This window comes from Sinohyriopsis cumingii, chromosome 1 (genome assembly GCF_028554795.1).
Source record: "Sinohyriopsis cumingii isolate HCF-2022 chromosome 1, ASM2855479v2, whole genome shotgun sequence".
In the NCBI taxonomy this organism is placed as follows: Eukaryota; Metazoa; Mollusca; class Bivalvia; order Unionida; family Unionidae; genus Sinohyriopsis; species Sinohyriopsis cumingii.
In genome coordinates, this window is record NC_142961.1 from 158,590,353 (window position 1) to 158,662,441 (window position 72,089).

At 38.6% G+C, this 72,089-nt stretch overlaps 2 protein-coding genes across 4 annotated transcripts; both read left to right on the forward strand.

Moving 5' to 3' along the window:
• The first annotated feature begins 2,760 nt into the window (after positions 1-2,760).
• Positions 2,761-19,287, forward strand: LOC149808225 (uncharacterized). Of its 2 annotated transcripts, none has more exons than XM_089975159.1 (4): positions 2,761-2,808; positions 14,644-14,778; positions 15,339-15,476; positions 19,151-19,287. In XM_089975159.1, the coding sequence occupies exons 2-4, from the start codon at positions 14,650-14,652 to the stop codon at positions 19,220-19,222; spliced, it is 339 nt and encodes a 112-aa protein (XP_089831285.1). In that variant the 5' UTR covers positions 2,761-2,808; positions 14,644-14,649; the 3' UTR covers positions 19,223-19,287. The 2 variants fall into 2 exon arrangements, with proteins under 2 accessions (XP_089831285.1, XP_089831294.1); XM_089975168.1 differs by having other exon boundaries at positions 2,777-2,900.
• Positions 19,288-19,372: 85 nt separating this feature from the next.
• On the forward strand, positions 19,373-24,581 carry LOC149808226 (transmembrane protein 18-like). Of its 2 annotated transcripts, none has more exons than XM_089975147.1 (2): positions 19,373-22,735; positions 22,775-24,581. In XM_089975147.1, exon 1 carries the CDS (start codon positions 19,385-19,387, stop codon positions 19,853-19,855), a length of 471 nt encoding a protein of 156 aa, XP_089831273.1. In that variant the 5' UTR covers positions 19,373-19,384; the 3' UTR covers positions 19,856-22,735; positions 22,775-24,581. The 2 variants fall into 2 exon arrangements, with proteins under 2 accessions (XP_089831273.1, XP_089831266.1); XM_089975140.1 differs by having other exon boundaries at positions 19,373-22,615; positions 22,656-24,581.
• The last annotated feature ends 47,508 nt before the right edge of the window (positions 24,582-72,089 follow it).

Sequence of the window (72,089 nt, forward strand, 5' to 3'; positions counted from 1 at the left end):
TTTAACCGTTGGCATTACTGACTGGAGGCTATGAGCTTTACATAAATCTTCCACTAATTTAACTTCCAACCTAAATCGAGCCTGTGTGTTACTTCTTTAATAATTTAAATAGAATAAGGCGAGCACCCCACCCCAACCATAACACACCTACCACAGTGGCGGCATAACAACCCGATACACTACAACCTTGGTAGCGAAGGCAACACAAAGGGTTAAACAAACAAGCCGCAAGGACCGTTTTAACCAGAGTAAGTAAGAAAAGGTTGTTCGGATACCATTTATCCTGACCTACAATCCAGATATTCCACAGGTAGGTAAAAACGTCGAGAAGTACTGGCCCAAAATGGAAACTTGTCACACTAAAGTTAATCCTCCCGAACAAACTAGTAGTAGCGTACGGCAGGAAGAAAAACTTCAAAGAAGTTGTAGTCAGAACAAAGCTAACAACATTCACAAATCAAAACAATCATACAACGTGCAAAAGAGGGAATAAAGTTTCTCTCATTGCATGTAAGATATGTGGCTTTCTGTATGTCAGAGATACTGAAAATGTATACTAATAGATTAGTCTTCACGGACCTGTTGCGATGACAAAGAAGTCCCTTTGCAGAATACTTCTCCTCTCTTGGCCATACTTTCAGTGGTATAATGCTAACTACAGTTGCTCACAATCCCAACTGAAATTCCGAACCCATGAAAGAAAAAGGAATTTTGGAGGATACGCCGCCTTAGAACACCAAGCATCCTAGACCATGAAGACTCCAAAGGACAATCATGCGCAAATAAAATCAGTATCTGTTTTACCTCTTCGATTAAATAATTCATTCATTTTGCTCAATATTCACTCACAATGATTGCAACTGTCTTTATCATTCTTCCAGGTTTTGTTGTTGCCGTGGTCAAACAATGCCTATCAGGGATATAATGTACAGTTACATCACATTTAGTAAATGAGGAAAAAGCACAGATGGCACTATATATCCTCCCTTCGTAGGTAAATACCAACTAGTTTACCCCATTGTCAGAAGTAGAAGCCAACTAGGCGAAACATCCATCATTTTTTAAATGTTAATCCCATTAGAAATAGTCACGCAAACTTGTAATTTCAACGCTTTTTGTGATTATTGTTTGTCTTGTTACTGTTTTGTGTTTGCTTTTGATAAAGACTGTGAAAGTTGGAAGCGTTTAATTCTGTTATGTGTTTGCTTTTGACAAAGGCTCTGTGAAAGTTGGAAGCATTTAATTCTGTTATGTGTTTGCTTTTGACAAAGGCTCTGTGAAAGCTGGAAGCATTGAAGCTAGTTAAGAATTAGGTTTGCGCTGTTCGTTATTAGTTTGTTGCATTTATTTTAATCAATTCCTTACACATGTGATCCATTATTGGATCCAGTGCACTTGAAAAGACTGTTATTCGCCACAGTGTGTGTGTGTGTGTGTGTGTGTGACATTTGGCCATGCATGTGAAGAAGAAATATCCAAATAAGTTAAATGAATTCAAGACATTAAAAGCTGCAAAGACTTCAACAGTTATAACAGCAAATGAAGTGTAACAACAAGATAAACAACAAGAAAATTAAAACATCAAGAGATAAACATGTTACTGGGTAAAGAGTGGCAAGAACGTTTTTTATCGAATGAATCGAAATTTAGAATGGAAAGATGTACCAGCCGTGACATGATGTACCAACCGTGATATGATGTACCAACCGTGTTATGATGTACCGACCGTGATATGATACAGAAGAAAATTCTAATTAATAAGTTCTTCAGAGCAAGATACAATAAAAAAATGTAGAGCTGAAAAAGGAATTAATGAGTGGAGAAAAACGATTATGAAGAGAATTAAAAAAAAAATCTATTTACGGTTCACATTGTAGAACTTCACAGCCTAACCATTTGAAACAAATTCTCAAGAACAAAATGCAGAACAAGTCAAATTAAAGCTAACACTATCACGTGTAAACAGAAAAACCAAAAGCAGAACCAGTTAAATTCAAGGTAGAGCATCACGTGTAAATTACGACAATAACAGCATCTCAGAGATTTTATAATGATAAGAAAATTTGGGACAAAATGAAGAGTATCATGCTGATTCGGCTTTTATCGTGTCACACAGTCTATTAATGAAAATTTCTTAGATTTCAAATAGACCATCGTACTAACTCGCTACGAAGACAGCATCAAGCTAATTTTGTGCTTGTATGTTATGTTCAGTTCACCCATGGTTGCTGCATGACAAGGTTTTACCACAGTCATTTTAAATGTAAAAATTTGTCAAATAGTAATAAACAACAAACATATAATCTGTACATCATATTCCCTATAGATGCATTTATTTGTTGTAACGAAAGGGCAAGTTCTAAACAAATGTTTCATATAATTTTTATTTCTATATTTTAAGTTATAATTATGCTATTTACAGTTTTCGTTTTCGTTTTTACTGAGAAGGGAGTGACATTTTGCATTTTAATAACTTCTTTTATCACTATTTGAAATTGAAACAGTAAAATAAAAATAACGATTACATGCATCTTATTATTACTCCCGGATTGAGCTCAAATGATTATTGCAGTAGAGCTAATGAAACATTGTAATAACGAAATTCAATACAAGAAATATTACTTACGTTTATTTTTTTATTTTTTTATTTTGGTTTTATTTTTTTTATCTTTTCTGGGAAAGTATGACCGAAATTAGGTTTATGACCGACGAGCAGTCGGAACAGGCCCTTTGTTTAGTCTTCAATTTAACCAGAACAATATAATATCCTGCCACGGTCCAAAATCAAAACATACAGGCTTAGACCAAGTAAGAAACAACATGGGTTTATTGTAATTAGAAGAATAAATACAAATAACTAGTGCTGTCCTGTTCGACGTACATTTACAAATCAAATTACAGTAAGCAGCCTTTTGTAGGCGCAAACATTTTCTCGAGTAAAGAATTCAAGTTATAGTGCTATGATCTGCATGGATAACTCGCATTGGGAGAAATTGCCCCATGGAGGAGAACTCGTGCCATAGAGAACTCGCCCAAACGTAATTGGAGAAGCGCCCCAGAGTTGTTGGAGCAGTCACCCCAGATTTTGTGTGTGTGTGTGTGTGTGTGTGTATATATATATATATATATATATATATATATATGTGTGTGTGTGTCTGGCATTTCTGCGCACCTAAGGTTTTCGTTTCCAATATTGAAGAAAAACGCTGACCGAATTCGAGCGATTGACAAAAATAAAATACAGTAATGCTTACCATTTGAAAAGGTGCAATTGTCACCAGAATATTCTGTTCAAAATAATATTAATTTTGGACCCAGGATACCACCCCACCCCACCCCCCCCACCCGTTTTCCTGACTGGCGATATGTCGGCCTATTCTGCGCATAGCTTTGGAAAGATGCAATGTTTATCCACCAGGCTACAGAAATGAAATATATTACTTTGGACTGTTTCTGTCCAGTCCTACTAAATACTGCCAAGCCTGACAAAGCCTAACAAAGCCTGACAAAGCCACACAAAAGCCATGCAAAGTCTGATTAAAAAAGAGTGTATATATTTTTCATTATATTGATGAAACAGTTAACTTAGTCGAAATACTAATTTTCAACTTATTATTGCAGATTTAAATGACCGAAAATTGGGCGACAAAGTTCGAATTTCAAACAATCATAATGTATTGATAAAATATAACACAGTCATGTTGGAAATGTTTGTTATAATTTTATAAATTGTTCTTTGACTGATTATGGAAAGAACATTTAATTTTCTAATATATGTTATAATAGGAAAAATACAATTGAGTTGAACTTCATTAGTTTAATGTTGGTACACTTTATTTCATGTTTTAAAACTGTGCTTAACAAGACTTTGAACAATAATCTTTGTACATATTTAGAAATTTTTATTTAGTGGCGAGGCATGCCATATTTGAATGAAATCTGAAATTGATTATAAAGAAATTATGTGATACTCTCTGTTGTTTGTTGTTTTGTTATGTTATTACATATATGCTGAGAATTATTATATACTGCAGTCAAACCCACTTATCTCGACCTCGGTTATCTCGACAACCCGCTTATGTCGAGCGTTTTGGTCCGGTCCCGAAAAAATTCTTCTTTGTTATGCTATTTTTTACCCGCTTATCTCGACCTCTGTTAAGTCGATAACCCGGTTATGTCGGGCATAAGTTTCGGTCCGAAGTAACATGTGGACCCGCTTAATTCGACGAAATGCAACTTTTTAACGTCAATCTCACAGAAATTGTACAAGAAATAGTCAGCAAAAGCGATCGATTTGTAGAAAATATGAAGTAATATCAGTCTGCTTTTGTTTACTCTGGTGCTGATCTGTAACGAACGATTCAAAAGCACTTACGTTTTCATACATATGCTCGGCACCGTCGACACTTGCCACAAACAATTTCATTTTTTTAATGCATTCAGCCATTTCACTGTAGCTTGGGATAGTGATAGGCTGATCATCATCATCATCATCATCATCTTGCTTGCATGATTGTATCTGCTTCGTTGTCACCGATTGGATTATTTCCTCATCAGTAAGTTCACCATAGGCATTGGCATCATCATCCACGTGAACATAATTAGAAAATTCATCCCGAGCAATGCCTATGGAGTCCGCAATCTCATCAGCCATCGCTTCAAGACCTATTTCTGATTGAGGCTCTTTAATTTCTTGTGCAATTAAACACTGCTGGTGAAATTCTTCATCAGAAATTTCCGGAAAAATATAATGGAACCAGCAGTTTTGAATGGTTTTCGGCGATACACTGTTCCAAGCTGCACGGGCATACATGATGGCGTCTAGCAGAGTTGGTTTATAGGATCGCTTTTCCTCATTTGCACTCACAGTCAATGTACATGTACATGTACATGTATTTTCAAAAACATTTATTGATCTTTATCTGCGAGATACTGTCATATATTAACCTGGATATAATACAATCTTGGTTATTTTGCACCTAACACCGCGTTATGCGTGAATGGCGGGTGCCTGAAAGCAATCGGTGGATGTTTCTCTCTCACTCTCTCGTTTGTGATTTTCTTTGATCCATTTTTCAATCTGATAACATATTCAAACCTCTGAGTACAACCAAACATGATTTGTTTTTCAATATTCACATCAATTATAAAAATGCGTCGTGTGTTATCTGACATAAGTGATGCACACTACAGTAATGGATGCATACGCTACATGTGATATATGGAGTTCATAGATATATTTTTTCTTTAATAAATTACTTATGATGATAAAAAAGGAATAAATGATAACAACACCAGGTTAGTTCATTTCATTTTATTATCAATTAAGCATTTTGTTTATTTTATTGTAACATGCAGTGGGAGGGGATTCCAGTAAACACCAGCAAGAGACAGGAGTAATGCTCAAGGACATTTTTAAAATTACCGGTTTTTATGAACCCGGATATCTCGGGACCCGGTTATGTCGACGATTTTTTTACACCCCCGACGTAATCGAGATAACCGGGTTTGACTGTAGTATGTTCTGTGAAGACTGAATACATGTGTTTTTCATTATAATGGAAAATTGGCTTTAGTGATCTCAATTTATTAATAAAAACCAAAATTGCTCTGTTGGCTTTTGTTTAATTGGTTAAGCCAGGTTCATGTCTTTGTTGACGTAAATCGTCAAACAGAAGTCAGTCTGTTATGGTGAAATGATCACTTGACCAACAGATGGTTGAGAAAGAAACAAAAACCATTTGTTATGTTAAAAAAAAGCACTGCAAAACATTTAATTAGGCATTGCGTTTGATGGCTTCGGGAGTAAATCCCCCACGATGTGTTGTAAAACATCTACAGTAAGGTGTTGGCAATCTAAATATCGAGGTGGGGGATGGGAGGTCGGGATCGTTAATGTTTTAGATGAATGATATTCTTTCTGTCTCACGATAATTAATAATTTTTCCCAAGCAATTTAGCAAAGATATAATATGGCTTATTTTGGTATACTATATCGGTCCTACTATACATGCACAAATGAAACAACGAAGTCACTTGGAGTTTTGTGGTCAAGAATAGGATTACAGGGCGGTCGCATCTGGTTGCCAAATCATTTTGTGGCACTGGTTCCATGTAAAAATGAAATGGTCAGCACACCAAATAAGTCAATGAATGGTATGGACGTCACTTGCGAAGAATCATGTATCCCCACCGACCCCATTGTCACAGATGAGGATAATTTAGCACAGACTCAAAGACTAGGCCTGGATATAACTTTGAGCAATGACACAGCTTACATACAAACTGAAGAACTCAAGAAAATTAATACTTGGGGCACGTTAAATGGACATAATGAATGTGAGGATCAGGCAGTATCATCAATCCCAGACATTGTAGACAGCAGTGAAGCTTTGGAGTATACAGACGAGATAACCAACATTCAGGAAATACCAGGAACTAACCATCTTCCTGGAAAAAACCCACTAAATGCAGAAGAAATACTCAATATAATTGTGAGCGACATTCCGACAGTGAAACAAATTCCAACTGGAATTAAACAAAATGTCTATGTGGTTCTGGATAATATGAACAATACAGAGAGAAGAAAAGAACACAATTATAAGCCTGCGCAATACTGGGATGACTGTGGTGTATAGGACTCAAAGAAGGCCCGCGTGTGTAAAACTAGATATCTGATAAGAGTGAACGGAGAAGATAAGAAACTGTGTCAAGTTCTAGTCAAAGAAGATTTGATTTACACAAAAACACATGAAGTTGGAACAAGGAAAATAAAACTGCTGCAAATTGCATAAAGTGCTGCGGAAGATAACAGGTGATGCGCTAATTTTGTTGGGGCCATTGATGCTCCATTGGGACGGTCGTCAACAGAACTATTTCCGGTTCTTTTCCCCTCTCAGAGGTGTGCTAGGTATTGAACTTAAAAATGTGGAGATACTAATGGGGACTGACAATGAGAAGACAATGGTCAACGCTATTGATCTGGCTTTCCCTGATTGCAAAAGAAAGCTGTGCACAAAATACATCAAAGACAATCTTGTCCGTCAAATGACAGAAAAGATTCCCAAAAACACTAAGGAGCGGACATATATCATTGAAATGATCTTTGGATCAAATGGTGTTGCCACAGCCAATGATTCAGCAACTTTTGACGAACGTAATCAAATATTGAAAACTAAATTGAATGAAAATAATCATGGAGATTTTTTGGTCTATTATGAAAGATACATTCAAGAGAAAATAGCAAATCATGCATTATTATTTGATGACCAACTTTGGACTAATAATAATACGGAAAGCATGAACAACCGGTTAAAAGTTTTACTCAATTTTGACAACCAAGGAAAACGAACGAACTCATAGAAAAAATATATGAACTGATCAAGGTCCGGCTCGTCGACCTTTGCCGATCTCTTTACGGGACAGGCAGCTATATCCTCAACACAAAATTATCCCAATGTAAAATAATTAAATTATCATGGAATTCCAAATCTGAGGAAGAAAAAGACGATATATTCATGGCATTTTTTAAGAAATCCCACTTTAAATTAAAAACAGCGGTCACGTCCTCTGACTGCATGTACACTGTTGAAAGCCCCAAAATTGGCAAAAAAGCCAAATCATAAAATGGTGCCGGGCGACAGGGACTTAGAGAAAGAATTAGAAAATGTTTGCTTTGTCTATGATCATTACTTCTTATTTATTATCTATTTAACTCCGTGCAAAGGAACAGTTTAAAACATGTAACCAGTTGAGAATCTGTGATTATTCATTGTAGATTTGATTGGCCATTGCCAAATCCATGTTCAGCATTTTGTACTAAATATGAAGACATTATAAAAATGGTATTTCATAATTTAAAACAATTTGAATATGACATAAATATGGAAATATATGTTAATTTGGCTTGTTATAAATGCCTTCTTTATTCTACTATACGATTTCTTCTTTTATTTCTTCTCCTTCCATCCTGACCACTTCCTGTGCCGCTTCTTATACTATTATCTTCTCAGCTTCCCCTTAAGAGTTTAGTGCCAATTCTATGTGCGCCCTGGGAGAGAGAGACATTAGGCGATTTTAAATATTTTCTTTTCTTTTTCTCTCGATAATTATATTTTTCTCCAAATAATAGCAAGGATATAATATTTTGTTTTGGTATACACATTTACATAAGTTTTCGCTGTTACCAGCTGTAATTATTATCGTGTTGTTTCTTTGACTATGGGCAATGTCGTGCCCAATAAGCTTCATCTTCAAGAGGTATCGGTCCTACTAAACTCAACAAAGACGCGCAAAGACATATTTAACTATTGTGAATTACGTTAACTATTAAATCTTGCATTTTCTCAAACATTTTCTTATTATTTGTACAATATTGTCACATTCTAAAAATATTTGATAATATATAGCGTTGATACACAGTTTATATCAATAAATATAACAGAACTAGAAATGTTTGCTTTGTCTTTGATCATTGTTTTTTATTATCTATTTAACTCAGTACAAGGACAGAAACATTTGTAAACTTACAGTAAACATTTTACATACGATTTTCTTATTATTCGAATTTGAACTTTGCCGCCAAATTTTATTGGTTATTTAATTTGGCATAATTATGTTGAAAACTAATCCTTCAGTCTGGTTAAGTTATTCGTCAATATAATTTACAATATAAATACAGTTGTCTAAAATGACTTTTATGACTGTCAGGCTTTGTGTGGCTTTGTTTGGCTTTGTGTGATTAGTAAATATTGAAAAAATTGCACTTTCTTTCGATAAGTTCAATGAACAATGTATACAATAATAAACAGTTTACGTATGATTTTGTCATACTTTGTTATTACTTTGTCATTATTCAGTTTTGAATTTGTACTCTGTCTTCCAATTTTTGGTCAAATAATTTTGTATAAATATGTTGAAAACTAGTCTTTCAGCTTTGTTAATTTATTCATCAATACAATTAAAAATATAAATACGCATTTTTTATTTGACTTCACATAGCTTTGTATGGCTTTGTCTGGCTTTGTCGGGCTTAGCAGTATTTAGTAGGACCTGTTTCTGTCAGCAGTTCAGTCGAGTAATTAGGTCAGGTTTATAGCTAGTTTTACAAAATTCAAACGTATAAATGGCAAGAGATATTAAGCAAACTAAACCGATCTTGTAAAAAAGTTAGTAAGTTAAACATTTTATGAAAAATAAGCTATTACGTGGAAGAGTAACATCAATGAATAGGATGTAATGTGTTTACAATGTCTTGCTGATGGGGAAAAAGTACTACAGAATTTAGAAACAGACTATATGCTGGGGAATTTGTTGATAATTTATGTTCTAGCGGCAAGTAGACACGTTGGGGACCAGACGATTTTGTATGTGTGGGACAATTTCTTGCAAAATTGGAAACTTGGATTAAAATACAGTTTTGTTTTAAGGTACACATTTCCATCTTTTATATAATGTATTTATTTGAATGATTCTAAAAGATGCATAGTAAATTGAATTTTCTGGGTTACAGGTTCAAGAAGGTCATGGAGTGGGTCTTCACATTGCCATTTAGAAATCACATTTTTATGTGCATTTTGAGTCTAAATGTGGGATATTTTTGTGCACTTTATAAATATCACTTTTCTTAATGTACGATTGTTCTTTCAGGAAAAAAAATTGTTTTTTGACCCAAAATAGCACGTGATCCAATGTTTATAGAAATGATGTATCGTTGCACAGAATTACCCGACATGCAGAATTGGCTGACATGGCGGTATATATATATATATATATATATATATATATATATATATATATATATATATATATATATATATATATATATATGTATATATATGCAATAAACTGACAATGAACAGTGCAAAACTAGTATCTAACTAGCCTGAGTGCTTTTGACTCTTTAATGAGACTTTTTCAAAGGCAAATACAAAACATAGACAAGACAAACAAATAAAACAGAAATGGTTATGTTTGCGAAACTTTACATGGCTGTTTCTGCAGGAATTCAACCTTTTAACTTTATTATGTGTCAACTAGTTTATTTCAGCTGGTTGCTGATACTGGAAAATATTTGTATTGACCTAGAAATTGATGAGCTATAACAACATCTGTTATTTTATGTAAATTTATGTAAGCACAATTTATATCCCAGATATTTCATTGTTATAGTAGTCATAGGCTATTAAGCAAATTTAGAGAATTATTTAAAAGAAAATGTGTTGGATGCAAAAGATAATTTTATTTGTGCATGGTTGTCTTTTTCTAGTCTTCTTGGTTTAAACTGCTTGGTTTCAATGAAGACCCACTCCATGACCTTTCTGAACTTATAACCCAGAAATTCCTTTTTACTATGTATCTTTCACAATGATACAAATAAATACACTATTCAAAAGATGGAAATGTATACCTTAAAACAATACTTCATTTGAATCCAAGTTTCCAGTTTTGCAGTAAGCTGTCCAACACATACAAAATAGAATGCTATCCAAAATGTCAACATGCCGCTAGAATGAGATTCTCAAGAAATTACCTGGCATATAGTCTGTTTCTAAATTCTTTAGTAATTTTTTCCCCCCATACATAAGACATTTGTGTCCAAAATTAATATTATTTTGAACAAAATGTTCTGGTGACAATTGCCTCTTTTCAAAAGGTAAGTATTGCAGTATTTTATTTTCATCATTGGTCAAATTTGGTATGTGTTTTGCCTCAATATTGGTGAACGGAAACGTTAGGTGCGCAGAAATGCCTGACAGCATTGTATATACTACTTTTCTGCACAACGATATATAATTTCTTTAAATATTGGATCCCATGTTGCTTTTGGTTGAAAATCCAATTTGTATCAAGATAGAATGAGTGTTCTTTAATTTAAATAAGTAATATTCATCAAATGTACAAACAATATCCCACATTTCTGTCAAAATGCATATGTAAATGTGATATCTCACTGTCAACATGAAGACCCACCCCGTGACCTTTTTGAACTTGTAACCAAGAAAAACCTATTTAATACATATCTTTTAGAATCATCCATATAAATAAACTATAAAATAGTCTGATATATGATGTAATAAGTGGGGCCACACTAAATTGTTTACCATCTTGGACGCCACACATGATTATGCCTATAATGACAGTACTAAACAGCATCATCAACTACAAAATGCGATTCCGCGATTTCCATTGATAATATCTTAATTATTGTTAATGGACAACATCTAAAAATGTTCTTTATATATCTCAACTCTAGGTACAACATTGGCAAAATTCAGGTCCCTGGCTACATTAGCTTATTGTCTTTGTTATCTATTGCATTTAATAAGTTAGATTAATACCTTTCTGCAAATACTGCAAACCAGTCTAATGTTTTATTTGACCACTCTTTTCATGTTATGTACCTACATGTATGATGCAAATAAGAGCTCAATGATCAAGTTTATGACCCAACCATTCTTGTGCTTCAGGTGTACACTGTTGCAAATAACAGCTACAACAAAGTCAGTGCTCAAAGAAAACATTTTTTAGACACAGGCCCAGGGCTGGTGACTTAAATAAACTCACAAGTCCTGACTGAAATTCCACAAGCCCAGACTCCAGTTCCACATGCCCAAGATTTCCCCCTTCTTATTATTGTCACATAATGTTGCAATAGCTAAAATTTGAATATAAATTCAATTTGGTTCAAAGGGGTTTGAAGGTAATGCAAGTATTATTAGTATTCATCACAACACTCACTAGGGACTAGATGGTCCTGGTATTCATCACAACACTCACTAGGGACTAGATGGTCCTGGTATTCATTACAACACTCACTAGGGACTAGATGGTCCTGGTGTTCATCACAACACTCACTAGGGACTAGATGGTCCTGGTGTTCATGACAACACTCACTAGGGACTAGATGGTCCTGGTATTCATGACAACACTCACTAGGGGCTAGATGGTCCTGGTGTTCATGACAACACTCACTAGGGACTAGATGGTCCTGGTATTCATCACAACACTCACTAGGGACTAGATGGTCCTGGTGTTCATGACAACACTCACTAGGGACTAGATGGTCCTGGTGTTCATCACAACACTCACTAGGGACTAGATGGTCCTGGTGTTCATGACAACACTCACTAGGGACTAGATGGTCCTGGTATTCATGACAACACTCACTAGGGGCTAGATGGTCCTGGTGTTCATGACAACACTCACTAGGGACTAGATGGTCCTGGTATTCATCACAACACTCACTAGGGACTAGATGGTCCTGGTGTTCATGACAACACTCACTAGGGACTAGATGGTCCTGGTATTCATCACAACACTCACTAGGGACTAGATGGTCCTGGTGTTCATCACAATCACTAGGGACTAGATGGTCCTGGTATTCATCACAACACTCACTAGGGACTAGATGGTCCTGGTATTCATCACAACACTCACTAGGGACTAGATGGTCCTGGTGTTCATCACAATCACTAGGGACTAGATGGTCCTGGTGTTCATGACAACACTCACTAGGGACTAGATGGTCCTGGTGTTCATGACAACACTCACTAGGGACTAGATGGTCCTGGTATTCATCACAACACTCACTAGGGACTAGATGGTCCTGGTGTTCATGACAACACTCACTAGGGACTAGATGGTCCTGGTATTCATCACAACACTCACTAGGGACTAGATGGTCCTGGTATTCATCACAACACTCACTAGGGACTAGATGGTCCTGGTATTCATCACAACACTCACTAGGGACTAGATGGTCCTGGTGTACAAACTTACCTGCTGGATTCTCTGAGTGAATCTTGTTCAGAACCAAGTTATATGTTGATGTGCTTGCAGCACGTGCAAAGAATTAATAGCTTCCCCCCTTGTTTTGTGCTGGCATGCTTCACACAGTAAAACTCCGTCAAGGAAGAGTTCTGAAATTTATTTTTTGTTTGGGGTTTGCTGGTAGATAATTGCTTCCTAACTTGGCTTCAGAAATGAATTAGACTTGAACACTGTTCTGACAGTTGAAATAATCATGCTTTGCATTTTATATATGCAGTAAAATCAGACTTCAAAAAGAAACGTTGACACTGTTCACCAACTTATACTAAATATAATACATATGGCTTAAACATTTTCATTCAAGGCAATGATATGTAATAACTTTTGTTCTCATACATGCATCTAGCATGTCTTTTGATTTATTTATAATGTGTTGTTCCATGATGCTACCTGTGCAAATGAGCACAGTGGGATCACCCACTGCAGCCTTCAAACACATCTCACTAGCTGTTATCATACAGTTAAGTCATATGTGAAATGGTGGTTTATACCTGACCTCTTTGCCTTTATTTGCCACTATTTAAACTGCCCGAGGGATAGCTTTACATCAGCTCTGATCATGACTTTACAGTTTATACATGCTACATTTTACGGGCATATAGTGAAAGTGGTGGGTTTTTTTTAGTTTTTTATTTTCTATTTTTGAAGATTACTGAAAAGTGTGTTTTCTCGAATTACTGATGTATCAGGGGTTTGGGAGTACGGAATCGTATGTTCAGCATGACACTATGCTTCAGTTCGATTAAAATTACATCTCAATTTCATGTAGGACAGTGGTGATCTGATTTAGATTGCACAGTGTTATGGCAGGTATGTCAACATCTTGAAAATACATTTACACATTTCATCAGTGTGATCAAAGTTTCCTCAGGCAAATTATAATTTTTTCGACAAGCTCGATAGCCACCTCACTTAGAACACAGGACAGGCCTGATCTAAAATTAGAGGGGCCCCATCAATGGGTTATCAGATTTTTTTGAGCGCTAAAAGTACATACATCTGGAAATCTGTTACATTGCTTCATTGGGGTGGCATTTGAAATTCTAAAGTCCTTTCTTGACCATAAACACAATTAAAAACACAACAGAATAATGATATTGGCAAAGTAATTATGCATAATAATATAGTAATGCATTGATATAGTTGAGTATTTTATTCCTCATTTTGGTATAAATCCTTGAGCACAGTGACCTTTCATCAAGTTTTTCCAAATAGGGACCATTTTCATCTCTATAAGTTGAACACTCTGGCGTGAACGTTGATCATTTTGAGCATCAAAATGTAAAATTAGTCATGTGTCTGATAATCCTAATTCTTTTTCAGCCTGTCATGGTGGCCTTCAGAGTTAATTTCAACCATACCTTTAATTCTGCAACAAATAATTATGTTGCTAATGAATTACTGCATATTAGCTTGGTTTGGTGTTTGACAGCACATCAGTACATGAAAGGTTATATGCCAATGCAATTGGTGCAAAGTGCCTAACCCAGAGACACACGGTGGTGGCTAACCTCACCTGGTCTGACCAGGATTTTGACCTGCATAGTCGTGGTTGTAAGTCTGGCAAGCTAACCACAGTCATGTGGAACATGGAATTGGAGCAGGTTATTTTTAAAGGCAATATGGAGACCTAGTTGGTCAAAATTTGGTATTCCTGATATTTTTATGTCAGAAATTCTATCAACATTTTCATGTTAACTCTTTGCCCTCAGTTGTATTTTTGTGGTTTGATAATATTTGGTTGTAAACTGCCTTGTTTAAATGCATACAATTGTTATAGGTTATTAACTGCAGACACTTGCTTTTTTTCAGTGAGTTATGAAGTGTCTCGATAGTTTTTGTATACTACTGATTGTTGCTGTGGTCTTGTTGGATCATCTTTTACCAACAGAGGCCAAAGTCAAGCAATACGAATACAAAAGATACACGTACAAGAAGAAGCGAGACGTAAGTATGATACAATTATTTCAGAACTGTATGCATTTTGGTCTATTTTATGTGCCTTGATGCTAAAGTAAATGCATGCATTGTTTGTAAACATTTGCTTTTAAAGCACTAATGAATGTCATGTACTGTGTATCTGTGTTTGTTCTACTGATTACTCAACAAACTGCACAGATCCAGATCTGCTGGTGTATTATGCAACAGCAAATCTAGATCTATTCAGTTTGCAGTTAGGCCCTGCTTATAAGTCAGTATGTCCGGTAATATTGACTGGCTTGCCATGTAATAGATATTTTTATTTGTAATTATCTTCCACACTATTGGTATTGCCTATTGTTTGTGTTTTAATTAATAATATGTATAGTTTTGCCAGTTCTGAGTCTGCATTATTCGGTTGAATAGCACATAAAACCCCTCAGTTATGTTTCAGGGTGAAATTTCTGAAAGCTGGGACTTCATTAGCTTGCTAAATGAATTATATTCATGCTGTGGCAATGTTAATAGTAGTAATAATAATAATAATAATAATAAATAATCTACAGGTATTGTCTTCTTTTGCACAGGACAGGCGTTATAAAAGCTTAAAGCAGCCGTGTGAGGTCAACCCTGACTGCCTTGCCCTGCCCGGAGTTCAACAGACAGTCTGTATTAGGAAGTGTATCTCTGCCACTTGCTATGAGGAACTTTATGGGCATGATGAGGTAGGTACACATAACAAATGAAACACAAGATTGAAAAGAGGGGGTTGGGATGGGGAGTGTCTTGAATTACTAGATATTAGTAAGTCACATGAAATAAAGGCCTTTGGTGGAAAGATTGGAAAATTCCAGGTTTGGCAGTCCAGGGTAAGTTGAAAGTTTTGCTGGATAAATCAAATACTTGTCAGATAATCAGCAATTTAATAGAGTAAGAAATAAACACAAACCTTTTTGCAATTTGAATTTAAAAAAAATCACAATTCTGTTATAAAATTTGTGGAGATCTTCAGCCCAGGTATGGACCTAAAGCAGAACTCTATTAATGATTAATTTTTGGGTTTTGGTATAATAAAAAAGTACTCCTTCTAAAAACAACTACTCAAAAACTTAAAAGCAACCATGTTCCAAGCCTTTTCATGTTTGTACACATAATAACAATAAACTCATTTAAGGAGTTTAGGTTGGACAATTAAGAAAGCATGTACAAGTTTTGTTAACTGTCTTTGTGAGAAAAGTATCAACCAGGCAAAGTAAATGCAAATCATAACATCGGATATTTGTTTTCATGTATGGGAAATTAATGTACTCTTACATTGACTGTTACACATTTCATTCAAGTAGAATTGCCAGTCTTAATTCATGCTTGAAAATGGAATAAAACCATATGAGAAAACAAAATTATTGTACATAATCTGTCATATTTAAGTAGAAATGTTTAAACTTAACAAAAAGATCTGGATCAAATCTATATGCAGACTTGTGCATCTTTCTTCTTCTTGTGTTTTTTGGGGTTTAATGTCATTTCTCACTGCAAGATAGGCTTTACATGGTGGCCAGTATAATTGGTAGAGGGAGAACATAGGAAAACCTGATAAGAACCACCAACCCATTGTTGGGGTCAAAAGATTAAAGGTCAAGTTCACTGACAAACAACGAAATGGATTTCTGCTCAGCAACATTAGCTTTACATCACAGACCAGGCCCAAACTGTGAATGGGTTGTTCCTAGTGTAAGGACGAAGTCTGTTAATATTTAGGTCAAAAGGTTTAAGGTCAAGGTCACTCTGACTCACAGAACAAATTTGGTTTCTGTACAGAACAACATTCAGCTATCACCTTCAAGGACAGTTACAAATGGGGTGGGCATATAATGTGATGTTCATTCATTACATCAGGCAATAGTATCGACTCTGGATGAATTATCGTCAGACATAGTGAAGCTGTTACTGTAGGATCACAAAATATTGTTAGCGATGTTTAGGTCAAGCCACAGTGTTCACCTTATTAAGCTTTTGAGGACAAAAGCCATACATCCTGTTTCTCTGGTTATGCATTTTAAAAAAATTCACCACTGTACAGAGCTTCATTGAGGATGATAGTCATGGGTTAAATGGCAAGGTCCCAAGGTGGAATTTTTTTAACAACAATATTTCGGGCATAAATTGTTAATCGATTTAAGAAGCTAGTGTATTTTTTGTTTCCACAATTAAACACATCAGTTTTTGAGCATATTAGCTGTATACAAAGGAATGGGAGTTGTTAAACAGTCAGAGATCGATGTCACTTAGTTGTTCAGTCATATGTTACTACAGTGGCATTGCTGCAAGCAAATACATTTTTTTTTACTTTAATTCCATATTACAGCGTATTAATTTATGAATGCATTGCAGCTTCACATTAACAACAAATGACGATACCAGGGACAACCATATATATATATATATATATATATATATATATATATATATATATATATATATATATATATATGCATATATATACATACATACACTGTATTTCTGGTCTGACAATGCGGAGTATAAGTCAACTCAGCAAATTTGGCAAATTTTCCATCCTTCATCCGTATTTAAGTCAATGCTGAGTATAAGATGAGGCCAGATCAATACCTCTGATTGTGTTTTTCACTTCATTCCATACAGCATTATGAATTTTATCCTATCAGTAACCTTTCCAGTCAGGATCATTAAATGTAACTAAAAGTACCTACTTAAATATATTATATACTTTTAGCTAACGATGCTGACCTGAAAATTTATTGAGTTACAGATAGGATAAAACTGTGTGAAGTTAAATTATAATAATGTCCAATGTCATAAATATTAAAAGTATCACTTATGCTATTTTAGATTGCCAGTAATAGGGAAATCACATCATTTATACTAAAATGCTTTTTCCAGTTTTGGGGGGAAAGAGAGATACAGAGAGAAGGATGCATATGTATTCCATCACATTTTTCTTATTGCACCTTGTGATATAAAAAAAATTGGTCCGATATATGAGAGAGATTTCAGCTTTTGGAAGGATGGTTTTTTTATTGTTTTTTTTACCTTATTGCCCCCGTGTTGCTGAAGCTTTTGTCAAGAGAGAAAACATTAATAAATGAAACAGTAAATGTAAATGTAAACTATGAAAAAACATACCATTCTCCTTCAGGATTTAAATATTGACATTAGTTATATATATATATATATATATATATATATATATATATATATATATATATATATAGACTCCATTTGGTTAAATCCCAAGAATTACCATTTTGCATGCTGTCTGATTCCCAACAAATAAGATTTTGTTTAAAGTGCATGTACTCTTCCTGTACTTAGGCAGCAGTTGTGTTTGATCTTTGCTCATGCTAGATGTACTTTAAATCGCTGTTGGTTCCATAAGCAAGTTAAAAAATGTCACTGGCTGAGAAATTTACTAGAGTAACCACCTGGCATTTGCTTTCATTATATAGTACAGTAATCATAACACCCATGGCTAACCTCATTTCCCTATTGGTAGCCTCGCTAATCTGATCTGGTCTGCTGAATCTTGACCTCAAACAGGTCTTAGCTTGGAATGACTGAATACAGCCATAGCATATTTAATTAGCATGTAAATACCACTACAATGTGGTGTGATTCTTTTAATAATGGAAGTGGCAACAAAAACTAGAAGGAATTGCTTTCCCAGTGGTATTAATTGATAATGGAATATGGTACTGTACTTGTACACAAGTAAGATCAGTCATCAGGTAAGTGAACAATACAGATTTACAATCGTGAATACACTCTGTCGGTCTCTCTCTCTCTCTCTCTCTCAATGGGGCATACGTTTTATTTGATCGTTACCTACAAGAAGAAAATTGTGATGGAATATGTCTTTGGCATGGTAATTCATCTTCTACCTTGTAATTTCTAATGCACATATATGTAATCAAATTTAAACAATGTATATTACAAACAATGTACATTACTGGTCCATACTGCTTTAGCGCAATGACATCTATGTTAATTTTTAATACTGGCAATAATGTAATTCTTTAAAATACTCGATGTGTGATCCTATATATTTTCATAAATGACCTCTTCACTAAAACGAATTTTTTAAAACACATTTTTCGTACTCTTGGAGAATTATTTTCCATAAGAAAAATACGATAAAGCGATTCAGATGACATAATCCATATATAAGTGGATTCGGAGTATAAGGTTTTATTGTCAACAAATTTCATCATATAGGCCTGCAATATATATATATATATATATATATATATATATATATATATATATATATATATATATATATATATATATATACACACATACACACATACTACATAAATATTTTTTCCTGTGAACATAGACAAGCTTTTTGTTTTTGTTGCAGCTAGAAGAAGGAGAAATTGATGTTCGACTGAACTCATTCAAAGGTTGTCTTGCGCAGCAGCCTATACAGTGACATTTGAGTCATCTAAAAGCATCTTTGTATTGAAAAACTTTTACAGTTCTTGAAGAATAATCCTGTTGGTGCTTCTTTCCTTTGTAAAATTTCTGGATATTCCAATAGTTATAAAGTGTGTTTTCTTGCAATAATCCCTGAGAACTATTCATTATTGCAAAAATGGAACCAATTAATGTCTCAGAATTAAATGGCATTTGGCAATATTTGAAATCAATTGATTGGTCAGAACCATGGTTTCTTGGACTTGGTACATTTCATGTGCTGTGTATCATTGCCACAATTCTGACCAGAAACAAAGGAGCAGCCCAGGCAGTTTACTTTGGGATGATAACCTTGTTGGTTTTCTTTGCAGAGAGTATCAATGAATGGGCAGCTCATAATTGGAAGCTGTTTGCACGGCAGCAATATTTTGACAGTAATGGAATGTTTTTTTCTTTAGTGTTTTCCATTCCATTATTATTTAATTGTCTTGTGATGGTTGTCTGTTGGCTTTGGGATGTAGGTGTTCTCATAAACAATGTAAAGCAAATGAAATATAGAAAAAGGTCAAAGACAAATGCAAAGAAAGAGTCTGAACAACATGATGAAAGCCCAGATGATACATCCTCTGAAGATAAAAAGGAAAAGTGACAATTTTTCGACACTGAATTCTGAGGGAGGTTCAGATTTATTCTAATGTAGGTTTCCGTGTGAGAAAATATGAATTTTTTCTCATTCACCATTTTGTACAGTTTAAATTAGCCATTTTTCAATGAATTTTCATCACTTAAAGAGATCAATTTTCGGTGGACAATTTCCAGTATTTTGATAACAATTATGTTATATAAAATTATTATTTGTTCTTCAATGACATGAAATCTCAAGACAGGGCTGATCAAATCACATAGCCAGACATCTGCATTTTCAAAGTCGGACGAGTAAACATTTCCACTGTGTTAGTTTAGGATGAGTACTTTTTTTCCTATTTATAGGCAAATTGGGCAAGCATTAATTTTATAGTTTGATCACCTTTTCTACCTTTATCTGACCATTCATGCCCTCTGGTCACACTAAACACTTGAATCAAACTCAATTTAATCATTCATATTCTTATATGCTTCAGTTATTGGTCATTGTTAATTGTCGTATTTGCACTATTTCTATTCCTGCTTGACTGTATGTTGGGCTAAGTTACCAAATTATCTGCTAATTAAAAGAATTCAAACAAAGCATATCCTCTATGATCAATTAGCAGTGCTTTAAAATGAACTTGTTATATTGTGTTTACTCAACTTTGATAATAATGAGTGGGTCACCCTTTGATTTATATCAAGAGTCAATGCAATGAAATTAATGAAAGGCCCTTTGTCAGCCTCAGTATTAGTATGAACTGATTAAATTATGTTAATGGGTCTTTAATTTTTTGCAATTGATTACATGTGTATTGAGGATTGACTTCAAAGTGCAGTATTGCTTTTTAAGCAAAACAATTACAATGAAACGGTGTTAAGGGATGAATATGATATGATTTTAGTTGATGTCAAATGACATGGAGATGATAAAGTGAGTTTACTAAATTATTTTCACAAGAAAGGTCATCAGGAAGATACACAGAAGGAAAATTCTTGAAAGTGGGAGGATACAACACAAGGCTTCCACTGTGTCTAAGGTAACTATTCCTCCAAAGAGATATTTATCAGACTTGTGGCAGCAAAAAATGTCAAATATGACACAACTAACAACTATAAAAGGCTTAAATTCATTGACTCTGAAGGAAAGATGTTTTGCAGTTATTGCAGACAATATCCCAAACTGGAAAAATTGTATTTTTCAATGAAACTGACAAATTTAGGATTTAATTAAGGAAATCTCACGATAGTTTTGGATCGTATTAAGGTAGTATAAGCATGACAGACTGTGCAGTAAATCCCTAAAGTTGGGGTTGCTAACACTAGGAACGGCCATTTTAAAACTTAACACAGCCCACACCCAAGCCGAATGTGAAAAACCATTTTCTGATATGTAAATGTTGTATGCCGTCCAGGAGCAGAAGTCTTAAGCTTGGTACTAATTGTAATAACACTCAGGGCAAGAGACTTTTTGGTACTAATTGTAATGACACTCAGGGCAAGAGACCTTTTGGTACTAATTGTAATAACACTCAGGGCAAGAGACTTTTTGGTACTAATTGTAATAACAACCAGGGCAAGAGACTTTGTTCTGTAGCTTGGTACTAATTGTAATAACACTCAGGGCAAGAGACTTTGTTCTGTCCATTGACCAGGTCTTGAAAAAAGAAGTTGGGAAGGGTCTGAATTCCAGTAAATAGCTTTCCATTCTTGCTGATGGAAGTACTGAGGTTACCTGCCATAGTGGAGTAAAAACTAGTGTATACATGATACCTTCACAATAACAAAAAGTAAAAACTAAAGCCATTTAAAGAAATAAATATGTTGTACATTGCTTTTGCTCTTAACATGGATTAAAATGCATACATCTCAATGAACCTAAGCACAAGATTGAAATATTTGGATAAGTGAAAATGTAGGTTGGACAAGTGAATTGTCTGGGAAAAAAGTTATTTGATTGGCCCAGTCTCAAGAAAGTGCTTGAAGTTTGATAAAATAATTCTACTGCTGCAGAAAATTGCAAGAAATTTTTTCAGTTTCGGTTGTTAATCTATAGCATCTTCTAATTTATGTCTTCCCTATTTAGCTATTTATGAAATCCATTTGTTGTATTTTTTCAGTTAAAATGTCAGCATACATATGAATACTCTATGTGTGGTAGATGTTGTGTGTAATGATTTAGATATCATAAATATGTAAGAAAACTGTGTGTAATGATTTAGGTATCATGAAGTTGTCAGAAATCTGTGTAATGATTTTGGTATCGTGAAGTCAGAAATCTGTGTGTAATGATTTAGGTATCATGAAGTCAGAAAACTAATGATCTAGGTATGAAGTTGTCAGAAAATTATGTGTAATGATTTAGGTATCATGAAGTTGTCAGAAAATTATGTGTAATTTAGGTATCATGAAGTTGTCAGAAAATTATGTGTAATGATTTATGTATCATGAAGTTGTCAAAAAACTAATAATTTAGGAATCATGAAGTTGTCAGAAAACTGTATGATTTAAGTATGATGAAGTTGTCAGAAATCTGTATAATGATTTAGGTATCATAAACATATTAGAAATCTTTGTGTAATGATTTAGGTATCATACACATTAAAAGTCTGTGTGTAATGATTTAGGTATCATGAACTTGTTAGAAAACTGTTTAATGATTTAGGTATCATGAAGTCAGAAATCTGTGTGTAATGATTTAGGTATCATGAAGTTATCAGAAATTGGTGTGTTTTGATTTAGGTATCATGAAATTATCATAAATTGGTGTGTTGTGATTTAGGTATCATGAAATTATCAGAAATTTGTGTGTTTTGATTTAGGTATCATGAATTTATCAGAAATTGGTGTGTTGTGATTTAGGTATCATGAAATTATCAGAAATTGGTGTGTTTTGATTTAGGTATCATGAAATATCAGAAATTGGTATGTTGTGATTTAGGTATCATGAACATATAAGATAACTGTGTAGTGATTTTGGTATAATGAGCAGAGATGTCAAAATTTTAGAAAAAGTCAACCTGGTACCCGACAGAAATTATATTAAATGTGAATCTGAAATGCACATTTACAGTATGAAGAACAGTAATCCTTATTTTGTGTCTTGCTTGCTACTGACATCACAGATATTATCTTTGATCTGAATTCGGAAATTATATATATATATATATATATATATATATATATATATATATATATATATATATATATATATATATATATACATATATATATATATGTAATCTTTTTACTTGAACTAATTGGATACCCTATAGCTAATTTTATTACCTAGGTAATTATGAATGGGTGAGTACCCGGGTATCCAATGACACCTTTAATCATGATCTTGTCAGAATCCTGAGCTATGATTTAGGTATAATGATTTTGTCAGAATCTTGTGTGTAATGATTTAAGTATCATGAACTTGATGCAGTCAGGAATGGGGTGGGTGGGCTATAGATTTATGAAAAATATCAATGCTATATGGTCCCTGTATTGCCTTGAAAATTCACTGATTTCTTTAGAGATTAAGTCAGATTTCTTAGTGACATTGCATTTAATATGTATTTACATGTTGAGGGTTGTTGTCCTTTCACCCAACATGACTCTATGTCAGTTATGATCAGATAACTTGCTGTCTTTAAATGTCTCATGTCCAGAAGTTGTAATGGCAAGCACTTGTGTAAACTCTATCCTATTAAATTTGTAGGCAATAACATTTATCTTTGTTATCTGATTTTTAAAAAAGTCCCAGGACTAATGTTTGTATAGGATGATTACTGCCAATTTAATGGTAGAGTCTGATCTTAACAGAATGTAAACCTGTGTTACTGATTGGATAAAAAATACTTTTGCAAGTTCAGTTTAGATGCAAAATATATTTGGAGAAAGCTTAATTAAGTGAACTCCGTTTATTTTGCTTTTGTGTATTCATGTCGTTTTAAAATCTTTAAATATGAAACTTACATTAGCAGCATGGATATATTAGGTCCATTTCATGAAATGCATATTTCATCAACTTAGAGGATGTGATTGATAATGTACCTGTGAAAAAAATCTACAAGATATTCATTCATATGAAACATTTTGATTTCCTTCCTTGTATTTAAAAAAAATTAATACTTTTTTTTCAGATAGTAAACTATATGGAAAGATGAATTTTTAATTCACTTCTGTCATATTAGGTCCTCAGTTATTTATAGCTGCGATCTTTAGAGTAATCACTTTCTTCATTTGTCTGGTTATCCATCCATCTGTCGTCATTTTGGATTGCAAGATAATTCAACTTAGAATAAGTAGACTTCAAGAAAACATGTTTGGAACTGTAAATTTATGAGACCTCCAATGAATATTGTTTTCAGTGTTCTGTTTCATTATGTAGGGATATATTTCCCCTGTAGTGTCTCAAGCTTTACTGCAGCATAATGCTGTTTTCAGCTTGAGGTCAGCTTGAAATTTCAATAAAAAAATGAAAGAACTAAGTTTCACTAATTTAATGAACACTAGTAATAATAAAGATAATAATAAAGATAATATGTGATGAATGGTTAACCAAACAGTCTTGATACATTGCACAAGCAAGCAAAAGAGGGAAAAAAATTCAGAAGGGTACATGTTTGGATAGCCAGTGGCAAGCAGACATTGTTGATGTGCAAGGGTATTAAAATATAATGATGGATATAAATACATCGCAATAGTAACGATTCTTTAAAAATAGGCATGGAGAATAAAAATTACTGAAACCATTAGCAATATTTTGTAGTCATTGTTTGAGTGTGTTTACAAATGATTTGCTTGGAGGTTTTGGAATAACAGCACCTTTTACAAAGTTTGTGATAGTCACAGCAAGAATTTTTACTTATACCAATAACTGTTTTGCTGTAGCTGCAATTTTCTATGGCATTTCCAAGTTGTGGGCACTCTCACTGCATCTTTTTTGTTTTGACTCTGGTTTGTGTCATGTACATGTACAGAGAGATTACATTTTCCAGTATAGACCATACAGTCAGGTTTTCATCTGAATTGACAAGCTATTAATTATGAATGCTGTATACAGAAAATGATAACAGGCAACATATAAAAGTTTCAGAGGAAATGGAATGCAAAAAAGGGGACGTCCATTAATTATGTCAACAATTTTTAGGCAGTTTTTTACCCCCCTCCCCCCTTGTCAACAACTGTCAGACTTTCAGTGACCCCTCTAATAAAATTTTACCCCCCCCCCCCAAACTAACAATATTTTATATGGCTGGCTTTTATGCTAAAAAATATGCTGAAAATAGAATTCTGGAAATTAAAAGGTCTACAAATAAATTTTAATACATTTGTTTTACTTGTTTAACAGATTTCAAATTGACTATAACACTTTGAATTCATGAAGAAATCGAGAGTTTATATTCTAGCTTCTATCATCTTCCCATAGGGAAGCCAAATGTTCCTCAGTTGTTATAATGGACATAGTGGCTGATTTTTTGTAAAAAATAACATTGTTGACGTCAATTTATCTTGAACTCCCCCCTCCCCATGTCAACAATTGTCAAACTTCTTCAAACCCCCTCCCCCCATTTTGTTGACATAATTAATGGACAACCCCTAATGCGTATGAACAAGTTGAGCAGCAAGTAAATTTTAATGTTAATTAACACAGAGAATTACCAGTGGAAGAATTCAACAACCTACTCAACAAGAAGAGAGAATAGGTTGCAGAATTCCATTGTAGTAGTTATTTTAAAAAAAGAAGCTGTCAAACTAGATATTGAAACATATGACCAACAGATACAGAACATAATTAAAAAAATATTTCAGCCCAGAAGGTTAATTTGCAAGAATGGTTTGAATTACTGAAAGCAAAAGGACACAAGTAAATGTACATTTAACACATTTAGAAAAATAGCGTTATTGTTCATAGAGGAATATGAATGATATTATAATTAAAGAAATATATGTTACATCTGTGTAAATCAAGAGATGGCCATGAACATTTAACAAGTTGCTCCAGCACAGCGGTTGCAACATGAATTCCAAATTATTTTAAATATACATATTGTTCATTAATTTCTTCTACGGTTTTAAACATTACCCAGTTGTAGAAGTAAAAATCGTACCTAGCAACAACGAATATATTTTATTCAGTTAAGATTTTATAGTGGATAGGTTCAAGAAAGAAGAAACAGAAATACTAGTGACAAGGACAGTTAGGACTGGACATAGCATTAGATTCATGACTACAAACAAGTATTCAGAAAGATTAAAGCTGTCTGAATATTTCAGAAAAGACATTCATCCAAACGAATACACAATTATCTTTGAAAGGTTGAATGTAACAGCTATACCATCAGTATAAAAGTTTTAAACATCGCCTAACAATTAAAATTTATCACGATGAATATTAGAAGTAGGTTGGTGTCATATTTCCGTTCAATATGTAAACTCTTGGAGATTTACATGACCATCACATAAAGATTAACATTTCTGAAGAATTTAGAAATGCCTGTTTTATAAAATTACACACTAAACCATCCATACTAATATATTGCAGCAAGGACTATCATAGGATATAACACTAAACCATCCATACTAATATATTGCAGCAAGGACTATCATAGGATATAACATTAAGGGTATTTTATGTTGAATCAGAACTTATGGCAGGGTGCGATATGGTCACAAAGAGCAAAAGTGGAATTACGAGATAATACATAAAACTATAACAGTATGACTTTATTAAATCCTTGGCGATTTTGATACTAGCACTACATAACAATTTATATGGATAATCACTTATTGGCAAGTCATATAATGTATCTACATCAAGTGTCTGTTCCATTTCGATGAGCTCAGCCATTAATTTAAAGGTAAAATACACAAATAATTGTCCTTATTTATAAATTAGTGATAATAGAAATAGATGATACAAAATTATGTACAGGTGATAAAACACGACAAACAAAGAACATGGGTAAATGTATGTGAAATTCTAACACTTGAAAATGGCCATTAAAGCTGCCATACCTGAATGCCCATTAGAACATCAGCACTAATGTCTACTGAGTTTAATACACTGATCGGTGTGAAATAATAGACAAGTCATAATTGCACCACTAACGTGAAACATATTACTATAAACATGTCATTGAAATAAAGACCATGATGGCAATCTTCAAACAATAATGCAAATAAACATGCACAAGATGAGATGATATCAACAAACAGAAAATCCGCAAAGACAGATTGCATAAAATGTTTAAAATCATCTTTTAGTCTTGTAAGATAGCAACATGAACCAAGTGGTATCAATCATTTGTGAAACCCAAAGCAGCTGATTGTGGATTCCATTGTAAAGTAACGATAGCAGACATTTATCTGTAAAACTTTCATCTGTTGGAAGGATGTGCTTTCAAACAAGACAAGTGGTCAGACATTCTATATTTCGCACCATCTTTGTATCTTGTGTTAATTTCCCTTTGAAACACAGCATTGTAATAACATTTGTTTGTGAGACAAGATTGTGCATCTTGTTTAGTTGAGTATGCCAATGGCCTTATTTATCACTAAAGCACACAAAAATGATCCTACCATCGAAATGACAGCCCCACAGCTATAGACAACATTATATTGCCAAATAATTCTAAAACATTGCAATATAGTCTTTGATTGAGAATGTATGCAGGAAACTTGCTGTGAAAGAAACTTTCCTGATAAAATCATGACCAGCTTTCAAACAATCAGTGGAATATATTTTATTGGAATCCTTCAGTCACCGTTATTGATACTCCATTGTAGAAAGGAGTATCTCTGTTCCACCAATCTTGATCTTTCCTCACATTATCAGGAATGATAACTTTTTGTGTGTCTATAGCTAGTAGGTGGTGGAGGAAGAAGTGGTGATAGTGCTTCATTATTGGTAGTGTAATAACTAGATTGTTTCAAAGAATACTTTTATGACCAGGACACATCCATTGAAGGGAAGTATGTTTCCTTTGAAGAAACTTGGGGGAACAAGATATCAAAAGGCTGAATGTGCACAATCTCCCATGCAGTAACACTGCTTCTTGGCCCACTTAAGCTGAAACATCGCTTCCTTTGCAACAACAAAAAACAAAACAAACAAAAAACAAACTTAACCTGTTTCTGGGTCTCATTTCCATCGTGGTGAAATGCTCCGGTGGCCTAAGTGGTTAGAGCGTCAGCCTCGGATTTGGGAATTTTGTGGGGTCGAACCCCGGCCAAATAATACCAAAGACTTTTTCTTAAAAAAAAATGGTATTTGCAGCTGCCTCGCTTGGCGCTCAGCGTTACGAGGTTAGAACTGGTCTGCGTGGTGTCAAGATAATGTGACTGGGTGGACCATGATGCCACATATCTGCGGCATGATGCCTCAGTACTAAACATCACTATAAACTGCCACACTGCAGACATTGTAGCGATATGGCTCAAATTGTTAAACCTATGTTGAAATTCCAAATCCCACACACACTCCTTATGGTAGGAATCACCTTGTAACTCGAGGCATTGCCTTCTACAAAACTGTATTGTCGAGCAATTTTTCCCATTGTTTAAATGCTTGTTCTACAATTGGTCAGTGCGTTCAACTTCTTTTTGCGCTTGGGTGGCAGATGGAGGTCACGGGATGTCTAAAGGTGGGGTATCCCAAGTCACATGTAATAGTGCGTCCAATTCAAAGTCAAGTGGGCATGGTGTAAACTCAACAAGACACAATTCTAATCATACTGTGTACGATCGCTCAGGCCAGAGTCAGATCGGAGTGGGGTGAGGCGGCTAACCCCTCGGCTAAAAGACAAACAAACAAACATACACACATAAACACAAACATAGAGGCACTTGTAATATATGCAGGTGACAGCCCTTGGGTTGCGCAATTCTTTTTTGTATATAAAAAAGATGGAACTGTCAGGTTCTAAATAGGCTGCAGGAAACTGAATGTTACCTCATACAGACATGCATCTGCTCTCTAGAATAGATGACTCTGGATCCTATGACTGGATCGACGTATTTATCCGCTTTAGAACTTGCCAGTGCATACTGGCAAGTAGCGTTGAATGAAAAATGATAAGAGAGAAAACAACCTTATATAGTTACAAAGGACTATTTCAATTTAAGGTGTTACCAACTTGGTCTAACTCAACTGTTTCTGTTGTGCCCTTGGTCCATGTCGTGCTACATGGATTGAGTGTTTAGTTTATATAGATGACATTATCATGATTGGTAGTACTTTCGAGTTTGCTTTGTAAAATATGAAATTAGTCCTTGCAGGTTTCATTGAGTCCAATTTAAAATTCAAGCAATCAAAATATAGTTTGTTTCAAAAGCAAGTCTCATAGTCAGGACACGATGGAAGGATATATAAAAAGGACACCACGTGTCCAAAGAGGGTATAATATGTGATCCAAGCAAGGTAGAAAGTGTTAAGAACTGGCATATATTGTGCAATGCAATGAAAGCTTGAAGATTTCTTGGTACAGCTTCCCATTGTAGAAGGGTTGTTCAAAACTTCTCCTTAATTGATTGGTTTCGTTTGGTGCGTTATGGTACAGCAACACATATAAGTTATTAATGTCCAGGCAATCAGAGTAAATGCCTTGTGCAAGGACACGCAATGGTAGCTGACCCAGGCTGTTCTGTTAGTAGGATTTGAACCCGCATACTTCGGTCATGAGTCCATCATGCTAACTACTATGCTACCATGGCTACCTCTCCTCAACTGTATACCTTCTGTCTCAGCTAAGTAAATCAAACTCTTTACTTGGTTGTACTTATTCTGACTTATCCCAGCTTGGATGGAACATTTATGATAGACATCGATGCCACTTCGTTCGTGTTGGAGTGGATGATGAAGCTAGAGTTATTGCTTATGAGATCCCTCGTAAATGTAAGAGAGGCGATTGTCAGGTGTGCTTGGATACTAATGCAGCAGTGCTTGGATACTAATGCAAGAGAAACAACTATACGAAGGCTATTGTCCGTAGAGTTTCCAAGCGGTCCGATAAGACTGCTGTAGAGAGGGAGTAGACCATGACTCCAACAGTAACGCCGAAAAAGCGAGTCCAGTTGGTTAGGCATTTGGAGTATGGAACAACTAAGAGAGTTCAACAGAATGACCCTGATTAGTGTTGAAATTTAAGGAATACGGGGCTGAAAATCCCATTTCCTCTGAAGTATTTGGGGAGAGGCAGAGGTTTGTAGGTCCACAATGGCGTGTTATATAAGCATGGGGGATCACTCATAGTACCCAGTTTCGGTACTTGGAGACCTAACGGAGATAAGATGCCACATTTTAAAGAATATACATGAGTGTAGGACTGAAGAGCTAATAATGTGAATGCGGTTAGGCAGAGGTTTTAGTGACCTGATCAAATGGATGACGTGGCATGATGGTTCCAGATGTTTGATCCGTGTGTATGTGCTACATTCGGACCATGCTGCAAGCCAGCTCCTTTGCAGGGAATAAGAACTGGTTATCTTTTGGAACGAATTGCTCCAAGACTCTTTCTTCAGCCTCAAATTAAAGACAACACCTGCGGAGGCATTGCTTCCAGCTCTCTGAACTCCAGTTCCGGTGGGAGCACCTGCTCCAAGACTTATTCAGTTAAACTTAATATTTTCTCGTGCAAGACGTGTAACTTCCTGTTCATCTTCGACTATCACTTCTTCTACTGGCATGCAGGAGCAGCCATAGAACAGCTGCCAACAACTGGTGCCCTAGGCGAACCACACCGCTGGCCCCACCCCGATAATTTTTCCTCAAATGTGGTGCCCCATTTAACCTCACGTCCTAGACAACCGCTTATTTCGGTAATCATTTAACTGGTTTGTTTCCTTCACGTAGGAAACTGGAGATCTGATTTTAATCGGACTGTTTTTCGACCGGTCCAGCACTGGTTCCTTGTGTCTGTTTGCTAGTGTCGATCCTGTTTCGCATTGTCGCCATTGTGTGGCCTTATATTCGACTTTTTTGTCAAAAAGTTACTGAACACAAGACGCTATAATCGTGTGTGGTGTATAACATGGTAAGCATTCCAGCGCAGTTCCATTTATTCCATTTTTTTGCACATACAAAATATATATGCTGTCCTTATTTTTCTCAAAAGTTTTATCTCCATCTATCAATACCAGACTATTCATTGTAATCATTTACTAATTATTTTCTTTAAATAAACCTCACGTTTATTTTACTGGAATTTAAGTTTTGCTGTTTATTTTCATTAGGTAGTAACTTTAACGAAATGAGCTATCATTGTTTTCTTCTCTGTTGTTCTACTGTTCACACTTTATTGTCTTTCTTCATATCACCGAATACCCTTGTTAATAAAAATGAACATACGTGTCAGAATATATGAAATACATCCGCCGTGTGTCCGTCCTTTGTCAACAAAGTTTATCGACGTGCATCAGTACCCCCACCCCCATACAGTGCCACAGTGCTGGATTTAGACATAGCGAGGCCCAAAGCTATGGGAAGCTGTAGAGGCCCTATTTGGTATAAAATAAATTTGAGAGGCCCCTTCAGACTGTGAGTTCAGACTTTGAGGCCCTAGGCTGTAGATTGTTTGGCATATACCTAAATCCGGCACTGCCCCCATACCATAGACATATATAACACGTTATATCTCAACCCTCACACACAAAACAATCACGTCAACTGCTTAATGAGGTGCGAAAACCAGAGAAAGCCCTTATTAAGTTTTGTGAATTGACCGGTTGCAGGGCCAACAAGACAATAAGAAAATCACCTGTCTGGCAAGTTAAGCAGAAACTACGCAAACTTGTTTAAAGGTAATCAGTATACAGAAAGTATGTGCAATGTTCATTGGATTTTTCCGTGCAAAGAGTACTATCAGGAGTCGCAAGCACTTGCGAAATTGTTACAGATAATGGCTGTAGCTGGCTGGAACTTTCGGGTGTTGGTGGCGTCAAATCAGTTGGGCACTGGTGCTGGACTGGGCGTTGGTGGCGTTAGGTTAGTTGAATTGTGGTCAAATGGAAACTGGATCACTGGTGCTGAACTAGGTGCCGACAAGGTATTTGTTACACTTGCCGGAATCGTCTGGAAAGTTGACACTGGTGGGCAAATTGTCACTGGCGATGTGTAGATAGCTGTTGGACCATCCAAAAGAAGAAAAATTGATGGAATCAAGGATCTGTTTTGTGAATAGGGTGGCGCTGTCGCTGATCTCGGCAAGGCGGCTGCTTCTGGTGTTGATGTGGCATAACTGGTCGGCGTGAAGTGTGCTGTTCGCAATAATTTCGATTCGAGTCTGTTCCCTAAATCATAATTATGCAGAGTGACACCTTTATTCATGATATTCGTCCACCAGTTGTCATGTCTTCACAGCTTGTTATAAACATTGTTTTCATAACTTTTCAATGTTATTCCCATAGTCAGAGTGAGAGAGGAAGACAGAGGCAGAGAGTTAAGGCTTGCTAAAAGGAGGTGTCACTCATAACTGTGTAGATATGCCTACATCTAAGGAAATACGGCGAAACGAGAGGTACCGGAACGACTGTAAGAAAAACAAGCCCTCTTGGTTCTCGATGAATGAAGCGAATTCGTCATTTACAATAAACAATAGTATAAATTTAAATGAATATAATTTTTTTTAAACAATTCAACTTTCTAATTATAATACATAACAGAAAAAGAATGTACAACAATTTTGCAATATGTCGAGCCTAGACTGAATTATTACCATTGAAATCTTGAACATTAGTAGTCCCTATATTCCAAAGAATGTCTACAAAAGCAGACAGATGCTTACCTGTAGGAAAAACAACCCCTCTTGATTCTCGACGAATGAACTGATTTGCGCCAAGATTGTTCTCGCTTTATACGCGATTTTGGACGTATCCTCAGGCTAAATATGAACAGTCGTCTAGCTACTTTTTACGTTCATTCGTCTCGAATCAGAAAGAGGCCTGATATTCTCTGTGTCTGTGTACTTCATCAGACATAAAATCTTCTGTAAGACCTTATTTTCTTAAAGAAACCACGTGAAACTGTTCTGATATACTCAGCACAAATGAATTTGGCTTGCTCAGCACACCTTGCTACTGAGTCTAAATCAGCTGACTTATCATACAAGAGAACTGTGTTAAACTGTTCAAGGGTTTTTTAATTTAACATAAAAGCACCACAATCTTCATTAAAATAATACACATTTGTATTACAGGAATAAAAAAAAATTGCTTTTAGTACAATTTACTGAAAAATTCTATCCTAATAAGTTTACTCAAAAATTCTACCCTAACAGACAAATATTTTCTTCTTTTGGTTGCGAAAATACCATACAAAGTGGGTTTACATGAAAACATTTCTTTTCCGTATTACGCACACGATATACCAATCCTTCCCGCAGGTGCTTGACGGGAGCTTGATGTTGAAAAAAAGCCATAATCTAACAGGAAAAAAAAAAAATCATACCGAGTGACAACATTACCTCAGTTTACCCATATGACCCGTTCTGACATAGGACCCTATCTATCATATATAAAAGAGAGAGGGTAAGTAACTTCCAAAACCTTCGTCACTTATTTTACTCCTAAGATATTTTTCTATTCACAAAGCAATCATTGACTTTTCTGCATTGCATCAAACTGAAGCTACGGGCACCGAACGAACGAATTGCGCGAATTTTGCCTGCCGGACAAAGTTACGCTCCTGTGCAACGTGGCATAGATTATGGTCGTGTGTCTTAAAAGACGGAAATAGCAGAAGGAGATCGAGGGTGAGGTGTGGAACGAAGGTTTTGAAAGTTACTATAACATTGTCTCCTAGGGTATTATTGCTAATTTCGTAGGAGGACGTACAATTTAAATTTTTAAATAGATGGATATACAGCCTCGAGCCCCAGTCAACAATGCCTACGGTCTATGTGGATAACATATAAAACTTACAAAGTTAGGAATAACAATTTAATAACAGGTCTAAATATTCAAACAACACAAGTACATTTCCACAATTTCTCCACTCGGTCGATCTATTTAATCTGCAAATTTCATCATTTGATGTGCAGCGTGAGAGTGTTTCCTCCTACTACTTTCCTCATCTGTAGTATTTTCCTTTGCGTCCCTCGACTAAGTCCTTCACCTTCCACATCCTCCACTTCCGTTCTCCAGTCTGCCTTCAAACTTTTGCCTCTGTTATTCTGTCCGATCCAGTGACCTCTATAACAACTTCTCCCTTCTTCGTCACCTATGGGTGGCACCAGTGCCGGATTACCAAATAGGCAGAGTAAACACCGGCCTAGGGGCCCCGCGACAACGGATCAAAATAATATTGATAAAACGTATTAGGAGATAATTTCCGAGGGACCCCCAAGATTTCGACTCCCTAAGGGCCTCCACAGGGTTTAGTCCGGCACTGGGTGGCACTCGGTCCAACCCGAACAACTATAAACAGCACCGAAAGCTTCTCTTTAAGAAGCTTTTCATGTCTGAATTCCCGCTCTCCCTTTTATGAATAACATGCTTTCGGAGTACCCTCTTAGAATTCACTCCCTAACTTACTAGACCTCTGCTTCGGTCATAATACTGGCGAGTACTGAAGTGATCGTAAAGTGACATGTAGAGTAAGGGTCTACTTCGGACAGATGCCCCGCCTATATTTCCCTAACTCAGCCCTGATTTGATACTTGGTCTCTTTGACCTGTAGTCTGCCAAGTTTCTCATTCGCATGTCAATTTCTTTCTCCCGCGGATCTGCCGTAGCTTGGGTGTGAATAAACAACATTTTCCGGTTTTACCAGTTACTTCGTCCCTTTGAAGATAGCCACCCCTTTGTTCCCTCCAGTGTCGATCCAAGCCGCAATCTTATGCAACAAAGGTCAGTCGCCAATGTCGTGGTGACATTCTCTCCCCCCCCCCCACGTAAGTCGTTTACATGAGGGCTGTGTTCGCAACGTGACAGTTACTTACCTTGTCTCTCTTTTATAGTATAAAAGACAGGGTCCTATGCTAGAACAGGTCATGGGGGTAATATGAGGTAATATTGCACTCGGTATGATTGTTTCCTTCTGATTATTACTCTAATTTTCAACATCGAACTCGGGTCGAGCACCAGTGATCCCTCCATATAATGTACTTCCCATGCGGGAATATAAGGGTGGCCCATTTTACAATACAGACCTCTCTATTTAGATCTCTACAATATAATTAGTTATATGTTACTGAGATCTCTAAGTCAGTTAGAGACTTCAATATTTGTCTCATTTGTTGACCTCTATAAATGAATCGCAGGCCTCTATAATATAAGTAGAAAGCTCGGTAATAGAATTAGAGTGGTCTGCAAAAGAATTAGAGCCATAATTCAGCGTAAAGCACCGTGTTAAGGTCGAATAATAATTTCTCCTTCCATACAGTGTGTGTGTGTGTGTGTGTGTGTGTGTGTGATTTGGATTTTTAACGTAGCTTTAAAAAAAATTTTCAGTCATAAGTCTGCTGTGTGGCAGTTTATAGTGATGTCTAGCACTGGTGCATCATACCGCAGACATGTAGCATGATGTCCAACCCAGTCATATTATGAGTGCCAAGCGAGGCAGCTGTTAGTACCATTTTTGTAAGTTTTTGGTATTACTCAGCCGGGGATGGAACCCACGACCTCCCGCATCCGAGGCGGACGCTCTAACTACTGGGCCACCGGAGCGGTTCCCAGACAGTCCGGTCATAATACTGGCGAGTACTGAAGTGATCGTAAAATGACATGTAGAGTAAGGGTCTACTTCGGACAGGTGCCCCGCCTATACTTCCCTAACTCAGCCCTGATTTGATACTTGGTCTCTTTGACCTGTAGTCTGCCAAGTTTCTCACGCGCATGTCAATTTCTTTAACGCCGCGCAGACAGAGCAAAGGCAATACAAAGACGGCACATCGAGCAGCAGGGAAGTTTAACAGACCTTCGTGTACAGACCAAATAAACCTTCCTACGCGAACTTTCTCCGTAGAAGCCTCAGAAATAAAAAATAAAGCCTTCTACGGGAGCTAATTTTCATGCATTTCAGACCGGATGCATCGGTTGGTCGCGCCGGTGTGTTAGTAAATATAGCGTTCGAGACAGGAAAAATAAATGTCAGGGAATAATTTTTTGTGTTAATTTTTTTGTTGCATGGTTGGGCTGATTTTTCATGAATAAATTTGATCAAGACCGATTCGATACCGACTGCGTGGATCGTGAAGATTTATCGTGATGAAACCGTGTGGCGTTGCCTGAGCGCGGCTGAACAAATTTTTAATTTTTTTTATATCCATGTCGCCGTTGCACCAGGTCTGATGAATATTTCTCAGCGTGTGCGTGTCCACGCCATTGAATACCGATAAAATATTACAATTGTCCCTAATCACCTTTGGAATCTGCGTATATCTCTGTGTTACGTAAATAACATCGGTATTCTTGTGTCTGCCACGCGAGAATATCCTAGCCGGGTTGGTCTGCTTGTCCAGCATAACGTCATCGAAAACAACAAGATTATTAATATCGCCGTCCAAATTCTACACAGATGGAGCTTCATTGATGTCTGTGATAAATTCGATTGTACCCTCATCGGTATTGTCACTGAATTCCTTTAGCACTTGATAACAACGTTGATCGTCAACGGATGGTGCAACCAAATACAATTTGTCCCATTTTAGCCATCGCATGATCAAATTCAATAACAACTGTGTCTTACCAGATCCAGATGGACCAATGATTATCATTCTAATCGAATTCGGTAATACCGCATGATGTTTCACCTGCTCGCGTCGTTTCGTGGCTGAAAAATCAATTACATTCATGTTAATAAAATACATGGATCTATATTGTGTTAAGTGCCGCACGCACACAGCTACGATAAATCCAACCGAAATCGTTACACGCAATAACAGGAACGCAATTGCAGGAGAATGCGAAGTTTGCAAGACACGCAAGTTTAGATTTGTAAAAATAAAACTAGAACCGGAGGAGACATTGCCGCCTCCATGAAAAATCTACCTGGGCTGCCCTGGGCGAAATATCCCGGAGAGAAGCATCTACCAGGGTACAATTATTGTGGACCCGGAACGAGGCTCGATATCAGACTCGACGATAATGACCAACCAAAGCAAGGTGAAGATCCGGTAAACGCAATCGATAAAGCTTGTTACTATCACGATCTCGCATATCGCAGCGGAGATTTACAACAAAGACATCTCGCTGATATCAAGCTAATTCACGCACTAGACGCGATTCCTGATAAAAGTTTCAAAGAAAAATTGGCATCCTGGTTGATAAAAGGCGCGATGAAAGGTAAATTAGTATTCGGTGCTGGTAAATAATATGGAACAAATATATTATTCTCCGCGAGGATTCTGGCGAGGAAAATCAGCGATTGCCAAACTCGCTAAAGCCGCTAAAGTAAAACAATCCGTCGCTGAATCGTGGTTATCAAAACAGGCAATTTGGCAAATATATCTTCCTCCACCTAAGAAAATACCATACTCGAGTTTCACTGTCAGCGTCCCTAATGAGGTCCATCAGGCGGATCTAATGTTTCTTCCTCACGATACCGTTGACGGAGTCACGTACAAATATGTCCTGACAATCGTTGATATCGCTAGCAGGTATAAAGAAGCCGAGCCGTTATCGAATAAAACAGCAACGGAAATTGCAAAGGCATTTGGCGAAATTTATTCACGATCCCCGTTGACATGGCCGAATCTTCTCCAGGTTGATCCAGGTCGAGAATTTCTTGGCGCGGTTACTTCGTTGATGAAAAAGAACAACGTGAAAATCCGTCGCGGTATTGTAGGTGTTCATCACAATCAAGCTATCGTCGAAAGATTCAACAAAACGCTCGCAGAACGATTATTTGGATACCAATACGCGCGTGAATTTATTCAAGATAATCGATCTCACGATTGGGTATCAAGATTGCCTCATGTGATTAACGCGCTAAATAACGAAGTAACTCGAACGATAGCAATGAAACCCGCAATTGCAATTACAAAATCGAATATACCCCTAAAGCGAGATTCCACAATTCAGCCTGTACTAGGTAGTGTCACAGTCAGGTATTTATATAAAGAAGGCGAGGCTGAAGGAGGCAGAAAAAGAGCAACCGACCCAACCTGGAGCGTTACAACTCACAAAATATCCGCCGTAACAAGATCGTCAGGAAGACCAGCGATTTATATCCTAGATTCGTTAGCGCCACAACGCGGATTTACCAAAGAAGAATTACAAATAGTACCAGAAGATACTCAACTACCGCCAGCGTCACTGATGTAATTTACTCGAATTCGTCCTAGCTGAGATAATTTTCTTACTCTCGACACGGCTAAATATACCAAATTTGACCAAGAAATTCTATCATCGACGATCCAAACTTGACCATCCACGGTTAATCCTTGTGACGAGTGTATCGTTGTTGCGTAGCCTAATTTCCACGGTGATTTTTCTGCATTTAACGCTTCATTAACAAGATTAATATCAACAAAGATAATATCATTCAAGACCAAAATCTTTTCCTCTCCGCATGGCAAAGTAACGTTGATATTTTGTCGTCGAGTATTAGCGGGCCTGTAGCATAACGGTACCTGCAACGTTGGAAATTTCTCACAATGCAGTTTGAATAACATTTCCTGAATAATATCACGAACAATTTTCCTACTAGCAACGATCAGATGATCGGGACGCCACAAATTTAGAAAATCGCTCATTGGAGTCTCGTCGATTATTTTTCTCATAACGTCACACTGAATCTTATTCGGTTGTAATCGAATTAATTTTTTGAATTCGGTCAACAAAATATCCGTTGATCTATAATCAGCGTCGATTTCCTCGTAATAATCAACGAAGTTTCTGAGCCATTCGTGAGGAGATTCGCCATCGATAGGATTAGGTTGGCCATGATCGCCGCACATTATAACGGCGGTATTTTTCCCTTCCAACCAAGTCAAGATCGATTTTAATATATCTAAATTCACCGTACAAATCTCATCAAATATTATGATCTTGTTGATATATTTATTGCCCATGCGTGCCGAGTCCCATGATCCACCGCTGTATTTGAAATAGCTATGATACGTGCAAGAATTAACGCCACGTTGCTTTATTTCTCGCGCTAATCTGTGAGTCGGAGTCAACACAATCATATCGGAATTTGCAAATAAGTTTATTACTCGCGTTGTTTTACCGCTACCACCAGGTCCATTTAGGTAAACGAATTTGCTGCGTGAAATTGGGTCAAACGCAGATGCGGCTTTGGAAAAATCTTCAAATTTATCTCGATGAAATTCATCGCGATCTTCGACATCGGCGTCCTCGCAATAATCTAGTATATCCTCGTTTTTTATCCTCCAAGTTCCCCAGGAGCTACCATCGGTGATTAAATTTTCCAATCTATCTTGATATTTTTTATCGATATAGAACGAATCCGTTGCGACTCTTACCGCGATATCAGAAAATTTGTTTATCATCGACAGCAAATTTATACTAACATAAGCGAGCATCGACGATCGTAAATGCGTATATTGCGCTGATTCTCCGTCAAGGTAGCTAATCACGGTACCTAACTTTGCTCCATCAATCATAATATTCTCTCTGTTGCAAAATATTCCTCGTGATACCGTATCGGCGATTATAAAATCCATCTCGGTGTCGTTGATAAATAATCTAGCGTGTCGATGTTTATGATCAACGGATCCACCTTGAGTAAATTTACCAATTATTTTTCTTCCTATATCTTTCGCGTTGTCACAATCTGTTGGCAACCACACATCGGTCTGTTTTCTATACGATATAATCGCCTCGCTCACCGTCAACGACACTAACATCGACGAATCTAGCATATATCTTAATAACACTGTAGGAACCCAACGGCGCTGAGATAAATGCCTGCCGAACCAAATATAACAAATTTTATGTAAATTTTCAGCAAACTCAAATGACGTTACACAAGCGAATCCGGTCATGACAAAATTAGGTAACGGTCCGTTAATTGCTACCCTTGTCATTTCGCTGGTAGGATGGCCGAATTTAGCAAAATAATCTGCACAATCGCCATATCCAAGGAAACTTCCAGGATAACACGCGCTCATGTCGACGGAGATCATATCTTCGAAATCGTACTTGGTATTCCACAGTCCGCCATGGCCGTATTCGATACAACTAAGTTGAACATCAGCGAGGAATTCGTTCCTTGTAGGCTTCCACGAGTTTTTCTCTCTAGCGGCGTGAGCGGCCACAGACGGAACTGTGAAGCAATTCGTTAGCAACTGGTCGGGATTCGACGAATATTTCATCGCAAGTTTTTTCATCGACTCGTGTAATATTTCGTCTCTGTAAATATCACCGCATGGCAAAATAAATTGATCGTATATTTCTTCACTCGAAAATAACCATATCGATATTGGATCAGATGCGCTTAATTTTTTGATAAATCTGAACATGGCATCGGAATTATTATTCTCCGCATCTATAGGATAAAATTTAACAATACGATCCCGTGGAAATATCATTACCGACTGCGACCACGCGTGGGAATTGTGATCGACAATCTCGATTGGTGCTCCTCGAGATCTATACGGTGACGAGTATAATATTTCTCCCGATAACGTTTTCACTGTGATAGGAAATTTAAGTTTTTTGCTCAACGCAGCTACGTCGTCCACCGATGCACCATTAGCAACGGTCCTTGCCCACGCGTTAATTTTATCTAGCCTCAACTGGGTCAGACCAGATCCACGCCGAGCGTTTTTCATATGCTCGATGACACGCTCAGCCACGCAATTTATCATCGGTGATTCTTTCATCGCAGGTAGATTTTTCACGTTGGGGTTGTTATTTAGCCGATAAATACCATAAACAACAGCGCTGGCTGGATAAGATCTAGCATAATAAGGGCCATCGATTCCCAGTAACAATCCGGGTTTAGAATTTTTATCGAGAACAACGTTTTTCTTACCACCACGCACTGGATCTCGTTTATCACGAATAATCCAGGTATCGTCAGGCATTTGTGCGATAAATTTTATTCCAAAGATAAATCGCTCTTCTTTGTGTTCGGTTTTTATGTGCTCGATTATTTTCTTGGCTCGTTCCAGATTCATCGTAGCATCGATAGAATTCGTTTTCCACGTCGACCAAGTGTGAATCGCTCCGTCATCGAAAAATTCTTTTTTCGCTCGGTCAACTTCAGGTATAATATATTCTGCCTCATCAAGATCAAATGCATCCATCGATTATATTTTAGACAAATGTTTAAATTATAATGAATCAATGCAAGTGGATACTAATCGGTTCAACAAAATTCTGTGACAAATCCTGCAGAGGCGATTATTGCGGCGCTCACATACATGCGATTCGGCGTGGCAGTAAAGGACCGCAACGATGTTTAGTTTGCCAAGTTGGCACGCGAGGAAAAACTCGACTGTGTTTGGCCTGCGGATGAAAAAATTATCGGGAATTACGACGATATTACGAAAAAAGATCTTCCTCCGTGATAACATGCGAAGAAGATTATATTAATCGATTCAAGGCAAATAACGATTTAGACATATAATTATTATATAATGAATCCAAAATCAGCGATTCCTGAATCAACAATTTCAGAGAAAGTGACACACGAGTTTAAATCTCATCCAACGATCAGTGGATACGAAGCGTCGTCCGATGGTGTCGTTAGGCATATCATAACAAAGAATAATGTGGGTTTCGTTTGTAATTCGGGTTATCTCATGTTTTCCGCCGGTAAGAATAAAAAAAGAAAAAAAACGAATTATTATATTCATAGATTTATATTCGAAGTTTTCAACGGACCAATAAAAATCGGTCTTGTTATCGACCACATCGACGGAAATAAGCTAAATAATAAAATAATCAATCTTCGAGCGGTAACTCCTAGTGAAAATTGCACATCCGGCAATACCGGCGGTGGACGGCGACTAGCTAAGGCGGTTAAATCGATAAATCGAGAAACAAACGAAGAAATTGTGTTCACATCGATGAGTGTCGCTGCAAAATATTTCGGTATTCAAGTAGCATCGGTGCGTCGTGCGACAGAAAAAATAATAAACGCGACGTTTTCATATAAATTCGACGAGTGGATTGAGTTTTACTATATTCCGATAATTTCAGACTCAGAAAGTGAAATCGAAGATTTTTGAAAATTAATTAAATATTACAAAATATAATATAAAATGAACGAGGAAAATGTAAACAACATCATCGAAGCCATCGAGGATCTGAAAAACAAAAACATAAATTTACCCTTGGATTTGGACGCAGGTAAAATCCGGTCCGAATTTGAGACGATCGTCCAGGGAAAGCTCGAATATAGGTACACGCTGCCATCTGAATATAAATTCATAAAGAAAATCCAGATTGCGATGTACCAATCGCTCGCGACTGTCAGCGATGATCAAATCGAGAATTTTGTTAAATTATCGACGTTGGTAGAAAAAGTTAGGTCGAGTTTATCAGACGAGTACGAGTCAAGAAAAATTACCAGCTCGCGTGTCAGGCAGCTAAAAAAGCTAGTCGATGAAAGTAGAATTAGAATCGAAGATTCTTAAGATTCTGAAGATTCTTGATTCTTGCCATAAAAAAAACAAAAATTTCTGATTTTTATTATTTTTTTTATTATTTTACTGAAATTGTACAATTTTCTTGTTTCTGACTACCATTTACCCCAGCAGATTCGCGAAATTATATAAATTGCACAATTTGACGGGTATTTACCCCAGCAGATTTACTAAATTACATAAATTGCTCAATTTGACGGGTATTTACCCCATCAAAATTAAAAAAATCTACTAATTTTGAAAATTTCGTTGGGTTTTATTTATTTTTTTTGGCTATTTTTTTCTGGCGGGCAGATTTAAGAATCTTAAGAATCTTTGATTCTAATTTCACGATCTCACAAGCAAATTGATACTCAGTGTTTCCTCGCGTATATCAAGCAAATTTCCATTTTGATCCGTCAGTTTGAAATTTATCCTTGATAATAATCGACTGTGACATCGCAGGTAAAATGGATTTACCGGCTCTTTTATTATCAAAAATCCCGGAGAGACGCTAGGTGAAAACGAATATAAGATAAATCCCTGATGTGCCTGTTTTGACACAGACGAATCAACGTTATAGCTATCTTCGACGACATCCGCGTGAAGATTAATCGCGATGACCTCCGTTATATTAACGATACCCGGCGAGATATGCCGCCCTTGTTTGGCTGGATCATTATCATGCTGGAGAATTGATTTTGATTGTAATTTTTTAATCAACCACGCGGCATGTAATTTCGGGAATAAATCATCGATGGTATCAGCGACCGATTTTCTCATTTCATCAACGTTATAATCAGGAAATTTGAAATTTGGTAATGTTTCCTCGTTTAATCCAAATAGCGTCATAAATTTTTGTTTCTCTCCTGAATTTCTAATCAACTTGAAGTTACTGGCGGGAAAAACATAATCAGCGACCGATATATCGTCGATTATCGCCTGAATGAGCATGCCGTGATAATATTCAACATCAAACTCGAGTTGGTTCAGAATCTTCACACGTTCGATAATAATTTTGTTGCATGATTCTGATTCATCTAAGATACACTCATGAAAATATTTTTTTAGTAAATTTAATTGTAATTTATGTTCCTGATTAAAATCATTGATGACTTTTCTTATAAACGTACCGACTATGGGTATCCTAATTCCAACTTTGGAAACATCGACGATTTCGGTATTCGGAGGGACCTTAGGAAGAGGCAATCATGAGAAAATCTTATCCTTAAGAGTGAAAGCAAAAAATACCGAGCCGGATTTGTGATGTTCATTGAGAATGATGGCATCTTCGACAAGATTTTTATGTCTGATGGCTGTTTCGTAATATCCTTCATTGGTGGTAAAGTCAGATTTTTTTGGTTCAGGTGGATCTGGAGGAGCTTCTTCGTGCCAACCTGGAATAAAAACATCCGGTTTTTTTGGTTTTACCGGAGGTGCGTTTTCAGGTCAACCTAGCACTGTCCTAATCGATGATTGGTAAATATCCACCATATACGGCGATTTTACTTCGATGATCGACGATAACGTTGGTTCGTGTGCTAATATTTTTATTCCTGGAGTAGCATCGCCGGTTATATTTGATATCCTATAGGTTATTTCCTTGTCGATTTGCTCAATCTCATAGCTGCCTGTTGGTATACTAACGACGGTCCAATCGGGATCTCCATCTGGTTTGTTTTTGTTGGCAAAAATAAGCGAATTGTTTGATAATAATCTACCGAACGATTTCGATCTAATATTGGGCCAACTGTTATAGACACGTAACTGCGATAATGCAATTTCCTTGACGCTAATTGGCGTTAGAAAATCGATACTAAATTCTGGCTTGGTTGAGCTTACCGATATCAGTGTTGTTATCAGCGGTGTCGTGTTTGTCACGATTTGAGCTAGTTCGGACATTATTGATATTCATTTGTTCAATCTCGGAGTAGATATTTATCATCGCTGAAAATTCTAGATCGGATATAACGCCGTCGTTGAGACTCTCAGAAAGCAACGATGATAATTTCGAATACGCCTCGTTGACCTGGGATAGTTTACTCGTGTACAGGGACAATTTCTCATTCGTGCATGAAGATATTTTTTTTGCGATGATATTGAGAACACCAGCGATTGTCGTTGTTGATGATATTACTATCGTTGCAACGATCGGCGCGATCGTTGTTACCGCGGATAAGATTATACCTGCACCGGCGACTATTGCACTTACCGCGTACACGGCAACATCGATGGTAACTAATATACGTTGATATTTCTTTATTTTTACCTGATGCTCGTCAAGAAGTTTTTTTAGCGAATCCTGCCACGAACGCGCCTGATTGTATCGGTAGTCCGATGCGGTCATTTATTAGTTAATTTATCTAACCAATTGCAGTCCACGTGGATAAATATTCGAAAATAACATAATACGTAATTGATCTTGTGGTGATTCTATCTGGCGGTTCTAGTACGAACCTTTCCAAGGTATTTTCACCTATCGAAATAATAAAAAATCCAGGATAAAATTCGTAAATTTTATTAAGTAAGGTTGTTACGTTGAATTTTATCTCGGAGATAAAATATACTCGATACACGCCAGTAATTGGCGCAATGAAGTCAAAACTATTTTCATAGGGTGACCATGTGCTATTTTGTGTTTTTACCACAAATGGTACATGGCAAGGAATACTTTTTGTTTCTACCTCCGCTGGTATTGAAATACGCGCTAATTTTGGAAGATTCACTGACGATATTTTTGTGTTAACATCGCTAATTTTTGTAGATGCGTCGAGAAGTTTCGCGTTTAAATCTCGAATTTCTCCGTCGTACACCGATGTATCGACCTTTTGACGCGCCAATTCACGTACCGCGTTAATATCATCGTTGATTTTAGTAATATCCTCGTTGATTTTTTTTATTTTCTCGCTGAGATCGTCGTGTGATGTTTTATCGACTTTTTCACCCGCAATTTGACGTATCTCGGAAGTTTCCTTGTTAATTTTAGTAATATCCTCGTTGATTTTTTTTGTTTTTTCGCTGAGATCGTCGTGTGATGTTTTATCGACTTTTTCACTCGCCAATTTACGTACCGCGTTAATATCCTCGTTAATTTTTTTTGTTTTCTCGCTGAGATCGTCGTGTGATGTTTTATCGACTTTTTGACGCACCAATTCACGTACCGCGTTAATATCCTCGTTGATTTGGGCAATATCCTCGTTTATTTTATTTTTTTTCCGCTAAGATCGTTGTGTGATGTTTTATCGACCTTTTGATGCGCCAATTCGCGTACCGCGTTAATATCCTCGTTGATTTTAGTAATATCCTCGTTGATTTTTTTTGTTTTCTCGTCGAGGTCGTCGTACAATGACATATCGACCTTTTGACGCACCAGTTCACGTATTACGTCAATATCCTTGTTAATTTTGGCAATATCCTCGTTTATTTTTTTTGTTTTCTCGCTGAGATCGTCGTGTAGTGTTTTATCGCTTTTCTGACCCATTACGGTTTTTATTTCAGTAACATCGGTAAAAATCTTAGTAACATCCCCGCTGATTTTTTCTACCTTATCGCTAAGATCATCGTGCAATTCTTGATCAACTTTTTTCTTTACTAGTTCGTCTGCGGCGAAGGAAGTATCGATGGATTTTTTTATGTCCTCGTCAACTTTTTTACTAAGTTTAGTTAAGGTATCGTTGAGTTTTTTAAGATCGCTACTTAGCCTGTTAAGTCTTCTTGTCAATTTGTCCTGAGTATCGTCGTATAATGTTTTATCAACCTTCAGAAGCAACGTCGCTGATAATTCATTGTCTTTTTTTTCCACATCCGCGATATCAGCCTTTGAGGGCAACTTCGCTACAAGATCGGCGATATCAGCGATGGATTTTGATACCGAATCTGATAGGCTGGTAAACTGATTGATACGATCGTTATATTCGTCTCGCTTGATTATATCGGTTATTTTGACATTGCTTGTTTGTAATCTTCCTTCACGGCTCTGAAAAATAGCAACTTCGCCAGGATCTACCTCTGACAGCGATAGAAGATTATTAATATCAGCCCTGGTTGTAAATTTTGATGTATCAGCGTCAGTCACTGCTGCCTCCTTCTTCCTGTAGAGGAATCTACCGTAAATATCAACCATGATATTTATCTACGGTGTATTTAAATACGATCCTGTGATATGGATCGGATGATTTTGAAATCGCATCGAGAACGTTAATTGATTCTGGACCGCATATCGGTGGATCCATTAACGTCTGCGTCGGAAGTGTCGAGTACCAAATCGGAATATTTAACTTTGATACGTAATTGATGAATTCTTTTGGTGGCACTAGTCCGTACGAGTCAAAATAAACAACTTAACGAGGATTAATCGCGTAGGCAACCCAGTGTGTGCCAGGACCGGTACTTGAATCGAGATTTATTATTCCCGTCTCGGTGGTGTTTGGTTTTTCTGGTAGTTGGTTTCGCATAAATACGCCTCTGAAAAATTTTATTTTTTTATTTTTGGCTTCGCTTGATAAATCTAAATTTGAATAGGGCGTGCCAATCTTAGGCCGGATCCGTACATAGGAGGTCGTCCCAATCTTAGGCCGGATCCGTACAGAGGTCGTCTTGGATAAAGCTTTTTTTTACCGTATCGTCCTCCTGTAACTTTTTCTAATAATTTTTTACCTGCGAATCCGGCTGCGGCTGATGCTAGACCGGTTGCTACCGATGGACCAATCGCGGCTAGTAATCCAGGAATAGCGGCTAATAGAGGGAAAAATCCACCTACTTTGACCATGTCTCTGATGGCGCCTATACTAAGATTCACATGAACGCCAGAATTTGCTGATTTGGCTTTGGTAAAGCGTTCACGTTGACCCCTAGTTAGCGATAGTTTGTTAGGACCACCATGAATTTGATCATTTTTCAAGGTTAATTTCATACCGCATCACTTTGATATCGCTGATTGGAGCTTTTTCATCTGACCCTGGGTCAGAGTTACGCTGACGTGTTCGTATGGCATATTAATAATCGTTTAATCTAAATTTAGAAAAATCTGGGTTTTATTACATTTTCTCGACAGGAGCGTCGATGACTCTCATTCTGCCACTGATTCCTTCCAAGATCATTGTTCTATCGCTGAGAATCACCGCGATTGCCCTAGCTGGTCCACCTGTGTTAATTCTGGCTTTGAAATGAATATCAACGACAGATTGTTTTACCAAATCGAGATGTTCCAGAGAAAAGTAATAGATAGGATAAAGAGTATTAAAATCTAACTGTGATATTTGCAATCCTGTATCGATATTTTGATCGCGACCCATGAAACACAATAATCGATGATATGCACGGGCCGTCGAGAATTTTTCAAAATCAATCGATATTTCCTCGGATGGCTCTTGTTGCCCGTTTATCCTTAGTGATACGTTTGTTGCTGCGAAATTATCGAATATCATGTGACTGTGAGTTTGATCGTATCTATTTGAGGCATGAAGAGCCACAAAGATGTGTCTGGGCGCCGAGACGCCTTGTTGTGACGCAATTCGCCAGGTAAATATTCCATTGATATCAACGTCGATAGAGTCAGTCGTGGTTGTTAGCCAGGACATAACAGACTTACCACCTTGATTCATGAATGACAATAATTTTTCTTCCTCAAGCATCGATGGAACTATCGCTGGCATCCACAAGGTAAATTTGGTTAGTTCCACCTTACCTTGATCACCTACACCCGCACCTGCTTCTCGCCAGATGGCTCTGTTATTGCCTGCGTCGTCTCGAACAAAAGAAATCGTATGCTTCGCTCCGTAAATAACTTTCCTGAAATGCCTGCAAAATCCAAAAATGTGAGATAACGGAATTGCACAGGAGAAATCTCGTTTATCTCCTTTTAATATTTTTCTCCGCGTGGCAAATCCAAGGTTGTAATTGTCATTGGTGCTGATCATCGCGGATTTAACATCAGCATCAGCGTTATCAGCGGCATTTCTCGGTTTACCGATATTATACGGAAGATATTCAGCGTTATTAGAATTATCCTTGGCGAACATCATACTAGGACCGGCTGACCTGGTAAAATCATCCGAGTATCTAGCTAGGCCTATTATCGTCGTTGCTAAATCAACGTTGCCAGTGATTGACTCGATTTCTCTTCCATCGATCATGTAAGTGGCGCTCTTGAATAAAGCCATGATACCGTTGTTAACGAATCCTACTTTAAAATCTTTTCCGTAGTTACCACCGCCAGGGTATTTCACAATATTACCAACAAATTCGATATACGCCTCAGACGGAAGAAAATATCTCGTCGTATCGTGAACTTGAATTTCAACGCGATTAGTCGCATTTGGTGTCACTGTGTCGTACGAGAAATACTGGAAATCACGCACGGATGTGTCTCTACCTACAGGCTCGTCCATGTCGAACACTTCGTTTGACACTTGTGCGAACATTTATTATTAAGAATTTCATCTAAAACGAAGACCGCTGCCCGATATGAAACTTGTGTTTGCGACTTCCTGTGCTAGATTTGTGTTAGCAACTTCCTGTGCTAGCTCATTTATTTTTTTATTTGCTGCGTCGTTTATAGCTTTACTGACCTCGGCGGGCATTTCACTGGTGCTAGGTAATTTGACGGGCTGCTTTTTTTGCGCATTAAATTTGATATTTTACCTTTGACAACATCGAAGCCTTTACTGGCCAAATTACCAATACCAGAGATGACAGTCTCGCCGATCTTTCCTATTGCCTTTGATGCAATTTGTTTGGCTGCGGGTCCGATTTTAGGGACTACTCGCGTGACGAGGCTTTTAACGATGTCGCCGAGTCCATTGCCGTGAATATATTTGTATACGGGCAATCGAGAGTTAGCTATGCGGACCTGTCTAGGTCTGCGCTGATGTTTGTGAACAATCATGTTATTTCAATTGTGTTGTTTTAATCGATGAGTTCGTCAACGAGCTCTTTGTAAATGTAGGAATCAATAACACCGCCGCGAAACAATCGCTGACAAATATCTGAGGCCTCGTTGATTATTTCAGAAGAATTATTTCCGGCTCGTTTTCCTCCGATTAATATTTCGAGGCGAGATACGTCGTTGACGACGCTGTCAGGGCAAATAGTATATCCGCTTCCTGTTTTTGGTTCTGGCGATGAATCACCAAGCAACGATGTTAATATATCTTCCTCTTCTTCTTCTGGCTCTTCTGTTTCTTTTATTTTTTCCAGAAAATTTTGGTAACCCGGATCATTAAAATCAATGCGTTTTCCCTTTGTGGCAAAATATACCGCGGGAATCCAATCATCCTTGGTGTATTTATTGATACTTCTGTCATACAAATATCTATCTCTTTTATCGAAGCCAGATTTGGCAACGTCGATCAAATTATCCCCTATTTTAAAATACCTGATAGCGTCATCGGTAAAATCTGTGAAGGGCATAGTTCCTTCGATGGATTTTGCTTGTTCTGGTATTCCCCCCAATTCCTGCGGTTGAATTTCTTGTGATTTCTTCGAGGATTTAGATTTTTCTTCTCTCGAAGTTATCCCCCTATTGTACAAATATTTTTCATTGGCAATCTTCAAGAATCGAGCATAAATCGGGTTAGACTTCTGCGCCTGGGATAAATTAAATCTAGCTCGGAATAGTGTATTATACCAAATTTTTCGTGTACCATTTTTTTTAAATCCTTTTTTTGTTAAAAAAACTTGCTTTTTACTGAAAGAATCTTCCGCGAATGTAGCAAACACATAAATATCATCACCGTCAGTTTTTCTATATTTATCAAAAATTTCAAATTGTTTTTCCATCGCTTTCCAACCACTATCGGTAAATTCTTCCATTAATTTTTCGCGAGGGCTTTTCTTTTGGCCTTCTTCTTCTTCTTCTTCTTCTTCTTGCTGCGGTTGTTCTTGTGGCGCTTGTGCTTGTACTTGTGCTTGTGCTTGTGCTTGGCGAATTTGGTCCAGTCGATCTGGCACTAATCGAGTGTGTTCCTCAATATCTCTCAACACAGGAAGAATTCCACGTTTTTTGATATCTGGATCTTTCACATCACCAAGAAAAACTTTTTCGGTTGTTTCGGTGACTGGCTTTAACAATTGTGATGATAAATCGGTAAGATGATACTTCGCGTCTTCGTAATCACGAACCTTTTTCTTGAATAATTCTTTTGCTGGGATAAGTTTCCTTACTGCCGCTAATTGTTCTCGCGCTAATCTAGCAGAATGAGGCTCTCCAACTGTGCTAGTTTTCCGACTCATATTATTTTCAAGTATATCATTTTAATGTGACGTAAAATTGGCCAAAGCAGCCCCACGTTGCAACAAAAAAATTAACACAAAAAATTATTCCCCGACTTTTATTTTTCCTGTCTCGAACGCTATATTTACTAACACACCGGCGCGACCAACCGATGCACTCGGTCTGAAATGCACGAAAATTGATCTCCGTAGAAGGCTTTATTTTTGAATTCTGAGACTTCTACGGAGAAAGTTCGCGTAGGAAGCTTTATTTGGTCTGTACACGAAGGTCTGTTAAACTTCCCTGCTGCTCACATCGACAGTTTAATCTGATAATAATGGAAAATATTTACTGTTGATACAAAATTTATAAAAGAAATATATAAGAAATAGAAATGTTTGCTATGTTCATATGTTGATGTTTTTTTTTTCTCTTTAAATTTCTACTTATACTCAACATTGTAATGAGTTACGTTAAATGTTCAATAACACATTTTGTCAAAACAATGGAATCTTTTCATCATTATTTGTAAAATATTTTATCATTTAAAACAGATGCAGCAAGTTCCTCGTGAGTATATATTTTATATGTACATATAGTAAGTACTGTAGAAAGAAAAAAAAAAAAAAAAAAAAAAAAAACAGAAGTGCGCAAACACGTCCAGAGAGGTTATATACGTACAATACCATAAAATATTTACAAACTTTATGTAAATAAACACATAAATTTATATGTGTTTGCTTGTTTATATGTTGATCGTTCTTTTCTTTAGATAATTAAATATTTTCATATATGGAAGTTACTTCTACTTTCCCTTTTTTTTTGACCCCATAAATGTCCTCGTTTAACATTCTACAACTATTTAATTAAGGTAAGTATTGAGAAAAGGAATAAGACTCGCAAAGACAGTACAGAAATGTAATATACTTACAATACTGGAAAATATTTACTGTGATGCAGAATATATATATATATATATATATATATATATATATATATATATATATATATATATATATATATATATATATATATATATATATATATATATATAATGGTTTATCGTGCTTTATTTTAAAATATAATTTAATCAATTACCCTACCGACAGTACCAGAGCAAAGAGGTTACAATACTGGAAAATATTTATTGTTGATATAAAATTTACGTTATATGGTAGTGAAGTGTAACTATAATCCGATTATCACGTGTCAACGCGTGTTACAATCACAAGTAGCAGAGTCAGAGGCGGTGTTAGTAAGCGGGACCTAGGGCCGAACATGACCGGGCGTGCCAGAGTATCGGTATCAGCAGATTGAACTAAGTTGCTGTGGTATCTATAGACTATCTGGGTACCTGGACAGGAATGACCATAGACTAGAGAAAGACGAGACATCGCCCGCCTAGCCCAACGGCTCCCGCGCTACCCTGCGAAAATTTTAAAAACTGAGATCCTAGTTATCGGACAGCCGTTTCCCGCTAGTGGCGTTGAGAAAATGGGTGCATCTGTATGCGTCTGTGCTGCCACTTGTTAATTGCGTTACGAAGTTGACTATTAAGGTGACATCGCAACTTTGCGTGCATTACGTGCGGCCTGTATCAGCGTTAGTAGTTAAGTGGGATACATTAGCGTCAATGGGAATTAGCATTACAGAGACCCCTGGGACAGATTAGCGTCAAGGGAAATTTAACATGGAGAAAAATCGTGGGTCAGATTAGCGTCGAGGGAAATTAACATGGAGAAAAATCGTGGGACGGTTTAGCGTCAAAGGAATTTAAACAGGGTGGGACTTTATAGCGTCAAGGGAAATTGAACATGGGATTTTTTTTTTTTTAATTTTTTTTTTTTTTAAAAAAAGGGGTAGGCAATGGAAAGGCTATCTCTTTTCGAGAAATATGGCTGGCCCTGAAAAGGGCCTTTGGGTTTATGTTAATGTATTCATTAACATAAAGGGCACCGCATTGGTCTTCTTCTTGTCCTTAGACTACGTCTCACTGTTGGTCCGTAAATCAGCACTCTTTTCAGGCATCCTTGTCTTTCTACGTAGATCCTACGTATCCACAGACTGGTGTTTGTCCTGTGGACAACGGTCCACTTGGATCGGACATACATGGGTATGTCCGTCCGGAACATCATGGAAGACACAAGCGTAGAAGATTGCATATCGGTCCACATCTTGAAGCGACGAGAACAAGTGAATCAATGCACTGAACTGCGCTTATTTATAGGTAGAGGCAGGATTGAAACGGATTGAGTTCATTCACCAATCCAAACACGCGTTACAAAATTCAGTCAGCCCGCATCCAATCCGAAGAGAGTAGTCTGTGACGTCAGTTGGTCTATATAGATTCGCTAGCGCTTGTGTGCAGTCAATCTATGCGACAGTGATTCAACATGACGGAAACTCAGAAAACGATCCATTGGGGTGCACCAGCAGGGGAGACCGCCCAAGGGAACCCGGACTTACTTTCAGAAGAGGTACATTGGGATTTTGTGGATTTTCTTACCTCGCAAGAATTTGTTCCGGAACCTTCGTTACCTTCTTCATTACCGCAAGTGGAGAATTTTAGACAGAGACAGAAAGAAGAATTGGAGAAATTTATGCAACGACAAAAGGAAGCGGAACAAGCTTTTCTCCTACAGCAACAGCAACAGCAACAAGAAGAGGTAAGAAAAAAACAACAGCAACAACAGCAAGAAGAAGTAGCAGCAAAGAAACAAGAGGGTGAAAATCAAACGGCTACGGTACTGTTGGACATTTTAGCGGAGTTAAGAAGTCTGAAACAAATGTATCAAACTTCTTTATCACGACCGAAGAGAATACGACCTTCCCGAGCTAAACACGCCAACCCTGTGACTAAGCCTGTCGTACCACCCTTAGTGATTTCAACCCAATCATCAGAAGTAGGCCTTGGCCGTGGCAAAGGCTTAAGGCAGTTAAAGTTGATTGGTTAAACTCACCCCTACACCAAAATAAAAAGGCCCTTTTCAGGGCCACCCACATTTCTCGAAAAGAAATACAATTTCAATTTGCCAATAACTCAAAAATAAACCCCACCCATTTTACCCTTATAGTACGTGTCTGTGTATGAGTGCTTGAGTTTAGCTTCTTATTTTAAAATCAAAACTCAAAGACACTTACCTTATATCATTCATGTATTCTTTTATCCATTTTTTACAATCCAATTCACAATTCACCACAGAACACTTTAATTAAAAGTTCATTGACTTCTTCTTTCTCCTTGTTTAGTCTCTCTGTTTTTTGAATTTCTTCACCGTTTTTTCCTCATTTTCTCCCCTTCTTCTTTTCTTCTCCTGTTTCTTTGCCTCTTTTAAATGGAATTGTCTTCTTTCTTCCTCTTCTTCCTCTGAAGAATCCCTCTCTTCTTCCGAAGAATCCCTCTCTTCTTATGAAGAATCCTTCTTTTCTTCTGACTCCTCTTGTTTCTTTTTTGGGTAATCTGGAGACCAATGTCCTTTTTCTTTACAATAATAACAGGTATCTTGACTTTTGTCTTTTTTAGCCCCTGTTTTTTTTCTTTTTTGACGGTCTGGACACTCTGAAGACCAATGCCCTTTCTTCTGACAGATATAACAAGTATCTTGACTTTTATCTCGAAAGGAAGGAGAGTAGTCCGTCGGCTGGTCTGAAGAGAATTTTCTAATGACCCCTCGCAAAGCTCTGACGAAACGTTCCATCTGGGTAGTCTCTTCCATCGTTGTGCTCGGCTTGAGAGTGAAATGAATAGTGAAAGGACAAGACACACACCCTTTTTATACACGCTGGTTTGCCAAGACTATAAATTAGTCTATGGTGTTTAAACTTGAGTCATTTGACGTTTTGCACTCAAGATGAAACGATCCCATTCATTCGAGAAGAAAGAAGAAGAAAGTAAGAGGCAGAAACGTGATCTATCGCCTCGTACCAGGGCTGAAATCTTGGCACAAATTCATGCCAGTGATTTTGAAGAGGACATGAGTGAACCAGAATTTGAAACCTCTAAACCAAGTTCACCACCCTTAGTCAACCCTGAAAAATACTATTCCATTCGAGAGACGGAAAAGCGCTCCTCTAGAAAATTTAGAACCACGGCTTACACCTACACGGTGAAGTTTAAAGATTTCAAGGCCGACGTACCCTTGGAGAAAGCAGAAGGGTTTATCACTGAGATGTGGGATTCTTTGCTCACCGCACTCAAGCGACAATGTCAACCCAAAGAAGACGATCGCTTGACACTATCCATAGATCACGACGGTTTGAAATCCCCTGTTTGGATCGAGTTTAGCAGACCTGCAGAACTAACCCCTTCCAAAATCATGGACAAGATTCAACACGTACAACAATCTAATGACCAGTTTGACATCACCGATGGTAAAGCCACACTGAAAATGGCCCACGTCTCTCTTCCTCAAGGGACAGGACGCAAAAAGATGTTATTGGTGGACGACCTTCGCAACACCAAAAAGAGTCTCGTCCGAATTAACAACCCTCAAGACCAAATGTGTTTAGCCCGTGCCATCGTGGTGGGACGAACCTATGCCGACAAGAACGACACGGTAGAATGGAAAAGAACCTGGAAAACTATTCAACAATCCGACCGAGCCAAACAACGAAATGAAGCAGAACTCCTGTTGCAACAAGCCGGACTGTCCAAAGACACACCCTGTGGCATTCCTGAGATGCAAAAATTGCAAGATGCCCTAGCTCCACGCTACACCTTGAAAGTGCACCCTCAAGAAATGCGTGGAACTCTGTTGTTTCGAGGCCAAGATTTTAAGGACGGAAAATACATTCATGTCTATCATCACGATGATCATTTCGATACCATTACCAGTATCACTGGATTCCTTGGATACGGTTATTATTGTGAGAAATGTGACTATGGTTATAACAATCGAGAGCAACACAAGCATTGTGGAATGAAATGCCCAGGATGTTTGGCCTCTCCACCCTGTCTGAGCGAAGAACCAGTGCCTTGTTCGACTTGTTTGCGCACGTTTGTCAGTCCTACCTGTTACCAACAACATTTGAAAACACAAGGTTCACAGAAGAAATGTGCTTGTCAATTCCTGAGATTGTGCCCTACGTGTGGACAAGGCATACTTACCAACAATGCCAAGGCACACGTATGTCGAGGAAAGAAAAAATGTCACATTTGTCACCACATCGTGGACTTGGAACACGAATGTTACGTGCAAAAATACCAACCCCCACCAGAGAAAGAGGACGGTCACAAGAAGAAAGGCAATTTCATCTTTTTCGATTTCGAATGCATGCAAGAGACTGGCATTCACATCCCTAATTTCTGCGTGGCTCATCGAGCGTGCGAGAAGTGCATTCAAGAACCTATCTTCAGTCATTGCCCTCACTGCAGCAAGATTCCTGGAGGACGTGAAAAAATCTTTCGGGGACCAAACACGTTAGCCGATTTTGCCCAATGGGTCTTAGACCCCACCGACAAGACGTGGAACCAAGAGGACATCGAACGTTACGGAGATTGTCATCGTCATGCCACGGTATTGGCTCACAATTTCTCCGGATACGATGGACAGTTTCTTCTCAGATACTATACGGAACAAGGCACCGAACGTCCTAAAGTGATTTTGAATGGAGCCAAAATCATTTTCATGCAAGTGGGACAAGTACAGTTTAAAGATTCGATGAGCTATTTGGCCATGCCTTTGAGCCGAATGCCTAAAACGTTTGGAATGACAGAAATGGCTAAAGGGTACTTTCCACACTTTTTCAATACGGAAGCCAATCAACACGCCGTTCTACCCCATTTGCCTGAGGCTCACTATTACGACCCCGACAACATGCGTACCGAACAACGAGAAGCTTTCTACGCTTGGTACCAGGCTCACGCCTCTGACCCTTTCGACTTTCAGGAAGAAATGTTAAAGTATTGTCGTTCCGACGTGGACATTTTACGACGTTGCTGTGGAAAATTTCGAGAACTGTTCATGGAACACGGAGGGGTCGATCCTTTGAAAGAAGCTTGCACCATTGCCAAAGCGTGTTCCTTAGTGTACCGCCAACGATTCATGCCTGAAAACACCGTGGCTGTCATCAGTCCTCAAACAACCCACTATGTCAAACGTCAATACTCGGTCAAAGCCCTACGTTGGTTACATTACTTGTGCGACAAGGAAGACAAATGGATTCAGCATGCCCGCAACGGAGGAGGCGAAAAGACCATCGGAACGTATTCGGTCGACGGCTGGGACTTAGAAAACCCCAAGATCGTGTACGAGTTTAACGGTTGCTTATTTCACGGATGTCCCGTCTGCTACACTGACCGTGACACTAAAAATCAGTTTTTACAACGGACCATGGAAGACCTGTACCAGGACACTTGTCAGCGACGCCTAAAGTTAGAACAGCAAGGATACCAAGTGGTGGAAATGTGGGAACACGAGTACGATCACCGTATGAAAACCGATCCCGAGTTTAAACGCCTCGTGGAAAGTTACCAGTTCATGGACCCGCTGAATCCGAGGGATAGTTTGTACGGAGGAAGGACCAATGCCACCTGTTTGCTGTACCAAGCCGACGAAGAGAAAGGAGAAGAAATCAAATACTTGGACGTGTGTTCGTTGTATCCCTACGTGTGCAAATATTGTCGCTTTCCTGTAGGGCACCCGCAATTGCTGACGGAACACATCGACCTGAAAAACATTCGACAATACGAAGACTTGATCAAGTGCAAAGTTTTGCCTCCCACGAACCTATACCATCCCGTCTTACCTCACCATTGTCAAGGCAAACTGATGTTTCCCTTGTGCCGTACTTGTGCCGAAACGTGCAACCAGGACCAACCTTGCCATCACAGCCAGGAAGAACGTGCCTTGACGGGAACCTGGGTCAGCGTAGAATTGTTCAAAGCTCTGGACATGGGATACCAACTGTTAGAAGTGTACGAAATTTGCTACTTTCCCAAGACACAACAGTACCACAAGGGTGACCCTACTCAGAAAGGCATTTTCGCCGACTACGTGGATGCCTTTTTGAAACTGAAACAAGAAGCCAGCGGCTATCCTTCCTGGTGTCACACTCACGAAGACCAAATACAATTCAAAGAGAAATACTACGAACAAGAAGGCATCTCTTTAGACCACATCGAAAAAAACGAAGGCAGGCGATCGTTTGCCAAAGTGATGTTAAATTGCTTGTGGGGTAAAATGGCACAACGACCGTGTTTACCCAAGACGGAATATTTGACAGAACCTTCCCGCTACTTCCAGATGATTCACGACAAAACCAAATACATGAAACACGTGGACGTCGTTCGAGAGGATTTGATCTTGGTCAATTACGAAGAAGATCTGGACTTTGTACAAGACGACCCTTTTGGAAATGTCATCATTGCGGCTTACGTGACAGCTCATGCTCGCTTAAAATTGTACGAAGCTTTAGAACTGTTAGAAGAACGCGTCCTGTAGTTTGACACGGACGGTTGCATTTACATCCATCACCCGATTCAACAGCACCCTGACATCGAAGGAGACCGTTTAGGAGCCTGGACAGACGAGCATCCCGACGACAAGATTCTAAGTTTCGTCAGTGGTGGTCCCAAAAATTACGGCTACGAATACCGGGACAAACAAGGAGAAGTGCACACGACGTGCAAAGTGAAAGGACTGACTCTGAATCATCGTACCAGTCGAGTGGTCAACTTTGGGGTATTGAAAGAAGCCTTGCAATCGGGAGAGGATGGAAACTTTAAAGTGACCACTTATCAACCGAGCAAGATTGTACGTTTACCCACTCACCACATCGTCAGTCGGCCCCTGGAAAAAATCTATCAAATCGTGTACCAGAAGCGAGTGAGACTTCCCAATCACTTTACGTTGCCGTACGGTCACATCGATATTGGTCAGCATATAAAAAGGGACAACGTCCAAGACCAATAGTTCATTGTTCATTGAAGTAACTTACCATGTCGTTGACGAAGAAGAAACCAGATTGGTTAGGAGTCAAATGTTGGACATCACCGAGACCAGGGTTTTGAGGCTTGGACACAAGAGGTGGCCCAGTATCCACGAGAGTTATGCAAGGAAAAAAGTTACTTTTCAACCTGTGTTAGTGACGGTGCCAGAAGAACCCGTCACCCAGGACAGGACTGTCGTGGACAGGCCTGAAAGACCCTTTCGGGAGGACACTTGTGTGACCTTACCCCTACTATAGAACTGGTTAGAACTTTACCCAAAACATGTGGTTGTTGTACAGACACTTGTTTTTTATTCCACGTTCATGTGCCTTTTATTCTTGTACTTAAGCCTTTGGCTTTTATGTATTTTTGTCTTTCGTATTCATGTTTGAAAAAAATATTCAATAAACGTGTTCTGAAAAAGTATATAAACTCTTGTCTTGTTTGTTTTTTCGTGTCACAAGTGACATTCCTCACACCATGGCTACCTCTACTGTCTCTGCTCCCTCTTCCTCTACTGTCAAAGTCATCGACGAACACTTAGATCGTGCCAGTTGGGAGGCTTTGTATCTTCGCCATCCCTTTAACATGCTCATTGCTGGACCTAGCGGTTCTGGCAAAACCGAATTCGTCAAACGTTTGATCGAACATAAACATCATTTGATCGATCGGCCCCCTCAACGGATCGTGTGGTGTTACAAAGAGTGGCAATCGGCGTACAGCCTCTTGCGAGAAAGTCAAGGCGATTCCATCGTGTTTGTGGAAGGCATTCCTAAAGAAGACGACGGTATCGTCTCTGACTCCCGTCAAACCCATTTGGTCATTTTCGACGACATGTTAGGAGAAGACGAAGAAGAAATTAAACTGTGGTTCACGCGCAAAGGGCATCACCGTAATGCCAGTGTCGTTTACATCACCCAAAATTTGTTTCAACAAAGTAAAGCCCATCGCACCATCAGTCTCAATGCGCATTACGTGGTCTTGTTTAAAAGCCCTCGAGATAAATCACAAGTGCAAGTCTTAGCCAAACAGTTAGGAACGCCTTGGCTGACTCAGGCGTACGACGATGCCACTCAAACGCCACACGCCTATTTACTCGTCGATTTGAAACCTACGACTCCCGAGGATTTGCGATTTCGTACCCACTTGTTTCACCACTGGTGCCAAGACGGAGGGCCTGTCCTGTACACGTCTCCGTCCTCGACTTCATTTCACTCCCCATAAAAAAATCTATAAAAACCTCAGACCCTTTTTCGTCTGTCTCACACAGTGTGAACATGACGTCCCTTCAGTCGCATCTTCCCGTCAAATTGATTCGTGCCTTGTATGGCATCAGTCGAGAAAAAAATCCACAAACACGAGCTCGTGTCTTAGAAGCTAGTCTCAAAGAAATCTTACGATGGTTCACGGTGACGGCACGTCAATTACTCCAAGGAATCATTCAGATTCCTCATCAAACCAAACGCTTTTTCGATCGAAACAAAGTCGCTTTGGTCCAACTGGCCGATCCCCGCATCGACACTCAAACCAAAAAACAAATCATTTTGAAACCTGGAGGGAGCGGTACTCTAGGAGGGGTCATCATTCGCTCACTCTTAAGATGGGATCCTAATGCCCCCAAAGTTATACCCAAGACAAAAGTCCAACGAAGCCCCAAGAAGAAAAAGACCAGGTCCCCAAGGAGAACTTCTCCAGTGGCAGGACCCTCCTCTGACCAGACACCACCACCACCCCGGAAAAAGAAAAGAAGCCCCCAGGAAAAGAAAAGTCCACAGAAAACTAGTCGCAAGAGAGGCACTTCGGCCAGGACGCAACCTTACACTCGCAAACCACGACCTGCCACGGCGGTGACTGCGTCTCCGGCAGCTTCACGTTTGTCCACTTCTCCGTTAATGACACCCAGAACTGAAGAGTACTTGGAGACGTTGATCACACCAAGAACTTCTCCGTTGATGACCCCCAAAAGAACTTCCCCAGTGGCAGGACCTTCCAATTTAGTGGCAGTGGCTGCTGCTCACAAAGTACCTTCTCCCAAAATCAAAGTTCAAGAAAGATCGGGCATGTTACAAAGTTTACTGGATTTGTCCAAGCAAGAACTGGCTCGATTTAGTCCGTTACGTACCCCTGCACGACGTGTCATGCCTGTCCTCAAACTAATACGACGTAAAGACAATCAGTGGCGACGCGTTCCAGTATAAAAAAGGCCTGTGACCAAGTCGGGTATCAGTGTTTTTTGGTGCTCCTGAAGACTCAAAGATGTCACCCTCCAGAAAACCCCAAGGAAAGAAAAGGAAAGGACTGCCACCACGTTTAGCCAAAAATGGGGACATGTTATCTGTTCTGTCCAAAGCTTCTCCACCCCTACGAAAAAAACTCATTCAAACGGCCTCCAAAGAGGTCATCGATACCGTGTGCGAATGTTGTTTGAACGTTTTGAAAGGCACGATCCCTTTGTCCAAACACCAGAAACAATGCTTAAGCAAACATCGTCACGTTCTTCGCCAAATGGTTCAAAAGAAAATTCCCATTCGTCAAAAAAAGAAGATGTTAGTGCAACGTGGAGGTATTTTACCTCTCTTGTTAGGCCCCATACTGAAAGGAGTCTTGGGAACCATGTTGGGAGGACTGGTGGGAGCAAGATAAAAAGGCCTCGGAAGTTCCAAGATCTCAGAATCGACCCCTGACAACCCCATGGAAGGACGAAAACTAGCTTTAGTGCCTTACAAACGATGGATGGAATACCATCGGTGGCAAGAACAACACACCCCGCATTTACCTCCCAATCCCCATTTGAGCGAGATGTCCCAGTTACAACACGAATTGCAGTCCTTGATGGATCGCCAAGATTTGTCCGAAACAGAAAAATCGCAAAAGTACGGTCAACTCTTGCAACGACTGCAACTATTTCACCAGAAAGCTTTAGACGAAACAGCTCTACCCACTCTGAAAGATTTTAAGACCTTGATGAAAAGTCCAGCACCATCTCCAGTACCAGTACCAGTACCAGTACCACCAGTACCCGTGACCAAGACAGAAAAAGGAGAAGAAGAGGAAGGGTTTCAAACTCCACCAGAAAAAGTACGCAAGTTAACAACACCACCTACCTCCAGAATTGGATGGATTAAAAAGATGATGGCCACCCCTTCTTCCTCACAAGAGAAAAAGAAAGTAAAGACAGAAGTGAAGACAGAAGTGAAACAAGAACCGATATCCCCCGCTCAGACATCCTTCTCCTCTTCGACACCTATTGCTGGCCGCACACGCAAAGCATTGCAATCCAAGAAAATACCCCAAGAGAAAAAGAGTAGCATCCTCCAAGAGTGGGTGTCTTATTAACACAAAAAATAAAAATGGAAAAAGTCTTAGCCAGCATTTACTACGATCCGTTCCATTTTGCAGGTTACGCAGGAGTTCAAAAATTGTATCGTGCTGCCAAAACGCGACTGAAAAGTCTCCGTTTACCTCAAGTGCAACGATGGTTACAAGAACAAGCTACCTACACTTTACACAAACCCATTCGACGCAAGTTTGCCAGAAGTCGCACCCGAGTGGAAGGCATCGATCATCAATGGCAAGCCGATTTAGCCGATGTCTCTCATTTAGCCAGCTACAATCGTGGCTACAAATATTTGTTTTGTGTCATCGATGTCTTTTCCAAATTTGCTTGGGTCGTACCCTTGACTTCCAAATCGAGCAGCGAGTTAGTGCGAGCCCTGCAACGGGTGTTGAAACAAAGCGGTCGTCACCCTCTTCGATGGCAAACGGACAAAGGCACCGAATTTCTGAACCAAGCTTTCCAAAAAGAATTAAAGAAACGTGACATTCATTTTTTTACCACCGAGAATCCCAAAACCAAAGCCAGCATCGTGGAACGTTTTCAACGCACTTTGAAAGAACGCATGTGGAAATATTTTACGCATCACCACACTCTGAAGTACATCGACATCTTACCGCACCTGGTGCAAGCGTACAACCAATCTTACCATCGAAGCATTGGACGTGCCCCGCAAGACGTGACACCCGACAACGAAGTGCTGGTGTTTGAGCGTCTGTTTGGTCCGTCCCCGACGAGGGCTGTCCCCAAGAAAAGTGGAGAGTTGGCCGTAGGAGATTGGGTGCGCATTGGCAAAACCAAACGCACTTTCGACAAAGGTTACTTACCTAACTGGACGACCGAATTATTTCGCGTCACTGGACGAGTGCATGGTCGTCATCCTGCCGTCTATAAATTGGAAGACATGAACGGAGAAGTGCTCAAAGGAACGTTTTATTTGCCCGAGTTACAACGTGTCACCAAAAAAGAAGACGACGTGTACGACATCGAAAGCATTCTCGAACGCAGAACCCGTAAAGTGGGCAAACGACGTGTCAAAGAAGTCAAAGTACGTTGGAAAGGATATCCGCCCAGTTTTGATTCTTGGATCGACGCTTCGCAAGTCATCGACTATAAAAAGAAGTGACCATCATGCCCTTTCACACAGCAGACGCAGCTACGTCGACCACTCCTCCTTCACCTAGTTCTTCTGTGCAAGATTTACAAAAACAACCCTTGTGGGTGTGGTGTGGAGAACGTGTGCCTAAAACGCAAATCGTCTTTTTCTGCCAAATCTTCGTGGTGTATTGTGTCATCGGGGCAGCCATCGCCAATTTGAGTTTGCAACAAGGAGACAAACAATTGTGGACCATTTTATTGAGCAGTTGCATCGGTTACCTGCTTCCTAATCCCTCCCTGAAATTCACCTCGAACGGGAACCCCGGGAACCTTGTGTCCAGTGCCAGTGCCAGTTACCACTTCAATCACAACCAGAACCCCATTTTGGGCGGAGACACGCCTCTGACGTCCACTAACCCCTCGGACAGCCACAGAACTCTGGAATTATGAGTCACCAAAACCAATTTTACTTAACTTTACCCAGTGACAGTTCCATGGAGGTGTTTCCCAAGAACACGTTGTGCTGTTACACGGCCAAATTACCTCAAGCCATCCCCTTAGATCACGAAGCCCATTGGGAAGTGGCTTTAGTAGAAATGATTCACGCGACCCAAGTCCTCAAAGTCCTTCCCAATCAAAATTTTTTGGATGTGGAAGTTCATGACGAACAATTGCAACAGTGGATGGATAGCAATGTCAAATTTGACAAGAAAACCCGTACACAAAAGTACACCACCTATCACTTGTTCATTCCCCCAGGCTATTATTTTAGTGGTCAACATTTGGTCAGCACCATAACCTCCAGGTTTAATGTCGTGTTTCTGAAAGCTTTGGAGCATGTCAACAAAAGTGTCACCCTGGAGTACCAAAAAAGCAGCTCGTCGCTTCTTGATGAAATTTGAACGAAGTAAAATCCTGTCCATTTTATTTTGTCCTGAATTGTTTGACATGTTGGGCGGAGACATGGACATGAGAAAGACCATGCTCAAGAAAAATGAATTACCCATCGTTTACGACAACGAGTCTTTTAGCAAGTTATTTCGTGCCCCGGTAGAACTGAACCAAGGACTGAATTTGATGTTTGTGTATTCCGATGTGGTGGAGTACAACGTGGTGGGACACACCTCCGTACCGTTACTGCGTGTCATTCCTTTCAAAGTGGATTCTGCCACGGACGCTGACGAGGAAGGTGGAAACACTTACCACGTCCACCGCGAATTTGTACATCCTCACTATTTGCCTGTCAGTAAGTCGTATTTGGACACGGTCAACATTGCTATAAAATGAGATCTGGGACAAAATATTCCATTCACCAAAGGAAAAGTCACGGTGAAACTCCATTTTCGAAAACGGTTCTCTCACGACTCGTAAGTAAGTCATGTATCCAGTGTACCGAGGGGTTGCTCGACAGCGAGGACACGGTTTAGGAGACATGTTAAAATCGGTCTTTCGTTCGGTGGCCCCGGTGTTGAAACCGATGGTGACACGCGGATTGCACGCCTTGAAAGATGCGGCACTGACGCAAGGCAAAGAATTTCTCCAAAATGTCATCATCGACAAACAAAACCCTAAAGAAGCCTTCATGAGGGCAGGCAAAAAATGTCTTGCTGCAAACGGGCAAAGACATTTTAGGCCAACGAGAAACACCTATAAATGCCCTGCACGCTACCGAGTCAGGCATTCAGCAAGGACAAGGCAGAAAGAGACGACGAAGAAAACACCCTTTCACCAGACTTCAAGCGAGAAAGGCCAAGAAAAGAAGAACCGTTCGAGACTTAGACGTTTTCGATTATTGAGAAAAAAGAGACAAAAAAATGATGCACCGAGAATCTTGCGCTTGTTCCAAGACGGAACTGGATCTGTTTGCCATGCCCCCCACGATGATGACGATGCAAGAATCCCAGTGGGTGGAATTTCACCCCGTCTCCTCACTGACCGATTCCGCTCCCATCGAGTTTGAAATCAAAGGACAGCCCGAAGATTACATCGATCTGAATAGCAGTTACTTGTACCTGAAAGTCAAAATTCTAGATAAGACTGGAGGTGCTATAGACGATGAAGCAGTAGCTCCCGTCAACAATTTCATGCATTCCTTGTTCAGTGGAGTGGACTTGTACTTGAATAACAAACTGGTCAGTAGCAGCATGGATACTTACCCTTATCGTGCCTACCTGGAAAATCTCTTGACGTACGGAATAGATGCCAAGAACACTCATCTCAATGCCTGTGTGGTATGGGAAGCTGACGAACCTACCAAGTTTGAAATATTGGAAACTGATGAAAAGAAAGACAACAATGATGGATTTGTAGAACGAAGAAAGAGAATCACGGGAGCCGACACAAGTTTAGAACTGATGGATCGTTTGCATTTGGACATGTGGTTGCAAGAAAAGTATTTGCTGAACGGGGTGGATGTCCGCCTGAGACTGAATCGTAGCAGTGCCGCTTTCCATTTGATGGCTGATAGTGACGGTTACAAAACCAAAATCCTAGAAGCCAGACTCTACGTACGCCGTGTGGAAGTGTTACCTAAAGTGGGAAACGACATCAGTCAGACGTTGAGTAGAACGACCGCCAAGTATCCCATACGACGCGTGGAAGTGAAAACCTTCACCATTCCCAAGGGACAGCGATCCATGATCGAAGATCATCTGTTCCAAGGACAGTTACCCAAACGTTTGATCGTTGGTATCGTCGAGAATACAGCCTTCAACGGAGCTGCCGAAAAAAATCCTTTCTACTTTCAACACTTTGGCGTGTCCAAAATCGAAGTCAGTCGCGATGGCAAGACCTTGTGTACCCGACCTTTCGAACCTGACTTTACCAAGAAGAATTACTTGAGATCGTACTTGTCCCTGTACGAAGCCACCGGACAGTTAGGAACCAATACCAGTCACGGTATTACGTACGAGGATTATGCAGGAGGCTACGCTTTGTGGGCTTTCGATATCACTCCAGACCAAGGCAGCGACGAGGGACATTTCCACCCTATAAAATCTGGCCAGATTCGTGTGGAAATTCAGTTTAAAGACCGAGACCCTGATGAAACGGTGAACGTCATCCTGTATGCAGAATTCGATAATACCATAGAAATCAACAGTTTGAGAGAAGTCATCCTAGATTACTAGAAACCATGGAAGACTGTTATCCCTCTTTACCTAGTGGAGAAACTTTTAGTGTTGCATTGTTGTTAAAAAATGTTAGAGTTGTTGTTTAGTGTTAAGTGATTTTTGAATAAAAAATGTTGTGTTTTGAAAAAATTGTTTGATGTTATATTGTTGGATTATTGTTAAAAATGTTAGAGTTGTTGTTTAGTGTTAAATGATTTTTGAATAAAAATTGTTGTGTTTTGAAAAAAATGCCTTTGTCTTTTGTTTAGCTATAAGAATGTTGGATTGATGCTCTTTCATTTCTTACTATCCCTCTCATGACACTCACTAAACGTTGCGACTCAAAAACCGTGTGGGGGATGTTTTCCTTCACGTCCGCGCTTTAACTTTAAGAACCGGGTTGTTTCCAGTCTAACCATCCATTGTCGACTCATCCTCCTAAGAAGATGTGCTCCAAACTAGCTAAACTCAACGAAGCCTACGTGAATTTGCATAGGGTCAGACACAGTCTGATACCGAAGCCAGAAGAAATTGAGAATGTGAGAATGTTAAAAATCACTGAAGACCTGATAGAAGAGCTCTTCAGAGAAGAAATGAACAGGGAAAAAGAAGAATGGACAGAGAAGTACAGACTACAGAGACAGCAGCAACAACAACAACAAGAGCAGCAGCAGCAGCAACCTGAACCTGACAGAGGCTTTGTCGATTGCCGTATCGACACCAAAGAGTTCTTCTTTTCTTTCCGAAGAAGCAGACCTATCGCCAGAAAGTCAATCCTCAGAGGACATCGCATTCTTAGAAACTAAAAAAAGAATGCCATAGCAAACAAAAAAACAGCCCTTTTCAGGGCTACCCCAATACTCTACAAAAGAAATAACGATCGATTTGCCAATGTGTGTAGGTAGAGTAGTGTGAAAATAAACACTAACTCTTTTTTAAAAAATGTGAGCGTATGTGTTTGTGTGTTAGTAAGTGCTTAAGTAAGTTGGTATGAATAGTAGATTAAAATCATGTTTTTTTGGTGTTTGAGGTGTATATTTGGAGTTAGATTGGATTGCTTTGCGTATGTGGATAGTCTAATGAAGTGATTTATAAAAAATTTTAATATAGTGATGGGTAGCATAAAAAAAGTGAATGAGTGTTTCTTTTAGGTCCGCGCGTTGTTGTTTTTGGTCATGATGTAGGTAACATTAATTTTATGTTTTTTTTAGGGGGATGTTTTCCTTCACGTCCGCGCTTTCACTATAAATTGAAACTCGCTGGGCAGTCTAGCTACCCTTGTTGATTGATCAACACCAAAAATGAACACGAGACTGTCTAAACTGTTGGAACTTCATGTGCATCTGGAATATGCCAGGCGCCTGTTGAATGAACTGGCCGCGGAAGCCATTGTGGAGGAGGGAAGGATAAGAGAGGAGGAGGAAAGAAGAAAAAAAGAAGAGGAGGAGAGAAGATATAAAGAAGAAGAGGAAAGAAGATACAAAGAGGAGGAGAGAAGAAACAAAGAAGAGGAGGAGGAGAAGGAAAAGAAGAGAAGAAGAATAAATTTCAGAATCCCAGAGAGCGAAAATTGGGATTCTGAAGCGACATATCCTGCCTCTGCTCTCTCCCCCAAAAAAGTAAAAAGTAACTGGGGGATAAGATGTGTATGTGGCGCCAGGCCTGGAAGGTGCCACCATTAACCAGGTGTCCATGAAGTTCCAAAAAAACAGCCCTTTTCAGGGCTACCCAATACTCTAGAAAAGAAATAACCATCAATTTGCCAATGTGTAGGTAGAGTAGTGTGAATATAAACACTAACTCTTTTTTAAGATAGTGTGAGGGTATGTGTTTGTGTGTTTGTGTTTGTGTGTTTGTGTTTGTACCCGCTCACGTACGATTGTGTGGATAGTAGATTATGGATTTGTTTATTGTTTCTTAGCGAGCAGCAGGGAAGTTCTACAGACCAGTGGTTCCAGACCAAATAAGCCTTCCTACGAGAACATTTCCCGTAGAAGCCTCGGATTTCAAAAATAAGCCTTCCCACGAAAATTAATTTGCGTAAATTCGTCACCGATTGCAATTTTTGTATGCAAAAATCATTGATTTTGGACAGCAATTTTAGGGGGGGGGGGGTAGGAGAAATTTATTCCATCGATGAAGTTTGCGAAGATTTGGCTGCCGATCCTAATTTTACCTCGCATTAAAACAATATAGTTGAAAATAATATGAGTCGGAAAGCTAGTAGAGTTGGAGAGCCTCATTCTGCCAGATTAGCGCGAGAAGAATTAGCGGCAGTAAGGAAACTTATCCCGGCAAAACAATTATTTAAGAAAAAAGTTCGTGATTACGAAGACTCGCAATATGGAATTACTGAGATATCGTCAAAGTTGTTGAGTCCAGTCACTGGAGCAATCGAGCAAGTCGCATACGGCGACAAAAAGGAAGATAAGGAACTTAGGAAGCGCGGTCTTATTCCTATGACGAGAGATATCGAGCAACACACTCGAGTGGTTCCGGATAGATTGGACCAAATTCGTCAAGAACAAGTACAAACGCGTCAAGAACAAGCACAAACACAAGCGCTGCAAGAACAATTATATAAAACACAAGCAGAATTGAGGATGGGGCAAATTCTGGAAGAATTAGATGAAGATCAAAAATTACGGCAAGAACAAGCGCAAGAAGAAGAACAAGCGCAAGAAGAACAAGCGCAAGAGGAAGAAGAAGAAGAAAAGGAAGAAAGGGAGGAGGGTATTCAAGATAAAGAACCTCGGGACATAATAAAAGAAAAATTTACCGAGAGTGGTTGGAAAACAATGTATAATCAAATTGAAAAATTTGATAAAAATATTGAATTATTTGCTATTTTTGCTGAAGATCCCTTTGACAATAGAAAGGCTTTTTTAACGGAAGACGGATTGAAAAAAATTAAATCGCGGGATGTTTGGTATAATAACTTATTTCGAGCTAAATTTAATTTGCCTGAGGTGAGAAAAACTAGTGCTCTTTATAGTAATTTTCTGGAGGTCGCAAATGCAAGGAAGGAGGAAAAAAAAACTTCGGATAAATCACGAACAATAACTCAACAAGAGAAAGAAACTGCGAAGTCCGACTATGAAAAACTTCATCATGTTATTGGAGTACATTTTACCCGTGATGCGCATGAACAAATCGCAAGGGGAGAAAATTTAGTAGATATTGCCGCGGATTATGATGATAGGGATAAATATTTATACCTAAATGTTCGTGGAAAACCTCTTGAAAAAAACAAATATATCGAGTGGATATATTTTGCTAGTAAAAAACCTCCTTACAGATATGATGCTGAATATCGTGAATTTGTGGAAAAAGTAAAACAAAAAGAAAAAGAAAAAGAAGAAGAGGAGGACGTGTTATTGGAGTGGTTTAGCGAGCCATCAACACCAGAACCAAAGACAGGTAGCGGATATACCATTTGCCCTGATAGTGTTGTCAACGATGTATCTCGCCTCGAGATATTAATCGGAGGAAAACGAGCTGGAAATAACTCCCGTGAAATAATCAACGAGGCCTCAGATATTTGTCAGCGATTATTCCGTGGTGGCGTCATTAATTCTCACATTTACAAGGAACTTGTCGATGAGCTCATCGATTAAAACAACACAATTGAAATAATATGATTGTTCACAAATATCAGCGCAGACCCAGACAGGTCCGCGTAGTAAACTCTAGATTGCCCGTATATAGATATATACACGGTAATGGATTCGGTGATATTATTGGAAGTCTTTTTACGCGAATAATACCTAAAATTGGACCCATGATCAAACAGCTCGGGTTAAAAGCAATAGGAAAGATCGGCGAGACTGCCGTTTCTGGTATCGGTAATTTGGCCAGTAAAGGCTTCAATGTTGTCAAAAATAAAATATTAAATTTAATGCGCAAAAAACAACCCGTCAAATTGCCTATCACCAGAGAAATGCCACCCGAAATCAGCAAAGTCATAAATGACGCGGCAAATAAAAAAATAAACGATCTAGCGCAGGAAGTTGCTAAGACAAATATAGCGCAGGAAGTTGCTAAGACAAATCTAGCACAGGAAGTTGCTAACACAAATCTAGCAAAGGAAATTGCTAACATAAATCTAGCAAAGGAAATTGCTAAGACAAATCTAGCAAAGGAAGTTGCTAAGACAAATCTAGCAAATACAAGCTTCATTTCAGGCAGCGGTCTTCGTTTTAGATGATATTCTTAATAATAAATGTTCGCACAAGTGTCAAATGAAGTGTTTGACATGGACGAGCCTGTAGGCAGGGATACATCCGTGCGAGATTTCCAGTATTTCTCGTACGATGCAGTTGACCCAAATACAAATAATCGCTTGGAAATTCAAGTCCACGATACAACAAGATATTTTCTTCCATCTGAGGCATATATCGAGGTTGTTGGGAGTATTATTAAAAACGATAATACCAACTATGGAGCAAATTTCAAAGTCGGATTTGTCAATAACGGCATTATGGCATTATTCAAGAGCGCCACTTACATGATCGACGGAAGAGAAATCGAATCAATTACGGACAACGTTGATATAGCAACGACGATTATAGGCCTAGCGAGATACTCGGATGATTTTACCAGGTCAGCCGGTCCTAGTATGATGTTCGCCAAGGATAATTCTAATCACGCTGATCATGTCCAGTATACCATCAGACAACCGAAAAAAAATACTAACGCCGCCGAAAATGCTGACGTCGAAAGCATGATAATTAATACCAATGACAATTACAACCTTGGATTTGCCACGCGAAGAGCTATGTTGACTGGGGTTGAACGAAGATTTTCCTGTGCAATTCCACTATCTCATATTTTTGGATTTTGCAGGCATTTCAGAAAAGTTATTTATGGAGCAAAACACACGATAACTTTCGTTCGAGACGCTGCTGGTAGTGACAAAGCCATCTGGCGAGAAGCAGGCGCGGGTGCAGGTGATGCAGGCAAGGTAATCCTAAACAAATTTACCTTGTGGATGCCAGCGATAGTTCCATCGATGCTCGAGGAAGAAAAATTATTATCATTCATGAATCAAGGCGGAAAATCCGTCATGTCCTGGTTGACAACGATGACCGACTCCTGCGATGTTAATATTAACGGAATATTTACCTGGAGAATTGCGTCACAACAAGGCGCTTCGGCACCTAGGCACATCTTTGTTGCTCTTCAAGCCGCAAATAGATACGATCAAGAACACAGTCATATGATATTCGATCAATTCGCGGCAACAAACGTTTCACTGAGAATAAACGGCCAGCAAGAGCCATCCGAGGAAATAGCCATCGATTTTGAAAATTTTTCGACGGCCCGCGCGTATCATCGATTGTTAAGTTTCATGGGTCGCGATCAAAATATCGATACCGGATTGCAAATATCACAGTTGGATTTTAATACTCGCTATCCCATCTATTACTTTTCCTTGGAGCATCTCGATTTGGTAAAACAATCCGTTGTTGATATTCATTTCAAAGCCAGAATTAACACAGCCGGAGCAGCAAGAGCCATCGCGGTAATTCTCAGCGATAGAACAATGATCTTGGAAGGCATCAGCGGCAGAATGAGAGTCATCGATGCTCCTGTCGAGAATATGTGATAAATTCCAAATTTAGACTAAGCGATTATTAATATGCCATACGAACACGTCAGCGTAACTCTGACCCCGGGTCAGATGAAAAAACTCCAAACAGCGATATCAAAGCGATGCGGTATGAAATTAACACTGAAAAACGATCAGATTCACGGTGGGCCTAACAAACTGTCGCTAACTAGAGGTCTACGTGAACGATTTACCAAGGCCAAATCAGCAAATTCTGGCGTTCATGTGAGCCTTTCCATAGGCGCCATCAGAGACATGGTCAAAACGGGCGGATTTCTTCCTTTTCTTCCCCTGATAAAAATGGCCCTTCCGATTATTGGAAAGACATTAGGATTAGGCGCGCTAACAGGCATAGGTTCCAAATTAGGAGAAAAAGTGGTGGGAGGACGATACGGTAAAAAAAAGGGAGGATTATTTCCCGCCTTCTCTCCC

Bases quoted from the DNA above. Each gene is read 5' to 3' on its own strand.
- LOC149808225 (XM_089975159.1), top strand. From the start codon at position 14,650: ATGAAGTGTCTCGATAGTTTTTGTATACTACTGATTGTTGCTGTGGTC. The intron at 14,779-15,338 runs GTAAGTATGATA...TCTTTTGCACAG, and splicing joins CGTACAAGAAGAAGCGAGAC to GACAGGCGTTATAAAAGCTT. The intron at 15,477-19,150 runs GTAGGTACACAT...TTTTTGTTGCAG, and splicing joins AACTTTATGGGCATGATGAG to CTAGAAGAAGGAGAAATTGA.
- LOC149808226 (XM_089975147.1), top strand. From the start codon at position 19,385: ATGGAACCAATTAATGTCTCAGAATTAAATGGCATTTGGCAATATTTG.